Source organism: Taudactylus pleione, unplaced genomic scaffold (genome assembly GCF_031769625.1).
Source record: "Taudactylus pleione unplaced genomic scaffold, aTauple2 ptg000218l, whole genome shotgun sequence".
In the NCBI taxonomy this organism is placed as follows: Eukaryota; Metazoa; Chordata; class Amphibia; order Anura; family Myobatrachidae; genus Taudactylus; species Taudactylus pleione.
Window position 1 is genome coordinate 8,351,739 of NW_028284620.1, and position 72,089 is coordinate 8,423,827.

The 72,089-nt window shown below is 43.1% G+C and overlaps 1 pseudogene; it reads right to left on the bottom strand.

Moving 5' to 3' along the window:
- Positions 1–36,833: 36,833 nt before the first annotated feature.
- Positions 36,834–53,315, bottom strand: LOC148517382 (uncharacterized; annotated as a pseudogene).
- Between the last annotated feature and the right edge of the window lie 18,774 nt (positions 53,316–72,089).

Consider the following 72,089-nt stretch of genomic DNA (forward strand, 5'->3'; position numbering starts at 1 on the left):
CCTTTTTGGAGGACTTTCATCTCACTATCAGTCAATTCATGTTTACTTATGTAGGACTTAAGTTCGCACCTACAGCTAAAGTTGATAATTTTGAGCTATTTATTGATTTAGAAAAGTACATTCGGAAACTTAGTATAAAAAAGTTTTTCCTTATGCAACAGACTGGGAAAAATGAAGATATAAATATGCCTGGTTCCAAAACTCCTTACAAACCAGTTTCTAAGTTTTATCCAAAACATGTAAAAAGTGGTAGTATTGATTGCTTTGCATCACTAGTGGGTAAAGAATTGAAAAATGTAAAAACTTGCAAAAAACAGAACTTGACAAAGAAAGAGTTTTTGGCGATAAAATCTTTAAAAAATGATGATAATTTGATCATTAAACCAGCCGATAAAGGCGGAAGTGTCGTGTTGATGAATAAGGATGACTATATGAATGAGATCAATAGACAATTAGATGATCATTTTACTTATAAAAAACTTAAAAGTGATCCGACTCAAAAGATTTTAGTATCACTAATGGCGCTTACAAAAAAAGCCTTTGAGAATGGTGTTCTAAATAAGAATGAAATGGATTTTATTAATATAGAGAAACCCATTATTGCGACTATGTATGTGTTACCTAAGATACACAAGGATTTGACTAAACCCCCGGGTCGCCCAATAATATCGGGTATTAACAGTCTAACCTCCAATTTATCAGCGATTGTTGATTTTTACTTACAACCATTGGTGTCACAAACACAGGCCTTTTTAAAAGATACCGGTGACATTTTAAGAAAATTAAATCAAATTGAATGGTCGGAAGCTTGTTTTTTAATAACTGCTGACGTAAGCACTTTATATACGATAATTGAGGAGAAACATGGTATACAGGCTGTCAAATATTTTTTGGATATTAGCCCATATAGTGATAATGTGAAAGATTTTATTTTAGAAGCCATTTCTTTTATATTGAAGAATAATTATTTTTATTTTAATGGAGGCTTTTATCTACAAATTTTAGGCACCGCAATGGGCACCAGGTTTGCCCCTAGCTACGCTAACCTATTTATGGCTTACTGGGAAATCTTAACGATTCACCCGGTGAAGGAAGCAGGGGCAAACCTGGTGTCCTGGTGGCATTTTATTGATGATATCTTTTTTATTTGGAAAGGGGAATCCACCCATCTCAAAAAATTTTGTGACTCTTTAAACATTAATACTTTTAACATTAAATTAGTTTTTTAATATTAGTCAGATTGAAGTAGTCTTTTTAGACTTGGCAATTTACATTGATGATGGTCATATTTGTACAAAAACACATAAAAAAATTACCGATTCCAACTCCTACATTGCAGCTAACAGTGAACATCATAACAGATGGTTGGAAAATATACCACTCGGCCAATTCAAAAGGTTGAAAAGAAACTGCACTAACGAATGCACTTTAAATGTACAAATTAACGAAATGACCGAAAGACTCAAAACAAAAGGTTATTCTGACTCCCTATTAACTGCTGCAAAACAACAGGTGAGAGAAGTTAAGAGAGAAGATCTTCTAAAAGAAAAAATAAATACCCCAAAAAAGAAAAATAATTATGAATGGGCATTCATAACAAAATATGGTGCCCATCATAAACAAATTGAAAATATTATAAGAAAAAATTGGAACATTTTAAAAACTTACCCCATTTTGGGGGAAGTATTACCAACAAAACCAGTATACATATATAAGAAGGCTCCTTCTCTTAGAGATAAATTAGTTAGAAGTACTCTTCCTGAGAAGAACCAAGGGAGTGAGCGAACAAAAGGCTTCCACCGATGTGGAAGCTGTTTGATGTGTAGGACTACAGTATCATCATATGGAAATTCAAAAAAGATCATAGAGTTCACCATAAAAGGAAAATCGTATAAAATAAAAGATTTTATCACGTGTCATTCGAGAAACGTTGTATACGTTTTGGAGTGTACCTGTGGTCTATTCTAGGTGGGGAGAACCACTAGAAATTAAAAAATCCATATGGCAGAACACATCTATAACATCAGAAAAGGACTTAATACTCACTCCTTTTCGGATCATTTTTTAAAAGTTCATAATAAAAATGAAAACCAAATAAAAAATTTCTTTGGTATCCAACTTATTAAAAACAACTGGAGAACCAATGATATAGAGAAACATTTAGCCACTAGTGAGATGAAGTGGATTTTTGATTTAGAAACTTTATCCCCAAAAGGCTTGAACCTCGATTTTGAATTGAAGTGGTTTTGAGATTGAAACTATTTTATTGTGATTTTTAATTGTGATTATGCCTAATCCTGCTCTCCTTTTATCTCTCTTTTATCCTTTTTTTATTATTTTGTTTATTTTCTCATCTCTTGTTGGAGGATCGAATAAGGAAAATGTTCAGCTGGCTTCTTAGGGATGGACAATGCCGGAATACACAGTACGGTATAGTTTACCCAGCTGAACATAGAAAGATATTTTGGAATTTGGATCCTCACCCTTTTAATAATATTGGACAAATACTTTCCCATACCGCTATCTATTTTGTGAATTTAGCCTACACCAAGATGGCTGCAATCGGAGTCCAAACATTCTCTAGCAAACACCGGATAATCCGGAAGAAAGTCTCCCCGCTAGTAAGTGGAATGCATGTGACTTCCGGGCGTTCTAAAGGAAGTCGGAGTAAGGTGGAACGCATGACACCTCCGGCGAATACCGGAAGTGACGCGGCCGTCACATCCATCGGAACCACGCGGGAACTCCGGGACCAATTAGAGTTTCTTCCAGGGTATAAAAAGGGTCATCTATGGAGTGTAAGTCACCTTTGCTTGAAGAAGGATCCCTGAAGTGATCCGAAATGCGTTGCAACGAGGTGATTATTTGAAGAACAGGAGGGACGTTTATTTGGGAACCCTACCACGCTTTTTGGACCAAACACACTATCTGCGGTGGTGCCGAGCTATTGAGGCCCGGGACCCATTGCTAAATTAGCATTTGCCCACTGCAGCACCATGTTTGGGTGAGAAGCTTATTGTGGAACCCTTTTCTCTTCTATGGAAAATTGTGTGTTTATTTTATGTTTATTGTGTATAATATGAATAAATTGGTATCATTTTACACTGTGGGGTAAGTTATTAATATATCCCGACTATCAAAGGTGTATTCACAATCAGCGCTATCAAGGTACTTATATTTCTATATCAGTCTATATGTGGAGCTGGTATTACTCCATTTTTTAGTATCCTTGAAGCAGCAAGATTGTTTTTGCGCACCAAAGCTTAACTTATTCTTTAATTGTTAACAGATGATGATTAACAACATTGTTGGGGGCCCAAACAAACCATGCACTTCAGCCACAAAAGTGGCAGTCCTTGTCTCTGAAGTGCTTGCTTTGTTAAACTGTGCATATCTTTTTAAATTTACAGTATAAGGGGGGCCCAAGGACAATTCCATCATGCACCACTTTTCATTATGTGTTTTGCCTAAATTGTGTGTGTTTGAGAAGCAGCATATATTACTGTACTTTACTGGGGTGTTCATGTTCTTTTGTATCTTGCAAGGCCATCCATCACTACTCTAGCTTCTCATCCAGGCATATAGGCCCTGTTTCCTGCAGCTTCTCTACAGATACAGAGTAGTATCATCAAATCACATAATCATATTAATATTTATCGACTTCAGCTAGACTGCTACTCTGCCTTGAATCTCTTGTATTCATTGGGATTTTGGAAGCTTTTTTTTTAATAGGACACATGATATGAATAAAATCCAATAGGCAATACACCAACCATCTGTTGTGTGTTGAAGCGGTTACTGGACGGACGGTTGTTGTATTGCCTATTGGATTTTATTCATATCACGTGGCAATCAGTTCACAGCTGACTTTTTATTGGTACGAGTCCAATTGTCTATGCCCAGGATATTTGTGCTTTTATGTGAATAAATACTTTTATGCACTATGGAGCGCCCCCTTCTTGTATATATATATATATATATATATATATATACATACATATTTTGCAAATGGTGCGGCACGCACGGACAGGAACAATGTCAATGATCAGTGGACACGTCAATAACGTTTCAGTTGCTTTATCCAACTGTCTTCAGAAAGTACTTTCTGAAGACAGTTGGATAAAGCAACTGAAACATTATTGACGTGTCCACTGATCATTGACATTGTTCCTGTCCATGCGTGCCACACCATTTGCAAAATATCTCGTTGTTCTGTGGGGGCACCGGGCGAAGTTAACAATTTTTTGAGCGGAGTGCCGGTCCATTGTGATATTATATACATACATATATATATTATTGCAACTGTGCAGTACATATCTTTTACCTCCGTTCACCAAACTGCTAGTCACTGCATTTCAATTTTCCAGTGGTATTTAATCTCTGTCAGAGTCAGATAAGAGATGCATCAGAGAGATGCCCTTATATAATAAATCATCTCCTGGTAACCTGAGTAGACAACACAGACAGAGGGCCTGTTTCAGCAAGGATCACTATTGGGATTATGCACGCAATTAGCCGATTATTGCATATGCATATGCATCACAGTGTACTCGCAGACCCATCACAGAGTGATTGACAGGAAGTACCATTTGGGGGTGATGATGGGGGGTGGTCGGTGAAACGCAGGCATGCCAGTGCATTTGAACGCCTTTTCAGGAATGTGCATAAATTATCCACTGTAATGCCATATGCAGCTTGGGCTTCCACTGTGTGCGATGAGGTTAGCAATTCCTGAGTAATTCCTGAGTAAGGTCAGACCTTGTGTGAAGGGGCCTATACATTAGCAGATAAAATGAACGATTGAACGATACATTTTTCAATCGTTCATTATATCTGCTAATGGATAGGCCCTGAACGATAACGCACTCACGCTGCCGATAAATCGCATCTATCATCTCTCCAACATGTTGGTCAATTATCGCATATAGCTGTACGGCATTAGCAATATCGTGCAGTTTATATGCGGTAAATGACGAACGACGAAAGATATTAGCGGCAGCTACAGAGGGCTGCAGAGAAAAAAATCCACTCCCTGAATGATGTCATGCGATATTGTTCATCGTTCGTCGTTTGCCAAAATCTGTCATGTACATCATGACAGATATCATTCAGCACAGCTACCAGAATTTTTAAGGGATATCTTTTGTCTTTCATTTGTCTGAAATTCATCTGCTAATGGATAGGCCCCTTAAGTGTGCTTGAGGCTGCGACTGTACTCTGATGTTACTGATGGTTTCGCAGTTTGCTAAGTATTATGGATGTGTGTAAGGTAATGGGGGCGTCCTTATGTTAGGCTGCGTATGGCAATCCGATTGCAATCATTAGCATACCTTCCCCGTCAGACTGCATGCGTAATCGCTATTGCGATCGCCGTAGCAATCCTTGCTGAATCAGGCCCACAGACACCAACTACAACAAAATGTGACGTGTAGAGCTTTTAAATAACAAAATGAAACTTTGGGTCAAAGTATATTAGATACTGTATATTACATACACAAACTACTGTTTAGAAAAAAAGCTATTTCACACAGGACATGCTGTAGCAATCTGTTGAAATGGAGCTAATGAACCAATTAGTATTGTCCTAGTCGAGCAAACTAGGTGGCAATTAATTAGAGATCAGTGTGGGTTTATTAAATTAGTAGACACCATTATCTTCAGTTCAGAGGTAACCTTTGTCCCCCTTGTTCTAACTACTGTACATAGTTCTAACCAACTGCTGGTGTGCCCACCATTTTAAGAATGTGAGTGCAACACCTATTGGGGCATATGTATGAAGGTCTGTGAAGTGATAAAGTGGAGAGTGATAAATGACCAGCCAATCAGCTCCCAACTGACATTTTTCAAACACAGCCTTTAACATGACAGTAGGGAGCTGAGTGGCTGGACGGTTATCACTCTGCACTTTATCACTTTCCAGAGCTTCATACATCTGCACCATTGATTGGAAAGTATGGTACTTTGGTCTTGTGTCAAAGCAATTGATATCCTTGGAATTTCCCTTTATAGATATTATCATATCTGGCACAACAGTTATTAAAGACTTAGGGGTCTATTTACTAAGCAGTCATTTTTCAAACACAGCCTGTGAGATGGCAGTTGGGAGCTGATTGGCTGGCACCTTATCACTGTCTTATCACTTTTCACTCTGTCTCCTAACACTGCTTAGTAAATAGACCCCTTAGCCATGATGTTGCATCATATTACCCAGGTTTGTCCGATGAGTGGAAAGAGCTGTTACTGGAGTCTAGACATTTAGGCCTATGCATGATAGTAATTAGAATAATAATTATTAATATATATATATATATATATATTTTTTTTTTTTTGCATTACCCATATAAACATCCTTCAGGGTACCCCTTGCAATCTGCGCACTGAGCATCTTTCTCACTAAAAATGAGCATCTTATTAACGTAAATAAAACAAGTGAAAGCAAAAAACTATATTGCTAACTTACACTGAGCAATTTGATGTGCAACATTTGTATATCTATGTGCGACTCCGATGCAGCGACTGCTGCTTTTTTTGCACGCCAAGTTCCGTTGTGCTTCATCCATGACTTTGTGCATGTTTAAAACTATTTGCTGTGTGGTTAAAGTCGCAGCTCAGTAGTACACTGTGAGAGGGGTTTTGCTGCATCTGCAATGCAAAATTTAATGAAAAATATGTCTCAGTCACACAGGGCATCTCGCGGATACATGTGGGGGAGTGGGCAAAATCTGGGAGGCATGGGCACACCACCACCCCAAAAAATATATTAAAAAAATATTGGTGCTGCGTGCTCTGTGAGCACTGTAGGGGGCGCCATGAGCACCACAGGGGATCTGCAATGGCGGATCTACATTTTTGGGGCCCTGAAGCTTGAACTGTAATGGGGGTCCTTTTGCAACCAGCAACAATAGGGCAACATCCAACAAGGTCGAAAGGCCCTTGCTGCCCTTGCAAGGGCATTGAGGCCCAAATAGTGGCGATATAGAAACGTCCCAGGGAATGAGAGACTGTAGATAAATAGATAGATGTAGAAACCCCCCAGAAAGTGAGACACTGTAGATAGATAGATAGATAGATAGATGTAGAAACCCCCCAGAAAGTGAGACACTGTAGATAAATAGATAGATAGATAGATATAGAAACCCACCAGAGAGCGAGAGACTGTAGATAGACAGATACTGTAGATAGATGTAGAAACCCCCCCAGAAAGTGAGACACTGTAGATAGATAGATGTACAAACCCCCCAGAGAGTGAGAGACTGTAGATAGTTAGATAGATAGATAGATAGATAGATAGATAGATGTAGAACCCCCCAGAAAGTGAGACACTGTAGATAGATGTAGAAACACCCCAGAGAGAAAGAGAAACTGTAGATAGATCATATACAAAACCAAAACTTACTCACTTCCTCTGTAGGATCCCAGCTATTGATCCTCCTGTGTAGGATCTCTGGAATCCCCTGAGTCAGGTCTCTCCCCCACACTGTGGGCCATCACTCAGTCAGCTCAGTTTTCAGTTTGTGGTCAGCATTGCAGGGCCAACTTCTGGCAGATGAGACAGCACAAATGGAGATGGGAGCATCTAGTGGCACCTGGCAGTACTGCACTCAGCAGTGATACTGACTTCAGCTCTCTATTCTGCGCCCAGCAGTCTCATATCAGCCATCCTCTTATCAGAGCTGTAGAAAAAGGGTCTGCTGGCCAGTACTAATCAGGGGGGCAGGTTCTGGGTACTCAGTAATCCCCCTTACATGCACTACTTTAGAGCATATTCTAAGGTCAATATTAAATACTTCAACCCATTGGCTTATGATGCTATCATTAAAATAACCTTATTTTAATAACACACACTTAAAAACTCCATTGATTTTATTGAAAAATTCACTCATTAAAAAAAAATAGCTTCAGGGCCCCACCAGGGTTAGGGGCTCTGAAGCTTAAGCTTCATTAGTTTCACAGTAAGTCTGCCTCTGGGGATCTGGGTACCTGTGGAGTGGCGGCCCATGGTGTGTCCTCTCTTTCAGGGGTCCCCATTGGATGATGTGCTGCACTGCCAGTGCCTCTCACTCTGTCACATGATCCTTGGCTCCTGGCACTTGGTAAATCATGTCCCTGGAGGAGGGGCCGAGCTGTGCTGCAAAGGGGCTCCTGGGTACTCAAGGTTCTATCTAGGGAAAGTGTACAATAGGCCTGCAGGTTTACTGCTGGTACATATTTACAGCATTTGGTCATAAATTATAATTTCAATTATGATTTAAAATACACATAAAAATTGCACAAATTAGGTCACTAGCCAGTTTGATACTAAACTTCTTTAAATTATACAAATGTTTGTTATCCCTCCCCCCCCCAAAAAAAAATATAATCATCTGATATTATGGAGGCTAAAATGACTGGCACTTTAAAAAAAAAAAACACGGCAACACTTGCATGAATTCCCACAGCGGCACAAGCTCACATTCTATTACATAAGCCCCTATATATATATATTGTCAGTGGAATAAGTCCACAGTACCTTTGGGTGCCAATGGGTGATACATTATTATTATGCGGCACCTGATACAATATGTATGGTACCTTTAGCTACTTCTAATGAATGGAAATTAAAATAATAGTTTTGGGCAGAACATTTATTTAAATAAAAAGGTAAAAAGAAATCCTGCTTATAAACCATAATAACACAAATTAATAGTAAATTAGTAAATAGACCCCCCCAGACTCAGTTATATGAATATGACATGGTTATATGACCCAAATTAGCTTACTGATAAACTGAAGTGTTCTGTTTTGCTGTTTGGTTAGATTGTAACACTGTATGCAAGAATAATAAAATCAGTAAATTGCATGAGTTCAGACTGACTACTCCCACTCACAAATTCACTCCCAACGAGAACATTGCCACTGTTAATTGTATAGGATAAGGTTTGAGAGTGAAAAATGCATGATGATAAACTGAGTTTGCCCAAGAATTCTACCTCTATTCCACACTTCTGTAAAGTGCCATGAATCTCCAGGGCACAATATTAAACAAAGCCACCGCTAGTAATCATTTATATTTAAAGGGTAACATGAAATCTATTTTGGAAAAGTGCCTTGTTCTTAAACTCTACAAGTTAGATTTGCTATTTTTTCAACTTGTCCTTTTCAGGTTATTTCAGGTTATTTCCATGTGCTTTGATAATGGCAACTGCTACACTGAGAAAACTGAATTTGCTTGGGTCAACTAAATCATGCATAGTTCTGCTTTGATACTTACAATCAAACAGCTACTTGTGAAAAATAGTATTAGAGCTCATCAATCTGCTGCTGTCCTAGAAATTATTTACTGGAGTTTTCTTAATAATATAGTATTAGCATTTTAAGGCTCATGGCTGGTTTGAGAAATATGAATCATTTGACGCATTAAATCAGACTTGCTGACTTTACGGCATTACTATTTACTGCTGTCTCTTTTCTTTACCAGGCTTTCTACTGCTTACAGCCAGTCGCTTGTTCTTGCATTGTTGAGGGAGGTTAGTACTGAGAAAATAAGATTCTGTGTATCGTTATTTCATGAAGAACTTGAGGGGAGATTACGAAAGTACGGGTGTTTTTGTGCACTTTGATGTCCGGCTCGTAAACTGTGCGATTTACTGCACATCATAGAGATTTTTACTCATGGAATGTATATAAACCATATTAGGTTTTAAGTTGCTGTTTGCCAATCTGCATGGCAACCTGCTGCTTAATAATACTAATACTAATAATAATAATAATAATAATAATAATAATAATGATGATGATAATAATAATTCTGATAATAATGATAATAATAATAATAATAATAATAATAATAATAATAATAATACTGATAATAATGATGATGATAATTATATTACTAATAATAATAATAATAATAATAATAATAATAATAATAATAATAATGATAATAATGATGATAATGATAATAATAATAATAATACTGATAATAATGATGATGATAATAATAATAATAATAATAATAATACTGATAATAATGATGATAATAATAATAATAATAATGATAATAATAATAATAATAATAATAATAATAATTCTGATAATGATAATAATAATAATAATAATAATAATAATAATAATACTGATAATAATGATGATGATGATAATAATTAACACAAAGTTTTGGTTCTGAAAGATGAGATACTGTACTTAAAACCTCAAACTGGGCCTGATTCAGAGATGGAAGATAATGCGATCGCAGCTGCGTTTTTATACACAATGCAGCTGGAAAAATCACGAGCATAAAAACGCCCATTGCTGTATTCTTACCTGCTTGCGATGATGCAAACCTGCGTAAATATCGGTAACATTGAGCGGCCATCTCGCCCTTGCAGGTCTGACCAGCTGCAGACTTAGGAGCTCTCCTCTCACGCAGAGGGCTCTCATGCTCCATATGAACTGACATTGTCTAATTTATGCACACACATGTAACAGCTTTTAAACGGACGGGCACATCTGCATTTTTCCGACCAAACCCCATCACCACCCACAAACGCTGACTACCTGTCAATCACTGTGCGATGTATTCCGACATGCGTCCATAATCACAATGTGAATGCAACACATACGCAATGGGTCTTATACTTATGCGTAATGTTAAAAAAATGCACGATCTGCATATGTAATCGCCATTGCGTTCATCTCTGACTCAGACCCACTGTTTCAGCTATTTGGCCTTTCAGAACAAAAAAAAATAAGAATGAGGAAAGAAAAACAAATCCTCCTTTCATTGTGTATGAACACAGCCTGCTCAGCTATGGGGACACAGGGCCTGATTCAGACCTGCTCGCAAGCGCTGAGCACTCGCAAGCGGGTCGATGATTAGGCCCTGCGCACATGCAGCGGCCGCACGGCGCGTGCGCAAGCCCCGAAGCGAGAGAGAAATTATCTTGTCTGGAGCTCACTACGAAAGGGGCGGCTGTCGATGGTGATCGACAGCTCACCCCGTTTTGTAGGCATGGCGGGGGGGTGGTTTCACAAATGGAGGCGTTCCTTAAGGAACGCATGCCGTTTTGTGGGTGGCCGCACTGACTTCAGCTGTGAGGTCAGTGGGGAGCTTCCTGCTCGATTAGAGCAGGATGCTCCCTGGGGCTTGCGGTTGCAGAGTCCCAACCTCAAGGTCTCGTCACAAGCCCCATCAACCTGGTCGGTCGCTAAGGCTGTGGGTGGTAACCCACAGCTTAGCTAACGACCAGGAGGCCGCACTTCAAAAGAGAAGTGGCCGCCCACATTCAGAATGAGCGCTCGCATTTTGCGAGCGCCTCTGAATTAGGGCCACAGTCCTCTAGAGGGGTAAAATACAAAATGGTCGGGTCCCCAAAACTAGAGAGTACAGGACAAATGTACCCCTGGATATTGGGTAATTCTGTAAAAATATTAGGAACCTCTTGGCACAACAAGTCCCAGCATGCCATAAAGCCATGACTATTCTTAAATGCTGATATAAACACCAGCAATGCAATATCTGTCGTATTGCCCAATTGAATAAAATAGAGTGGTGTCCCCATAAAAAAATATAAAAAATAATATTGCCATGTAATATATCAAATAAAGCGAAGTGTCACTGTAATAAAATAAACACTGATCAGTCAGTCACATATAAGGGATCATTCCTTATTTGCTGCCAAACTATTAGGGAGCCAGTCTCCCCAGAACAATACATTTTGCTCCTTGGGATACTATCAAGTGCCAGTATACACACAGTGCATACTATCGCTTGTTAGTGTCACAAGTGTGTACTACAAGTCTTACCTCCTCACACTTACAGTAAGCCATTGTTGTTATACACTATGTTCTTATATTAATTTTAAATGTGCCTAATGAATTGTTTTTGCATAGTGTTTTTGAAGAAAATGATTACATGAACAAAGCAAGAAGTTAGCATATTGCAATTTATGTGTTAAAATAGCCTATTTCTGAGCAAAGGACTAATCACTAATAACAGCTATTTAGATACATCTTTGAATTACAGTTGATACACATATAAATTATATTTTCATTATATTGTCACTTTGCTTTATTGTGTTTGACTTACTGTAGAAATACTGTAAATGCTGCTATAAGACTACGACTTGAAATGCTCCTAGTACACCTGGGAAGCAATCGGGAAGCCGACTGCCTAAATACCGGCAGCCGGCTTCCCGACTGTCATTTCCCGCCAAGGGTGAAATGCCGGGCGTCTACATCTAGACGCCCGCATTTCCCCGACGCCGGGAGACCGGCGCCCGGCATCCCGATCGTAGAGATGCCGGGCGCCGCGAGCGGACAGTCGCGGGGGGGGAAGGTTAGGTTTAGGGCTCTCGGGGGGGACTTAGGGTTAAGCACCCCCCCGGGTGGGTTAGGGTTAGGCTAGGGGGAGGGAGGGTTAGGGTTAGGCACCCCCGGGGGGGACTTAGGGTTAGGCACCCCCCCGGGGGACTTAGGTTTAGGCAGCGGGGAAGGGGGTGGTTAGGGTTAGGCACTTAGAGGGGGGATTTGGGTTAGGCACTTGGGGGGGAAGTTAGGGTTAGGCACCCCTAAGGAGGGTTAGGGTTAGGGGGGTTAGGTTAGTATATACTTACCTATCCACGATCGGGTTTCCAGTGCTGTCGGGCTTCTGCTGCTTCTAACTCTGCTTTTGTCGGGCTGCCGCTGTTGGGAGGCAGTCCCAGGTATGAAGGGCAGCAGTGGAGGCATAACTTTGCACTCAGTGTAGCCTTACCAAGCAAACACCTAAAACATATCCATAGTGCCTATGCTGTTAATCAAGGTGCAATGCCCCGGCACCTGATGATTTGCCACTTTGCAGCACATTAAAGCTCCAGACGCCCTCCATGATGGCACACCTGGCTGTCCTGTGTTCCAGCTTCCCTGTGCTGATTCCCTTACTCTTCGTCTGCTAGGCTGTCACTGTATACGCCTAAAGAGCAGGTGTCGGAATGGGTATGAAGTCCCGTCGGTTCATATCCTGACGCCAGCAGCCTGAAGGGAGAAGATCCCGACAGGGCAGGTGAGTATTCGATCCCGCCCCCTCTTGCCCCCTAACCCTAACTCTCCCTTAGTGGTGCCTAACCCTAAACTCCCCCTTAGTGCCTAACTCTAACCTCCCCCCTGGGGTGCCTAATCGTAACCCCCCATACCGCATCATAAACCTGACCCTCCTGCGGGGGTGCCTAACACTATCCTCCCCCCCGGGTGTGCCTAACCCATACCCTCCCCCTAGGGGTGCCTAACCCTATCCTCCCCAGGGGGTGCCTAACCCTAAGTCTCCCCCCTAGGGGTGCCTAACGCTAACCCCCCCAAAACCGAACCCTAAACCTGCTACACTGCCTAAACCTAATCCTCCCCCCCCTGCGGCTAATTCTTTGGGCGCCCCGAACTTACCTTGTTTGGTCTGGCGTCCTTCGGCATTCCGGCGTCAGAATTAAGATAAATGGCAGTATTTCAACACCTATCTTAAGTCCCTTGCCGGGATACGGATGTCGGTATTGATACCGGTGGCCTTGCGGCTGCCAGTCTCATAACTACATCCTGGCCTGGGTGGTGAGACGGGAATAATATGTCAGAGCAACAAGAAGAGTGCAGCGAATGCTGCCATGGCCAGCCCCAGATAGGAGGGCAGGGAAAACAAATCATAAAATACTGTATTTGTAAGTAAAGGAGTTCACAAAAACAAATAATGAAATATTGTAAATGAAGAGGTTTGGTCCATAAAATCACAAAACATACAGTATATTTAAGTGAGGAGGTGGGGGACAAGATAATGAAATACAGTATATACAAGTGAAGGGGTTGGGGGGGCAAAACCATCAAATGCAGTATATACAAGTGAAGGGGTGGGGGGACAAAACCAATACATTTATATAAATAAAGGGGTGGGATATTTATCCTTCTAAACTCCCCACATTGAAGTTCACCTTGAAAGAAGAAACAAAGTCACCAATCAATCTGTCTCAGCACAGTGTTCTAGGCTAGGAGATAGGGGCAGATGGGGGAGGGGGGGAGCATTAAACTTACTTAATCAAAACTAATTTAAACTGTCAACCTTAAGAGCCACCACCTCAAGCTGGTCTTATATACACTGTACAGCGGCTAAATATATGTACTGCATGTGAAACAATGTGTCTCATTCAGACCCGCTCGCAAGCGCTGAGCGCTCGCAAGCGAGTCGATGTCAGTGAGAATTTGTATGTATGTTTGAGATGACTGACTAATAAAATGGAGGTTGTAATAATCCGCACCTCTGCTGAGAGCTCCTTGTATCCATTTTGTTTCTCAGATGTTGAATTAGTCAGAATAAGATACACTTTTTGTCTTTTCAAATAATTTCTCTCAGTGATAGGCTGAAGACATACATAGTCCATGAAGAGATTAGTAAATATTCAGTTGTAGCCTGGAACCGGAATTTTGTGGCCTTCTTTGGCTTCAAAAAAAGTATATGATAATGTAATACTGCGCAAGCCCCAGAGCGAGAGAGAAATTCTCTTGCTCCGGGGCTCACTACAAAAGGGGCGGCTGTCGATGGTGATCGACAGCTCGCACCGTTGTGTAGGTGGGTTGGGGGGGTGGCTGGCCAAACGGAGGCGTTCCCTAAGGAACGCCTGCCATTTGGGGGCGGCCCCACTGACATCACTTGTGATGTCAGTGGTGAGCTTCCGTCTCTATTAGAGCTGAAAGCTCACTGGGGCTTGCTGCAGACAAGACCCTACCACAAGGGTCTCGTCGCAAGCCCCGATGGTCACCCACAGCTTAGCGAGCAACCAGTAGGCCAGCTCATTAAAGAGAAGCGGCTGCCCTCATTCAGAGCGAGCGCTCGCATTTTGCGAGCGGTTCTGAATGAGGTCCAATTTCCGCAATAATCTTCAACATGACAATTTCGGCATAATGAAGTAAAGTAATCTTGGTAAATGCTATGTATAATACTAGAATGAATGGATTCCTTGCGACATAGCCTTGCATCCAGGACTGAAATGTGAGCATGCTCACGCTCCTCGGCGGGTGGCGCATTATTCCTGCGACTATGATGGCCAGATATAGGCATTATTCTAAGCCTGAGCTGTTCATCCTGGTGCACTGCAGGGGAAGGACCTTGGCTGATAACCATCAGAAGCAAATAGCCTACCTCAATGCCCAGAATGAGAAAGCTAGGTCAGTGGGTAGGGACAGAACCATTAGGTCACTCCAATGCAGGTGGAGCGACCTTATACAGAGGGAGCCTATCCTCCTCCGGTGGCTCAGATGTTGTCTACAAATATGTATGTAAAGTACTGTACACAGTATGCATAGTGTATTGTATGTATGTACTGTATGTGTATATATTTTATTCCTCTGTAGTACTGTTTTTTGTAGTGTACTGTATTGGTATTTACTGTAGGTTGCAATTTAATACAGTGCATGTTATGTTTCTGTTACACTGCTATACAGTATTTCTTTGTATTGCTATTGAGGTTTAGGGTAAGGGCTACAATTGTGTTGAGGACCACTTACAGTACATTGTGTATTTTTTACACAGGACAACAATGGTGTCGTGAGAGGTCGGGGGAGGCTCAAGGTCCAGAGGACCCTCCAGCAAGGGGTATGTATTGTACTTTATTATTATTAATATTACTATTATTATTATTATTATTATTAGTTGTTGTAGTAGTAGTTTTAATGTTTAAATATATGGCACCACAAACTCCTGAGTGTACTACTGGTACTAGTACTAAACAGTTTAATAAGGCAACACAAGTAACATGATTACAGTACATAAAGTTAAAAAATACCAAAAAATACAAGTGTAGGAATACTGTATCTATAACATATACTGTAGGTGCGTTACCGGGTCTAGGGGAAGGGATGAAAAAGGAGGACAGAGGACCCTACTCGTAACAGCTTAAATTCTAATTGGGAGAAGGGGAGTAGTTCTGGTAAATAGAAGAAACAGCAGGTTAGGTACAGTATAGTGAAGGAATGATCGGAGGAGCCCATTGAGGAGACTTCATCTAGGGAACTGTGCAGTATCTCAGTACTGTACACTACAAACAGTAGCAGTGTGATTCACTATACTTGTTTTACAGTATTTTACCATACAGTACTTTATCTTTTCATGTTACTCTATTTCTCAGTTACAGTGCTGTATTTATTTATATTGTTACAGAGATTTAGGGTTAGGAATAGGGTGGGGTTTTTTTTTGTTAAAATTGTTATTGAGGCCCACTTACAGTACAGTGTCTATTTGTTACACAGAAAAACACAGGATCTACAGGCCTTTGGTGTAGGCACCAGCTCTGGAGGAGTCGTCTGCAAGAGGTATGTACTGTACTTTATAGAGATGAGCGGGTCTGGACTCACACGAATTTTGGGGATCCGGGCCGATCCGAGCGCAGGGGGTTTCTATGATTAGCGGGGAGGGGGGGGGCAGCTGGGAAGCTTGCCTGCTTTTCTGGGGGGTCGGGAGCAGCACCCGATATTCAGAAGGCTCCTGACCAAATCGGGAGGGTAGGCAAGCCTGCATTACAGAGCAACTCACAGTTTAAATTAAACATATCCTTCACTGGCAGTGATGTATACACACTTGCCGGGGGTTTTAGCAGGAATGCAGGTTCATGAGGTTTGTTCAGCACTCGATTCAGCCAGACTGTGGCAGACTTTACAATCAATCTAAAATCCTCACAGCAAAGCACTAGTGATGGGAAATCTAGTTCATTTTGGTGATTAGTTCATTATGATCTAGTTCACTCAAAAGATTACTTCAAAATATTAGTTCATGTAGTTCATTTATGTCACTACATCACTGGCTCTGAAACACTGCTGAGAGAATTGAACGGAAACAGAACTAGTCTATTACACATACAGTAGGCATTTCTACTACTAGCTCATTCGATGTAATGAGTCTTGTTCAAATGATCAGATATTTAATATGTCTAATCTTTTAATATTTTAAAACAGAAATCACTTATACAACAAACTAGTAGTGACATGTTTAGCTCTGCAATGTTAATTTTTTTTGAGATGTGTCACTTTTTTTGCTTTTAAAACATAGTAATTGGAAAAAAAAACAAACCTTACTGTTATCCCAATCTAATTTTTTTTAATTGCACCCATTAATGTTACTGCTTGCACACCAGGGCTAGATTGAAATGGGGCGGATGGGACTACAGCTCCAGGCCTCCACATAAAAATAGGCCATCATCATTACAGCATTATGGTACCCAGCTGCCTAGCTGGCACACAGTCTGCTATAAATCCTAAGTATTATAATTGCATTTTTGTTTTCCTCTCAATAATATACAATTTTTATATTTTTATGTATTTAGGGAGATAATTGGGGTTGTATATGCCAGCTTCTGTCATTTATCTAGCACAATCTATAAAATGACAGAAGCTGATTGGTTGCTATGGGAAACTTTTCTACTTTATCTCTTTTGAAGGTTTGATACATCTCCCCTATGTCTTGTGGAATAAGCAGAGTTATTTGTAGTGATTATTGCAAATTTTATATTTCTACAGGTATGTTACATATTCAATAAATTGTTCCACTTATAATATGTCTTGACATTCTATTTCTACCATATCAATCAAGGTGGCAGATTTTATGAGCACAGTTTCCTATGCATTCTTAAGCACTTGTCCTTGAAGTAGTAAAACAGATCTTGAGCAATGATGGTGGCTCCACTTATTGGTGTGGGTGGGGAGAGAGAAGATTTAAATGTATTAAAATGGTGCTTGGGGTTAGAAGCCTGAGTATAGATGAGAGATTGGAAGTATGTTTGTTTGGCAGTGTTGCAATGGGACTGGTAGAAAGCAGAATATGTATGGTTTTATTTGAAGCACAAGATTTATGCCAATAACGTTCAACTTTGAAGTTGGCATAATACTTTTGTATAACATGGCTGATATTGAATTTAATATGGAGTGTAAAGAGTAGCTGGAGCCATTTTATCAAGGACTATTTCTAGGGGTTGCATAGGAAGTGTTACATAAATAACATAGTATGTCGAAATTGGTGAGAGGAGTTTTTAACTTTGTACAGACGGTGTAATGGTTACTGCATCACAGCACTGAGGTCGTGGGTTCAATACCCACCACGGCCCTAACTATGTTGGGTTTGTATATTCTCCCTGTGATTGCGTGGGTTTCCTCTGGGTACTCTGGTTTCCTCCCACATTACAAAAATATACAGGTAGGTTATTTGGCTCCCAGCAAAAAAATGAACCCTAGTGTGTATGTGTGAGTGCATGTGGTAAGGAATATAGGCCCTCATTCAGAGCCGTACGCTCTGAGCAGAGCACACGCTCTGAATGAGGGCCGCCCTCAATAATTATGGAGCATCCTCCTGGACACTCGTATAGCTGTGGGTCGCCACCCACAGCCTATACGAGCGTGCAGTTTGATGGCCGCGATGGTCTTGACCATCGCGACCATCGCCACTGCGAGCCGGAGCCTGCGGTTGAGTTTTTCAACCGCAAGGCCCGGAGTGATTTTGGCTCTATCAGAGCCAAAATCACTCCCACTGACATCAGTAGTGATGTCAGTGGGCCGGCTTCTGACGGTAGGCGTTCCCCTGGAAACGCCCCCGTCAGGGAGGCACGCCCCCGGCACGCCCACCATTGATCAGACACAACGAGGAAAGGAAAGTCCTTCGCTCGTCGCGTCTGGCGCATGCGCACGACGGAGCTCCCGCCGTCGTGCGCATGCGCAGTGCACAACATCGACCCACTTGCGAGCGGACAGCCGCTTGCGAGTGGGTCTGAATCAGGCCCATAGATTGTAAGCTCCACTGGGGCAGGGACTAATGTGAATGGCTAATTTATTCTCTGTAAAGCGCTGCAGAATATGTGTGCGCTATATAAATAACTGGTAATAATAAATGATAAAAATAATATGTTTTTTCAGAGAGATAGAAAATTAGCAGAGCTCATATTTCTGCTGGTATGAGGAAGCTTAGTACAATGCATTGAGATTAGAGTGATGCAGCGACACTTGCAGGTGGTAAGGTGAGCTAAAGTAGTGTTAGAAATCAGATACTTAGCATGACCTACCAATACAAGATCAAGGCAGTGGCCATACCGATGAGTATAAAAGAGTCATCCCACTTACAGAAGTCAAGAAAGGAGGTTAGAGAGAGTAGTTCGGAGACACAAGAAGAATGAGCACTAGGAATGTTGAAATCACAGCTGATGATAGTGGTGATAGGACATGAGGGTGCCAAGCACAGAAATGTTCAAGAAATGGTTGCTGTGGCCCAGTGGGATAACACAACATGCAGAGAATACATTGTAATGTGGCAAAGTTTCATATGTTATGGAGAAATTAACACAGTTTGTTACTCTGACCCAAGGTAGAGATGTGGGATCACCTGATCTGGAGCAGTAGTGGTGCCCATTCATTGTACCATAGTGTATCCTTAGCTCCACAATTTCAAATAATGCGGTGCGATATAGCAGCCAATCCGATGGATTGGTACGATATTGCTGCTATATCGTACCGTGCGTGGGCATGATATTGTCCAGTGGGCACCCCCGTGGGATTGTACATCGCACCTCCAGATCTTACTGCATGTTCACTTGATCTGGGGAAGCTATGTATGATACCATGCAGCGCTATGCATGTGGGGGAGGGGTTGCCGGCATATCAGGTGGTCGGCCACTTTGATCGCTCTGTGTGTGAGAACCACCCGATATGTCGGCTGTCAGATCACAAGTCGCATCGCAAGGTGCATATCGCAACATGTATGGGGCCTTAAACTATTCTTTAATTTCTTACACTTACAATAAAGCATAGTAGGTACAGAATTTACTCTTGATACAGTATATACTGTATCTCAAAGACAGATGTAAAGCAAAATTATACACATCTCAATGGGTCTTGCTTTATTTGTCTGCCCACACCCTTAAGGCCCCCACACATCAGAACGATAACGTTCCAACCAGCCAACTAGCTGGCTGGTTGGAACGATAATCTTCCTGTGTGTGGGAGCAAACGATAGTCAGCTGTTTGCTCCCACACGCTGAAAAACGGCCAAAAACGGTTGTTCCAACTAGTTGGTGAAAATCAAACTCTAGTGTAGGGGGAAAGTTCCGCCCAACTGAACGATAAATAGCTGGACACCTGGCCGCTAGTGTCCGCCTACTTCATTACCGGCTGTGCTGCCCGTCAGCTTTCGATCCCCCGTCTGTCACTGATAGCGGGCCTGGCCGAGTGTGAGAGAGGATCAGTGCAGCTGCTGCACACAGGTCCTCCAGGTATGTATCATACTGTAGGACCTCCACTCCCTTCCCCTGTGAGAACCAGGGTGCCCCTCTGTGATCACAGATTTAGCCCCCCCCAGGTCTTTCCTCCACCCCCACTATGATCACAGATGTACACCCCCTCTCGCAGGTGCTACCCCGCCCCATGCGATCAAAGATGTTGTCCCACCCGGGTGCTACCCCCCCTGCGATCACAGATGTGAGCCCCCCACGATCAAAGATGTACCCCCCGCGGGTGCTGCCCCCCCCGCAATCAGAGATGTCCAACCCGCGGGTGCTACACCCCCCCCCACGATCGAAGATGTCCTCCCCCCAGTACTGGTGGGGCTTACCTTCAACTCTGCAGACTACTCCCGCCCCCCTTCTCACAAGCGGCAAACAACTCCCGGCCTCTCTATGTGCCCCATCCTCCTCACTCACCTCCTCTCCTGATGGCACCAGTTACAGGCAATGACTGAGCCTTATTAATTTTTTAGTATTGAAATAACAGCTGGTGTGGTAGGCTAGTGGTTACAGTGCAGGTAACTTGATGCAAAGGTCCAGGGTTCAATCCCAGGGATAGCCTGTTTATATTTAAATATTTTATATTTATAGCATTAATATTTTTTTGTTTTATAGCTTAAACAATTTTCCAGGGAGTGAGTGAGGGGGAAGCTGGGGACAGAGATGGGGAATGTGCTGATTACCCAATGTATCCCCACTGTACTGCCTGTCACTCTGTGGGCCCGTGTAATGCCTGGCCCTGACACCCTTCTCCTGACAAGGTGCGTACCCATATAGTATTTGACCCCTATGATGCTGTGTGCCCATATACACAGTAGTACCTGACTCATCTCCCCTATCACCCTGTGTGCCCATATAGTACCTGACACCTCCTAACATCACCTGGGCACACATGACACCCCCTCTCCTGTTACCCTGTGGCCCTGTTTCTGAGGTGGACATAATGGCGATTTTTACGCAGATTCGACAATTGTTTGCTATTGTGCATGTGCGAATGCAGCCCTGTGCATGCGCAGCTATTGCATCGCTATCACATATGCACAGAGGGCCCACGTACAAAGTGACATGTAGTCAGCATTTGGGGATGGACACGGGTGGGGGGGTGTTTAGAAAAACTGAGGCGTGTGTGACTATTTAGTGTTCACTCTAGCTCCAGCGGCAGGCAGGGCACCGGAGCTAGAGAAGGCACTTGCGCGCGCGCCCCCAAAAAGGGGGCGTGGCCATTGAAATTGGAGTATGTCTATAAGACGCATCACCCTTTTTGTCACTCTTGGGGGCGTGCCCAGCACTTATGGACACACCGGGCAGCCCCCAAGCGCTGCTGACAGGGAGAATAGATGCCGGACGCATGCACCCGGCGTCTATTCACTGGCGGTGACTGGGTCACCTCACATTTCCCCACCCGCGGGTGAAGACGGCACCCGCAGTCTGTGAGGGCAAGGCGCTTTTTGCCCTCCAGAAGGAGGGCAGGGCGCCGTGCCCCGCCAAAACAGCCTAGCGGGAACACTAACTATTTAAACGCTGTTTTGTGCATGTGCATAATTAATAATTGCGCTCTCATGTGCAGCATAAGAGCTCTCTGTGTGTCAGGAGACACAACTGCATAACTGCCTGATGTGCATCAATGGTATCGATGTTTACACTGTTGCACGTCGTACGGATATGAGAAGGCATCAGTGGGCTTCCCTATGCTGGGGTATGCTTTGGAAGGCATTAGCAAATTTTAGTAACTGCAATCTGCGAGAGTATCCAGTTGCATTTGCATTACCGTTCATCTCTAAATCAAGCTCATGTAGGGGCCCATTTATCAAAATGTATTTGAGGTAAAATTCCTGAAAACACCAGTTTTTTGGGGTTCACCTCAAATACTAAGTATCCTCCGGATGTATTAAGGAGGGGATACCTGCTGTGATCCCTCCATTACCGCTGACAGCTGCCTCCCCCATAGGTTTCTAGGGGGAATGCGATACTGCCAAATTTACCAATATCCGGAAAGCGATGCATTCCAGATATTGGCCCCTGCAGCTAACCGCCGTCTGAAGACTGCATTAGCCACTGTAGCCTATGAGCTGCACCGCACACTATTACCCGGCGGAGGGATCCGCCGGAACCCTCCTCGGCTATGGCGGATGTGCATGTGCAGTCCACGAGACTGTAGTGGCCGGCCGCTCTGCGGAGGCATCGCAGGGATGTTACTGGCATGCCCTGATTGCTTTGCAAAAGGGATCAATGATAATTGGGCCCCATACGTCCTGAGAGCCCATATAGTGTATGATACCCTGTATGGCCATATATTGCCCCCACCCCTCTCCCTTGCAACCTTTGTTTTATACAGTTACAAAAATGTTTATAATGTGTGTGTATATATATATATATATATGTGTAAAAATACAAATATATATTGTGACACAGTTAGGTTAGGGGGTCCCTCTCCTGGGTAGAGGACTCCTTCCTTTCACACACAGCAGCTGGGAAACAGTACGCCAGACTGGATGCAAGTACAAGCTGGTCGGCACCAGTCTTTATTGTGCAATGTCAGAAATAACACAAAGAAAACATAAACGTAAATCCTAGCCCTGTCGGGGCACTAACTTCACAGGTAGTTCCCTCACTACCAGAACCTGGCAGGGCCTAATGCCCTCACCAGCAACAAAAGCACAGCACAACACTTACAGTTAGGTTTTCAAGTGTCTCTGAGAAAACTCCCTGTCTGCTCTCCCAGGTGAGACAATCAGCCCTCAACACACTAGGCTTATATTGGCCACTCTCAGGTGGAAAACTAACAAGCCTGATACCAGGCTGCGAGAACCAAAACCTGGAGTGGCCGTGGGTGGAGCCCTCCCTCTCCTCTCACCCACAACCCCCAGGTCCCAAACCTGCTTTTCAAAAAGCCGAAACTCAAGCCTGCTACACTGCAGACTTTCTCCTGGGGATTTTAAACACATAGGACAGGAATCTGGGATAAATGTCCCTGCCACAGACCACTTTACCAGTGATCCTATCACAATATATATATATATATGTATATATATATATATATAGTGTGTGTGTGCATATTACCGTAATTGTTTTAACTGTATAAATGTATGTATTTGTAATATTTTCCTGAATTAAGCAATTATTTAACTACATTTAATAAACAAATATGACAATTTAGCTGGCCACACACTAGAACAATAATGTTCCAACCAGCCAACTAGTTCGCTGGTTGGAATGATAGTCATCTAGTATGTGGGATCAAACGATAGTCAGCTATTTGCTTCCACACGCTGAAAAATGGTCATTCCAACTAGTTGGTGAAAATCACACGTTTGATTTTCACCAACTATCGTTCTAGTGTAGGGGGAACTTCCCCCCAACTGAACGATAAGTAGGCGGACACTGGCCGGCAGTGTCCGCCTACTTCTGTCACCATACTCGCCTACATGACAGGAGCAGACTATGCTCCTGTCACCCCAGAATCCTTTACAGCAGCGGTGCTGACAGAGGGTCCATACTGCCGTGCTGCCCCTGTAATTGGCGGTGGAGCGGGTACAGGATGAGGGGCATTCCATCACTGCCGGGCTGCCCATCACCCTGGGACACCTGGCAGCAGCAGCGGAGCGCTAAGAAGATCAGGGGCAGTCCATACTCCTGGGCTGCCCATCATCGATGGGAGAGCATGCAGAGGATGAGAGGCATTCCATCACTGCCAGGCTGTCCCTGTCACCCTGGGACCCTTGGCAGCAGCAGCAGCAGCAGCAGAGCGGGAGGAGGCTCAGGGGCAGGCTACATCATGTCCCCTGTCTCTCTATCACCTGGCTCCAGTACAGCTGGCCCTGTACACCGCGGCTGCCCCTACCAGCTCTATCTCAGATGTAGTGGTCTTATCCAGAGCACTCTGGTGATCCAAGTTTTGGTGCCTACCAGGACTGGCACTATGGGGGCACCTTGGTCACCCACGTCTATGTGCCTGCCAATGCAGTGATATCTCATCACCCCCCCTCTCCTCACCTGTTCCCCTGACAAGCTGCTACCTAAATATATGTATAATATATGTGTGCAAATGCATACATTTATATATATGTATATACATGCACACATACGTGTGTGTTCATAATATATATGTTTTCGTGGTTCAGTTGCCTTTCTTTTGGCCTTGGAGCTGATAGATAGGGCGGACTGGTTGGATCCCACGTTGTTGATGTCGTCCCCGGGCACCGGCATGTTGCCTTTCACCTGGCCAGGTCCCCTGGGTGCTCCGAGACAGAGCCCCCCACTCTGCGGCAACACTTTGCTGCCTCGTGGTGTCCAAACAGCTCTGCCGCATCCTGAAATTGGAGAATGCGCAATACTAGATAGAAAGGACAGTCTTTTTGGACAAACGCCATATAAAAATTATTGGAGAATGGTTTGGAGAAGAGAAGATTTTTCTTCTCTCCTTAACGGGACCATTTATCATTTGCAATGCGATCTGGACACAATCATCGCATTGCAGGATGCGATCATACCACTCGGGTGTGTCACTAAACATCCGCAGGAACAGGGGCTCCGAAAGGAGATCGTACCTGCAATGTGCCCGGAAGTGAAGTGTCCACATCTGCAGTCTCTTAACCCATGTGCTGGGAATCTTGCACATGTATGATCTACAGACTACGCATGTGCAGCGACCATTGCTGGTAAGTTTTGCGATGTATAGCCCATAGGCTACAGCGGCTTACTGGGACCAAATTCTATGCATTCCGGAACCTGGTAAAGCTGACAGCATCGCATCCCCCATAGAATCCTATGGGGTTGCGTTGCTGGTGGAAATAGAGGGACAGCAGAAGATATCAGAGAATACATAATATTTGTGGCTTTCCCCTGAAAACGGGTGTTTTAGGGGAATACCCTGCAAATATTGTATGATAAATGGGCCCCTATATATTTTCTATATATATATAAATATAAAAACCACCTTGAAGTATATGCCAAGATATACTGCAGGAAACCAGCATACCACTATTTAAAATTAAAGAAGTCTGAAAAAATGTATCAAATTTGGAAAATTTGCTCCCCAGTCACAGGATGGACTGCACGGTTCCACAGCTTGTGTTCCGTTTGTGTTTGCTCGGTGGTGCTGGTGGGCGTGCTGGTCCGGCATGCTGGAGCAGTGGTGTAAGTAGGGGGGGTCGAGCAGGGCTCGTGCCCTGGATGCCATCGGATACTGGGTGGTCCAGGACACTGGTCAGTTTAATGCGGGCTGCACTACACAGTAACAAGCACCTTGGCTGGCTAGTACACTCGTACTACCCAGCGGCAGTGTGTTTGCTTTGGCAGTCAATGAGAGTCAGACAGACTCTCATTGACTGCTGCGCTTGCTGCCAGAGCCGTGCTGGAGCTCACTCATGAGCTCCATTATCTGGCTCCTGCAGTGGGTGATGGGAGACATGTCATGACGTCTCTCCCGTAATGTAGAGCGGTAAGTGTTTTTTTTTTTACATGTGTGTCTTTGTCTGGCACTGCTGGGGGGGAAACCTACTGGGGGCACTATATAAGGGCACTGCATTGGGGGGACCACTACTGGGGGCACTGCATAGGGGAGGACTACTACTGGGGGCACTACTTGGGGCACTGCATAAGAGCGACCACTACTGGGGGCACTACTGGGAGCACTGCATAGAGGGGACCACTACTGGGGACACCACTACTGGGGCACTGTATAAGGGGGGGCACTGTATAAGGGGCACTGCATAGGGAGACCACTACTGGGGGCACTGCATAGGGGTGGACTACTACTGTGGCACTGCATAGGGGGGACTACTAATAGCGGCACTGTATAACGGGCACTGAATAGGGGGAACCACTACTGGGGGCACTGTATAAGGGGCACTACTGGGAACACTGCATAGGGGGGACCACTATGCAGGGGCACTACATAGGGGTACCACTACTAGCAGCACTGTATAAGGGCCACTACTGGGGGCACTGTATAAGTGGTACTACTGGGGGCACTGTATAAGGGTGCATTACAGGGGCCATTTTATAAGTGGGCACTATATAAAGAGCACTTCTGGGGGCACTGTATAGGGGCACTACTACAGGGGGGCACTGCTACTGGAGACATTGCATAAGGGGCACTACTACAGTGGGCATTGCAAGAGGGGCACTACTACTTGGGACATTAAGGTGCATATGAAATAGAGAGGAATGTTCCCAGAGTGACAGTGGTGTGTCATGTTGCCACACCTCCATTTGTCCCTTGTGCGGCCACTTTTTCGGCTCACACACCTACTTGGGGGGGGGGAGGTGGTCTGTTGTTTAACTTGCCCTGTGCTCCCTGTGCCGCGCGGCGGATTCTCGAGGTTACACTGTGTGTGTGGTAGAGCTCTGGGATTTGAATGCAGCTCAGATGGAGGTCAGGTATGCACAGGTAGGTGTTATTAACTATATTTGCGCTTGCTATATTAAGCCGGTTTTCTGTGCTCATTTGTACGGCTAACCCATGACAAAGGTGGAAAATATACCGAAACTGCCGTCGGGCAGGCTGTGAGCCATGTGGGGACTTGCACTTACTTATGTGCTGATAAGTATAGCATCTGTTACATCGAATGGCATACTGTATATGGCATATAAGGGTGGTTTATGACAAATTTAATAAATATTTTCTGACTCTTTTCTTATTAAATGGTGGTGTGCTGGTTTCCTGCTGTATATCTTCACATATTTCAAGGTGGTTTTTGGTGAATGCATTTTTTGACCGGGCACCCATATGTACCTATAGGTGTGTGTGACTTACTTCTTATGAATATATATACATATTCACATACATACATACATACATACACACATATATCTATGTGCATGTGTGTTCAATATATTTATTTATTCAAAACACGCAGAAGTAGGCAGGCACTCTCCGCCTACTTCTGTGACATCACAAGTTGGACAGAAGTTGGCTGGTCTGTTGACAAAGTTGGCAGGTTGCCTGGTTGGATGAAAAGTTGGTTAGATGTGTGGGGAAACATTTTAGTTGGACAGACAAGTTGGACGGTTGGTCAGTTGGTTGGTTGGAGGAAAGTTGGTCTGATGTGTGGCCAGCTTTACAGTACGGCACGTGCCTGTGGAGATCCCTGATCCGCCTCTCAAAGTGCAAGTGTTACATATGTGCAGGTCACAAAATCACTATATGCAAATGCTCCAACTCCACTCTCCCACATTGTGCTTAAGTGGTTTCTGTCTATGCCATTATTTGCATACTTTACCATTATCAAACTACTTTCTTTTATTCAAATAAAGTGATAGTTTGTGGCACAAACAATAGTAGTGCAATGCCATGAAGCCCGTCACTAAACCTACAATGTTTTGCACCCTATCTGCAACAGATTTTTGAAGTCACTGAAGAATGTTATGGAATGCTTACATTTCACAATCATTCCTCTGTTATTTAGAAACCTATCGACTTGAATCTGTTCATTTCTTGTGCTTAGAACATGTTTTTTTGTTTGACATTTACAGATCAAATTCCCGAGCTGTAGATGTTTTCAGACCTCCTGTTTTTCTACTGCTGCTGCTGCAAAAAAAATAATACTGAAAATGCCTCTAATGCTTTTCAATGATAGATACTAGGTAACCATCAAAGATTAGAAGAGTTGATTATAATGTGTTTTTTTTTTTTAAATGTTATCCTAAATTTAATCAGTTAGGATTTCAGCTGTTCCCATCCCTTTGGTGACTCATTGCGATAACCAGGGGCTGTAAGTTAAAAATCTTTATCTTTTTTTCCCCCCATCTCCTGCAAGGGACTGTACATTGACAGTACAAAGTATTATCAGTTGCTTTAGAATATGTGCCTGCCTCCTCCTCATATATTATATCTCACGGCACATCTCAATGCTTAAGAAAAAGTTAAAAGTATGGTGGCTCTCGCAGTATTATATAACCGTATTTGTATATTTTTTTAAATCTTTTCTAACAGGATTTGAATTCTGAAGATGCTACACGCCCAGCTGGAGACTGAGAAATAAAGTCAAGAAAGTAGGACATTCCTTGGTAGTTTGTGTCAACTGACAATCTTTTCTCCCCAGCCGTACGAGTATTTCCACCTCCAGCTGCTCCACAGTATTTTCGGCAGAAGATACAAAGCTTCATCAAACTTCTCTTAAAAAGTCTAAAAACTAGAAGTTTCTCAATATTCACAACTGGGTCCCACTTGCACAGCGGACTGAGTGACTGAATTCAAACTCAATCAGCGCAGAAAATTGATTTTCTTATTACCTTCTATTTACTCTGTAAATCGATATCGCAGATTACACAGAACATAATGTAGCATAGAATTTCACAGCATCTGAATAGCAAATGGCTTTCTGTATTTAATTAGCAGTACAAGGCGCATGGCCTTTGTGTACAGAAGAGTCTACTGTAGTTGAGACAGATAGAAGTGCTGCTAACAGTAATGTTATTTGCAAATCAATATTACCAGCTGGTGTTTGGTATGTTGTATGATCGATTGATTCAAAGCAGCATACAGTAGATTGTTATTTTTTTTAAATTGAGTCTACTAGTATTGGCATCTTTGTTTCTTTATTGAACATGTTCATTTTACTAAGTAAATTATCATTTTTGTACAGTATTTGTAACCATGCAAGCAAGCAAGCAAGCAAACAAACAAACAAGAGGAATACTAGTAGAGACAGACTACTAGTTTATATCAGAATAGTTCTGGTTATCTGGAGCTATCTTAATCAATTTAATACAATAGAATACAATATCAATGGGTTGGGTGCGAGATCCCAGCGGTCAGGATGTCGATGGTCAGAATACCAACAGTGGCATCCCAACAGTCAGAATACCTACAGAATTTCCTAAGCGACCCTAAAGGTTCCCACAAACTAGGCAATATTTTACATGACCAGCCTGATTCCGACGCATCGGGATGACAGATGTAAAATGTATCCTAATCGTGAGTCTCTACTCATGATTACGATGCCGATGCGCGTCCCCGCTGGTCATACATCACATCCTTAGATCTTGCCTGCTGCAGGCAATATCTGAAAATCTCAGTCACGATGCACTGGAATAGTATAGTATGCACGACAGATCGTGGGTCAATTTGGATAGTTTTTAACACCAAATCGTGCCCACGACTGCAGGGGGAGAAATCGGACACGATATCGGATCGTGACCTGAATGCCTAGTGTGTGGGCACCTTAACCCTTACCCCAGCCCTCCCCTTAACCCTAACACAACTTTCCAGAAGCCTAACCCTCCCATCCCTTCCATAACCCTTCCCTGAGTGCCTAATCCCTAAACCTAACCTTACCCTAATACTCACTGTCGGGATGTCAGAGGTCGGGATTATGGAGTCGGAGTCGGGATTCTGACCACCAGCAACCTGGCCATCGGGATGCCAACTACATACTGTATCCATATCAATAAACATGAAGCCAAGGCTTATTATTATTATTATTATTATTATTATTATTATAATCCTTTATTTAAATGGAGCCACAAGAGTCCCGCAGCACCTTACAAAGCACATAAGCAAATGATCACACAAGAACACATTTATTAACAGTAAAAAACAATGCAGGACAAGGACATGGTTTATAAACATTGCTGCTATAGCAATCATGACTCTTAAATAAGCAGTAGTGAATCAGCAACCAAGTGTTAGATGCCATTGTGGGAAGTTAGAAGTAAATGATAGTAAAGCTGGGTACACACTAGGTCGACTCGACGGCCGACTGGTGTCGCGACAATATATCTGCAGATAAATCGAACATCGCCTGTGCTGCACAGCCAATGCAATGTCTGTGAATGATTTTGTTCATAGGCATATTGAGGGTACACATCTGCCGACTCGCTCGCTATACATCGGCCATTCGATTAAACAGCTATTATATTGCCCAGTGTGTACCCAGCATAAGGGTAGGAGAAGCACATGAGGGAAGATGACCATGCTCGTGAGAGCTTACATTCTATAAAGGAGGGGCAGACAGACAGTGGTGACACAGATGGGGTAGATAGTGAGGAAGGAGCATGAGGAAGTTGGTTATGACGAGAGCTGGAAGGCTTTGATGAAGAAGTGGGTCTTCTGAGCGCAGAGAGGTGGAGAGTCAGATAGAGAGAGGAAGAGACTTCCAGAGGTACTCTAGGGAGCAGCTTTGGTAAAATCTTGGAGACGGGATGGGAAGGAAGTACAGTAATCAGTCGGCAGGAGAGGCGGCATGCATTTGTGGAGTGAAGTGGGCTGGCAGATGTGTGAAGGGAGATGAGGTCAAAGATGTAAATGGGAGAGGAAAAAAAGAGATGGCTTTGTAAGTGAGTGTGAGAAGCTTGAATTCTGTTCTGAAGGGGCTACGCTGCACGCTTGGAGACAGGGGGCACCAAACAATATTCGAACAGGGCACCACTCCACCTGGAACTGGCCGTGGTCACTCTCAAAATGTTATACAGTACTTAAATGTTAATGATTTTATGAGAGAGAGGACAGGACTCTAGGCTTGTTGACTTAAATCCTGAAGGATGCGGATCAAGTGGGCTTCATTCCTGTCATCGGGCGGCAGATAATACTAGAAAGGCAATTAATCTCATTGTTTTAGATAAAACCGCTGTTCCCATCCTGGTGCCAATTCTAGATGTGAAAAAATGCATTCAATAGAGTAGCCTTGCCCTTCATAAGCTCTTTGTGTCATATATGTTTCAGAAGTTGCTCTCTTCAAGTTATCCCAGTTCTATATTACATGGTATTTGGCAGAACTGCCAGATGGACATTCCGGTCCTGGACACGCCTTTTTAAAAAATATATTTTAAAAATGTGCTCCACAGGGGGTGCCGTTGTGGTGGAGGACATGGGGTTGTGCTCATTCAGTGTAATTGCTGCCCCCTTCCCCCCTGAGCACAGCCAGAGAAGAGGCTGCTGTTGCTGATCAGAGACAGCAGCCTCCCTGAACCCACTGCAGCCCAGCACACAGCAGCTTGTGCTGGGGAGACACTGCCGCTGACAGGTTAAGGGGAGGGTGGTAGCGGACCTGGGCCTGAGTCCGACCCTGAGTAATAAGTACCTGCTCCCCCCCTCTCAACTCCACTGGAGAGGAGAGCTGGGTGCAGTTCAACTTTGGAAACAGGAAAGCTGATAGAGTGGGACAACTAAGAGGGGAACTTGTCTTAACAGATGGGACACAGCTGTATATTATATTTAGACAATCACAGTATACCAACATCAATACAGAGAAATATACAAGTGCATGTCTTATTGTACATCACAGCTTTTGTGGGAAAAGAGACTTCTCATTTTTTTGTTCTCTTCAGCCTATTTGTGTGGATTAGCAACAATGTATAAGAGACTATTTACACTAGCTCTTTTACACATGTAACCTAAACAAGTTACGTTTTTAGTGATATTTGCACTTGTTTCCATATTGTATTATGTTTATTCATATATGATTATCATGTGAAAATAAATTATATATAAAATATTGCTCAAATACCAAATACATATATCCTCTTTGTATAATTCAGATCGCGCAGCCATAATTGGTAGCATTATTGCTGGATGGAGCACAGTGCACATACCTACATATTAATCTGGTCCTGCAGGTTTTGAACATTCCAGCTGATTCACAGAATCAGAAGCAGGTTGTGATCATTGAAGCCACTAGGCCCCCATACCACTGTTTGCCTGGGCTCCATACAGATGTACCAACTGTATTCCCCTGATGGCAGCCCAGGTAAGCAACTATGAGCTGATATTGTACCGCAAATTTAATATATACAGAGATCGGTATCTGCTGGACATTGTAGTGCACTTGGCATTATTACAATAAATACACTGGCCGATGGTAGCACTGGTACCCTACACACTAGCTGTGGTGATACAGTACAGTGTATTTGCTGTTTGGTATTGTGGGCCAAATGTACTAAGCTCTGAAAAGTGATAAACTGGAGAGTGATAAACCACCAGCCACTCAGCTCCCAAATGTCATTTTTCAAACACATCCTGTAACATGACAGTTAGGAGCTGAGTGGCTGGTTGTTTATCACTCTCCACTTTATCACTTTCCAGAGCATAGTACATCTCCCCTTGTGAGTCATCTGGGTTCAACCATCCCCATGGAACACCAGAGTAAAGACTCAAGGAACCGCTGCTCATGCGCAGTAGAACATATCAGAGGACGGGCCTGTCTGACTGACTCTGGCAGATCCTAGTGACCGCCTACTCAGCCTACCTTATCAGGGTACTGGGAGGAGGCAGCACAGGAGTGCACTCCTTCCAGCAGCATGAACTGCCCATGGTACAACTTTCAGTAAAGCATTCCTGCAGGATACGGGAGCTTCCACTGCCTTATACAGTCTACTCATATTTCTAAAACAAGTATTTCATTGAATTTCCAGAGTATAAGCCAGTGGTCTCCAAACTTAATTGAGGTGTGAGCTACTTTAGAAAAATGAAACCTCCTGAAGAGCTACTAAAATTGTAGAAAAAAAAATCTGGCTAATAATGAACAATTGAAGGTAATTTAATGAAAAATGAAAAAAAAAATGTTCATAGAAAATAAAAATACATTTATTTATTACAGTGATATTGTTGTAGTTTACAAATAAAATGTAAGCACAGGCACATTTCACATTTCACTGTTCCACTGTTCACTGCTCCAAAGAGGTACGTGCAGTAGAGCAATATACAGGGCTGCAGTGTGATTTCCGGCAGGGCTGTGCTGGAGCCCGCCGTAGAGTAGACGCCGTGGGTGGAACCACGAGGAAGCACGTCAGGTGATTGCTGTAGAGGCTGCTGCAATCGCCTGATGTGCCTCCCTGTGGCTCCACCCATGGCGTCAATGCCACGGGGAGCACACGTCAGAGATCTCCTAGTTGGCTCAGCAGTACTGCAGCTAGCTGAGCTACCAAAATTAATACAGCGATCTACAGGTTGGAGACCACTGGTATAAGCTCTGCTCAGACAATATAAGCAATATTTAATATGTGCTGTTATAAAGTCTGAGGTACAGTATGATTGGGTTTGGGTCAGTGCAGGTTTTGATTTCCTTTTCATACAGTATGTTACATTGCTTTCTTGTTCAGCTCTTAAAACATGAGGTTTTTTTAATATAATAAATGATTAGATTAAGGTTATTTTCTGTAAAATATTTTCTTCAGTCCCTTTCTTTTATAGAATAAAATTATGAACTTATTTTGAAATCTCTATTAATGTAGAGTGTATTTATGGTGCCCTGCAGTCACTCTATAATAAAAACATTGATAAAACCTTTAGTCCTTATAGCAGGTTCACAGTTTTATTATGATACTTACGTTGTACATTTTATGCTCAGAATATAGCATGTATATTATACTATATAAATTATTGTAAGTAATTGCTGGGTATTTTATTGCCCAGTCAAAACATTTTTAAAAAGTTATTAAACATAGATTTTTTTTTTTTAAGTTGAACGGCACAAATACTATAAATTACATGGCAGCCCACGTTTGTAAAGAGGGGTTTAAAGCTTTACGTGCTTATGAGGGAGATTTAATAAACAGTCTAGCCCAGACACACGCTCCCTCTCAATTACATTTCCACATGGGCATGAGTTCACACTGTTTATTAAAAAATCCTTCTCCAGTTGTTTTAATGGAGTGTTTCAGATTAATGGCCCCTGTGGAGTTTAACTGCATTTCACTTCATTAAAGTGAGATTGGACAAAAGGTTACTTCAATTAAATTTAAAACTTAACCTTAAATCTGTATAGATTTTTTAAGAAAATGTGATAAAATTGCCAGCCGTATCTTCTGAGATTAATGGACAACATCCCCTTTGCTTATGCCAGTGCCAAATATTTGTCTGTTCTAAATTTGTTCACAGATGAATAGTGGCATTTTATGGAGTTGAAAGCCAATTTCCACTTGTTGTATAAATGGGATGAGCAGACGCTAGGGATTATATAAGCATTAATACTCCTTGATGAGAGTTTATATATCAGCAGTCTTACAGCGGATATATTTATTCATACCAAATCATTTCATTATTAAAAGTGAGTCCAGGGCAGGAATTTGCAAATTGCATTTTTTGGACTATGACAGCCTGTAAGATATTTAAGATTTGTGAGGGTGTTAAAGCAGGGTCCAGGTGTATGAAAGAATGGCATTTCACAGTTGCAGTATGGAACTAGGTATGGTCACCATGACAAAATAAAATAAATTCAAAGTCTGAAAAAAAACCCAATAAATTTTATTTGGTATTTTGCATATATCTGTCTTATGCACCTGTAATTGCCTTTCAAAATAATGAAGATGTGCTTCCTTAATGGCATACAATAACTACTGTGCTTTATACATGCAGAAAAAGAAAATTATCATTGCTCAATTAGGTGTGGGCTGAGTATTATAGAGATACAGTAGCTTACATTTCTGTCATAGATGCTTTTGTTTCATTACTCTCTTTGGCTAAGTAATAATTTATTAGACCTTTATTTAAAGAAATAGTAAGTGACATATCTGTTGATGACACCTGCTATCAGGAGCAAAGTGGCCAAGCAACTGCTGAGTCTAACTTATATAAACAACTAAAACCTCTCCCCTTTACCATAATCATTAACAAGCATTGGTACAATTAACTAGTGTCAAATACCAACCTCAACAGCGCCTAAACCTTAAAGCAACATAATAATGACACATACAGTATAATGGGGAATCACTCACTAGAACTTCAGAGCTTAACCACTCTGAGGCTTAAATACAGCCTTATGTTACATGCCTGTTGCATAAGGGGAGATTTACCAAACCTACTAAAAATGACAAGTGAAGGTGATGATCATAGCAATGAACCAATCAGATTCTAGCTATCATTTTATAGAATTTACAATAATTGTCCTGTAAGAGAGGACAGGTGTAAGTTGCACATTTCCTTCTGTATTCTTCACCTCTATGTTGTGGAACATGGGAGGAATTGGTTACGGTAGACATTGATGATCAATGTTGAGGAAATAGATGTATAATGTGACAGTCAGTGAAGGACACAAGGTCTGGGGCAGAAGAAAACAAGGTGGTAAGTGAGGAGAACAAATGTCAGGGTGTGCATGGCTGTATAAACTAGAGTGTGTAATTTTAGCATGGTGGTTGTGTCTGCATATATGGACCCAAGTTATATGTAACATACAATAGCAGGGAAATCTTTGCGTTTTACATCAATATAGCTTACAGTATATTTAGTATGCTGTGCATAACACACAATGCTGTACAATTAAATTGTAATTGGGTAGCATGTGTTGCACAACAAATAAGAATATACTAATTATGTATGGTAAAAAGTGAATATTCAGCACATATGGTGTTACAAAAACTGTATATACAGGTTAAGTCTCTCAAATCCGAAATGCTCGGGACCAGGAGCATTTCGGATTTTGGATCATTCTGGTTTTCAGAATACCTTGCGGGGGGGGAGGGGGGTCAGATGGGTGTAATGGGGAATTCGGTGGGTGCTTTGGGTGTCGCGGGGGGTCCAGCCGGTGTCATGGGAGGCCTGACATCTGTTGCAGGGGAGTCCGACGGGTGCTGCGCATGTGGCGGGGGTCCGGTGGGTGTTGCGCATGTGGCGGGGGCTTTGGCTCGTGTCGCAGGAGGCCCAACATGTGCAGCAGGGGGGTCCGGCGGGTGGCACAGGGGTCCAGCGGGTTGCCGCCATTGTCACGATGGGGTATGGCAGGTGTCACAGAGCATCTGGTATGACCTGCGGGGCGGATCCAGTGTGTAGACTATGCCCGCGCCGCTCATGATTGGCCATTGATACTAGTGACGTCATGACGTCACGGCTTCCCCAAAATATTCCGGTTTTTGGAATATTTCTGTTTTTAGAATTACGGATATGGGAGACTCAACCTTTGCATATATTCTAACTGCAGCAATATGAAAATCATTAAATAGAATAACAGCTTCATGTTCACTATATACAGTTTTATGTTTTAATATATAACCCAATATTAATATATGAAACATAATGCAATATGAATGGTAATATTGCAAACAATGTGTAATATGGCAAGCAATATGTACAATTAGTGAGATGTAACATGCATAACATACAATATGCCTAGCAAGATAAAATATAGTGTTCAAGCTATTATTATATACCCTACGGTAGGCTACATAGTATTACCAGACATTCTTCTAACATAATGCCCAGAAACATGCTCAGCAAGGACTACAGGGTTTTACCCAGCTAGATTTCCCGGGATGTACCTAGCTAGTTTGCAAAGGATATTTCTAGCTGCATGCTCAATTATGTGTCCTGGAAAATGCTCAGTAATTATCATGTACAGTATTCACATTCTGTTTTTGCTTCATGGAGCTACACAGTTATTTCTACACGGGTCTCAGGGCGCTGATTCTGAGTCATGTTGATATGTGTGTGCTATTTGACTGTGGCATGCAGAGGTTGTGAATGGTTTGTATCTCTACTCATTTCTTATAGTCTGTAATCTTGTTCCTTAGGGCATTCTTGTCATTGTTGTGAAATCATTGATGAATATAATGAATTATCTGTATCCACTTATTGACTTAACCCCCATCGGACTACACACATTCTTATGCATCAGTTCCAGCTCTGCTTGCTGATTTTGGAAATGGACAATGGCTTTACTTGTTTGTAATACAGCTATCACACATGGCCTTTTCTGTATCAGTCACTGATATTCCTTTAACCATTCCATTCAGGAGTTTCTGGACACTGTCATATTCAAGGTCACCCAATCTTCTGTGCCAGAGTTCCATAAACTGTAGGTCATATGTCATCATTGCATAACGCTGTTGTATGCTGTTGTATGCTGTTGTATAAGTAACAGCACTGGGTACCTGTTGCTATTATAGTCCCTCTTTTGTTCTATACAATGCACCTTCCTTATGCAAACTGTACTCTGTAGTCTCTTTGATCCAGAATACTTATGACTATGAGTTTGTTCTCATATCTGGTACATAAAGCACATCTTATATCTCTGTGACTTCTAGTCACTATTTTCAAGTGGGTAGTGATTATGCCAATTTATGTAGCTGTAAGCACTTAATTTCCAATTCATTTGATTGTTATAGGATCACACATGTTCAATGTACTGTATTCAACCACTGTTTATTTCAACTAAATTGTCTTTTAGCATCTGAGTCAATATACCAGAAATCCTATTTTATGACATACATAACACTTGTATTTGAATTTTCTGGGATTCTCACTTTTGGTGTGTAATGTGTCTCAGCATTTATCTCACCTAGCACATGTTCTTAGAACTGTAGCAGTTTTATCCTGACAGTTTCTGTAGTTAAGCATGGCTGTGTTAGCTTCTAATGCTACTACCAGGAAATCAAATTCAGACATTAAGTTCTGTAGCATTGCCATTACAATCTCCTAGTCCAGAGGTTCCCAAACCCAGTCATTAAGGCTTTCCAACAGTCCAGGTTTTGAGGATATCCATGCTTGACCTGAGGTGACTTAATTAGTACCTCAGTCAATTTGATTTAACCACTTGTGCTCAACCATGGATATCTCTAAAACCTGAACTGTCGTGGACTTGGATTCCTACCATCATTAATTGCTGGGATTTGGACATTTTTTCAAAGTAGTCACTCATACTTCTGAATTCACTTGGCTTGATTTTATGTAATATACACCTCAGACCATTTCTTGTGGTCAGACCCCAGAGTCGGATTAAGGGCCATTCGGGCCTGGGGCTGAAATGTTCAAGGGTCTATATTGAGGGAGGACCTGTGACCATTGCTGTGTGGGTATGGCCAGAGCCATGTGGATTCATACACTCCCTACTCCACCAGCCCCATAACACATAAAAATAGAGAAATTGCATAATTTGAAAAAACTAAAAATTCTATTTTAATTCTTATGATTTATGGCTTACAGTGTTCCAGCTAGACTACCGGTCATCATCATTCTGCCAAGTTAATGGTCCTATTTTTAAGTAGAGGCCTGGAGCTGTAGCTCCATCAGCCCCATTGTTAATCTGACCCTGTTAGACCCCCATCCTCATATGTCTTTAGCTGACATTTTCCCATGTATAATAGAATAAATGTGCTGTTCAACATTTAAGCCTATTGTTCTCATGGCACTTTCTGTATCCTCTGGGCTTCGATCAACTGTAACTTTTCACAACCTTTCACTCTTCAGTTGCATTTCCATTGCAAATTTCCATGTGGTTTAATTTTCTGAACCTTTCAGCTTAATGAACCCCATCATGCATGCAGCTCCTGTGTACATGATGTGCACTGAAAACAGTTTTACAGTCTCACTGATTTGTTTTAATAATACACTGCACTGACATGCTATGCTGACACTCTGTTACATGTGTCTTCTGGCATTTAGGTCTGCGTTCGACAATTTTTTGTAAAATCTAGGAGCCATCTTGAAAGTTTAGGAGCCAGACCGTGACCAAAATAAAAACTTGTATAGGCCACCACACATGCCGCTTCAGTGCCCCTCAACCTCCCCATATGCCATTACACTGCCACATATGCCTATTCAATGGTCTGCAGGTTCTGCCACATGCCCATACCTGCCCCAGTTTCAAAATATGCCATGCAGTAGGGCCCACATTCATATTAGGAAACACACTAGAGCCCAAATGCACATAATACCACACAGTAGTGTCCATATGCACATTATGCCACACATTAAAACCCAAGTTCACATTATGCCACAGTAGGTCCTATATGTACATTAATATAATATATTTTTTTTTAAAATAGCATTTGGACAATAGTATATGATGGCCCAGAAGAAAGGTGCAGGAGTCTTATTAATTATATTACAGAGCAATGAGGAGCTCAGCTGATAGTGTATGTAGCAGCAGCCGCCGTGTGGCACACAATCAGTGATCGCGGAGAGAGAGAAAAAATTGTGGGTCACAGGGGCCCCTCACTTTGGGGTCCTAATCCACTGTTTCTAGGTCCCATCAGATATTATGCAGGGTGAGGGCAAACAGCAGCTGGCACAGTACTCGGGGGGGGGGAAGGAGGGGGTTAGGGGCAGGCAGAGCTAGGGGTAGGAAGGGGTGGCTAGGTTATACAGCAGCTGGCACAGTAATGGAGGGGAAAGATGAGGTTAGGGGGTCATGATAGCAGCTAGGGCCGCCATGGGGGTAGGGAAGGTGCAAATGTATATAACAGCTGGGGCAGTACAAGGGGCAGTGAGGGGGCACGGGTAGATAACAGGTGGCGCAGTACTGGGGCAAGAAAGAGGTTAGGGGCAGGCATTACTGGGGTTAGGGAGGGGGAGGGTAGATAGCAGCTAGGGCAGTATTTGGGGGCAAGGAGGGGGTTAGGGGCAGGCAATACTGGGGACAGTGCTGGGAGTAGGGAGGGGGTCAGGATAGCAGCTGGGGCAGTACTGGGGGAGGAGGTAAAGGTAGATATCACTTGGGGCAGTGGTTACCTCCTTTGCTCACTGTTGTCCACCTGCAGTTCCTTTCTGCCTCGTGCAGTGTCCACCTCAGGAGCGCTTGCTGCTAGAGGGTGATGCCGTTCTCCTTCAGAAACCTGCTGTCTCTACCTCAGCCTGCAAGAACCGGGCTCCTCTCTGCTGCTGCTGCCCAGCCTATGCTGCCTTCCCCATATCCATTTATGTCCCCCCCCCGTGTAGCTCTAGCCTCCACCGGGAATGGATATAGAGGGGGGCGCACTGGAGGGAGAGAGGAGGTGTCAGGACATGGTGCCGTAATTGGCTGGAGACACGGTGCCGCGCGGTGACTGGCTTAAGGCTCACTATTTCGATGGGGACATGCGGTGATTGGCTTTTAATCACCACTACATGGCCATGTCAGCTTTGTCACCCCTTGTTATTTCCCAGGAATGCCCACAAAAATGCCTCAAATGTAAGAAATGGGAAAGGGAAATGAGAATGACTTCTGCACAAATAATTGAAAAATATTGAAAGAGAATGGCTTGTATTGAATATAATCATGAACTGCAATGAACACAAGGGTGCTGCCCAGGACAACTACAACAGTATTTTACAACCAAGGAGGAAAAGAGTTGTCTCTTAGTGGCGCACAAAAACAATAAAGTAAAGAAGTGTGAATAAAGAAAGAATTGGTGATTAAGTTTTATTTACCAATTATTACTTTATTCACACTTCTTTATGGCCTGTATTGTTTTTATAGGGCAGGGCTCTAGACTGCAGACCCTAATAGTAATGAAAGGTGCCATCATGCTGAGATTTTAAAGTAACATACACAAAAAACAGAGTTTTTGCGATCATTACTCTTCACATTTAAATTTATTAAATATAATTTCAGAGGTAGTTAGCATATCAATGGCCAATGATACGGGCCTGCCCACCAGCGTCAAGGTCACCACATTGAGCAGGTGCCTAACACTCTAGGGTTCACATCTGGGACGCAGGGCACCCCAAAAGACAGCTCAGCCAAAGCCCTCCCCAGGGAATCACACAAAAAAAAGAGTGACAGTCAAGTGTTAAAGTATCAGGTGTGTAAAAGTAGCTAATAAGTGTAAAAATAATAATAAAGGTAAAATATGTGTGAAAAAATACATGAATAATAAACAAACATAAAGGTGATTTACAAAGTGTCTATGTGTATTAAATGGTGATGTCCTGAAGAGATCCAGCCAGAACAGCTCAGGGGGCCCCACGCCCAACGCTCACCCCAAATAAACTGACACTAACAATATAAATAGGACTTACTTTAGATTATGCCTGTTGCCTGGTGCAGTCAAATGCTAGGTCCCTGCTTAAAAACATATATGAGGAGAGGGGTGCAAATCTAGACTGGAGCGATCTCAAGCTTCACATGTGTCTATAAATACACATAATATAGAGTATAGGGAGGGGCTCTAGACTGCAGACCCTAATAGTAATGAAAGGTAAATACACAAAAAACAGAGTTGCAGATGTACTATGCTATCATTACTGTTCACATTTAAATGTCTTATTGTTTTAACAATATTTCGCTAGCACTATGGTTATAGGTTCCATATTTTAAAAGTGATTAATAAAAAGTTATATTTTATTATTCACATGCCCACAAAATCTCACAGACCGATTCTGTACTACGCCTCTCATCAATGACAAAAATCGGCTAACTGTGTTTGAGTTGGGTATATTTACTAAAGTGCAGGTTTTTAGAAGTGGAGATGTTGCCCATAGCAACCAATCACATTCTAGCTATTATCTTCTAGAAGGTGCTAGATAAATGTTAAGTAGAATCTGATTGGTTGCTATGGGCAACATCCAGTGGCTTCACAAGGGGGTTCAAGGGGTGCCACTTGTCGAGGGGTGACCAAAGTGCCGACTCCTCAGTGACAGGAGCCGGGTGCTGCAATGTACAGATGTAGCCGCCATCATCGATGGCGCGACTAGTGTGTACACGTCTATGGCGTGCAAGTGCATATGCATGCACACGCCATAGACTTCAATGGGGAGAACGCCGGCCGCGCCTAGTTGCAGCCCAGTGAGAGCTGCGCTATGCCGTGATGCGTGACGCTGTGTGCAGGCATTGTGGCAACGATGATGGTGGCTACATCTGTAGCATCACGTGCAGCACTCGGCTCCTGACACAGTGAGGGAGCCGGCACTGCGCACAGACTGGTCCCTGGTGCAGTCTGCATACTCGGGACTAAAACGGGGGCTCTGGCCATGAGGCCATGCCCCTAACTGCGAGACCATGCCTCTACCCACGAGGACACGCCTCCTTTTTACCAGCACGCAGCAAAGCAACCCTTCCTGCACTGGGGGTCACCACGAGGAGGGACGCCACTGGCAACATCTCCACAAAACCGACACTTTAATAAATATAGGCCTTAGATGCTGGTTTACTACTCTGTTTGTTAAAGGCTGCAACATCCAGTTTGTCTATTATGAAAATACTTACCGTATATACTCGAGTATAAGCCGAGTTTTTCAGCACATTTTTTGTGCTGAAAAAGCCCCCCCTCGGCTTATACTCGAGTCATGCCCGCATGGTACGCAGCTGAGTAGCGTACCATGCGGGCTGCGGTGCAGACTGTGTCTCTGTGACACAGCTGCACCGCATGTGTTGCGCTGACCGGACAGAGTTCGGTCAGCACTACGCAGTGCCAAACACACAGCCGCCGGTGCTGGCAGCTGTGTATTTGTTGTAATAGCAGCCGATGAGAGTCTGTCAGACTCTCATCGGCTGCTGCTGCTCCCACTGCGGGAGCCATCTTCCAGCTCCCGCAGTGGGTAATGGGAGAGACGTCGTCATGACGACATCTCTCCCATAATGCAAAGCGGCCATAGGAGCCAGTAGCAGCGTCGGGACCAGGAGCGGGGTTTCAGGTATTTTTTTTTTTTATTACATCTCTCTCTACTGGGGGGGCTACAGGGGGGCAGGGTCGGATTAAGGGCAGGGCGACAGGGGCGGTCGTCCACACATAGGGGGCCCCCACACACTATCCGGCGAAAAAGTTGATCGCAATCTACTGGAAGCTCGCAGAGCTCCCGCCCATAGATTGCGATCAACTAAGGTAAGTGGGAACGTTGGCCTCTGAATGCTGATCGCTTCAGAGGCCATCGTTCCCAGTGATGCATTGCGCGGGTGACGTCATGATGTCACCCACGCACTGCAGAGGAGAGGAGCCTGCGCAGAGGAGTTAGATCCAGCAGACAGTGGCAGCAGCAGTAGCATTGATGGCGGGACTCGGGAGCCATGACATCATAGAGCGAAGACAGGTACGTTTTTTTAACAGGGGTGTGGGAGGGGAGGGAGAGCTACTGGGGGCACTACTTTATGGGGCACATCTACAGGGGGCATTTATGAAGAGGCACAACTACTGGGGGCATTGCAAGGGGCACAACTACTGGGGGCATTTAAGAAGAGCCACAACTACTGGGGGCATTGCAAGGGGCACAACTACTGGGGCATTTAAGAAGAGGCACAACTACTAGGGGCATTGCAAGGGGCACAACTACTGGGGGTATTTAAGAAGAGGCACAACTACTGGGGGCATTGCAAGGGGCACAACTACTGGGAGTATTTAAGAAGAGGCACAACTACTGGGGGCATTGGAACTGGCACAACTACAGGGGGTATTTAAGAAGAGGCACAACTACTGGTGGGGGCATTGCAGGGGGCACAACTACTGGAAGCATTGGAGTAGGTGCTCAACTACAAAGGGCATAAAAGAAGGGGCACAAATACTGGGGGCATTGGAGGAAAGGCAGAAATACTTGGGGCATTGCAGAAGGGGCACAATTACTGGGGGCATTAAAGAAGGGGCACAATACAGGGGGTATTGAAGGGACACAACTACAGGGGGCTTTGCAGAAGGTGCACAATTGCTGGGGGCATTACAGAAGCGGCACAACTACAGGGGGCAGGGGCAAAACTTCAGGGGGCATTGGACATCAGGCAGATAGACCGATGTGTGTATGTGTGTGTATATATATATATATATATATATATATATATAATATATTTATATATATATATATATATATATATATATATAACTTATAGATGGGGGCCCCCACACGTTTCTTGCCCAGGGGCCCCCACAGACCTTAATACGGCTCTGAGGGGGGGATTACTACTGGGGACACTACCAGGGGGGGATTAATACTGGGGGCACTACCAGGGGGGAATATTGCTACTGGGGGCACTACCAGGGGGGTATTACTACTGGGGGCACTACCAGAGGGGTATTACTACTGGGGGCACTACCAGAGGGGGAATATTACTACTGGGGCAGTACCAGGGGGGGATTAATACTGGGGGCACTACCAGGGGGGATATTGCTACTGGGGGCACTACCAGGGGGGGCATTACTACTGAGGGCACTACTAGGGGGGTATTACTACTGGGGGCACTCCCAGAGGGGGAATATTACTACTGGGGCAGTACCAGGGAGGGGATTACTACTGGGGCAATACCAGGGGGGGATTAATACTGGGGGCACTACCAGGGGGGAATATTGCTACTGGGGGCACTACCAGGGGGGGTATTACTACTGGGGGCACTACCAGGGGGGTATTACTACTCGGGGCACTAACAGAGGGGGAATATTACTACTGGGGGCAGTACCAGGGGAGGGATTACTACCAGTAGCTGCTGCATTTCCCACACTAGGCTTATACTCGAGTCAATAAGTTTTCCCAGTTTTTTGTGGTAAAATTAGGTACCTCGGCTTATATTCGGGTCGACTTATACTCGAGTATATACGGTACATCCATTTTTGTTATTTGACTTGTCAGATACAATTCAATTATCCCTGATGTGCTGCTGTAAAGTCCGGCTGTGCACATTATTATTTCTTATGGGACCTCTATATGGTACGAGGAAAAATGAGCGACCACATATTGTGGAAGAGTGCTTTTGTGACTGGTTCAGCGGAACATTGTGATGAATTGAATTATCCCCTTAATAGCAGCAGCAGTTATTTTACCTATATAAAAATGTCTGTGAAAATTTATCTTTCTATTTCGTTTGCCTGGCTATAGTACCTTAGCACAGGGTATGTGTTGTTTAAGAGATGTAATTATTAATTCCTTGTTGTTTACCATCTGTCTGAACTCTGTGCAATATTACAGTGCCCCCAGTTCATGTTATGCCACATTACAGTTACCCCATTCATATTATGCCACATTAAAGTGCTTCCCAGTTCACACTATATGGCCCAGTTCATATAATGTAACATTACTATGCCATCCAGGTCATACTATATGACATTACAGTACCCCCAGGTCAGATTATGCCACATTACAGTGCCCTCAGTACATTATTACATGTACTGTACACACCCTGCATACATCCACTCCACAACACTCTTACCATTATAACATCCACTACACTCATCACTAACTAAAAAGAAATGTCACCACATTAGACAGCCATATCTTACTAACAAGTCTGGTAACACAGCAGCCCCACATTTGTAGGGCTGAGAAAATTGCAACTTCCAGTGAGTTTAAGACAGTGGAGGAGAGGGTGGGGACCAACCAGCTTCTACCTGGGGAGGATAAGGGTCTTGAATATACTGATCAAACGTAACATAAATGCTGTTTTTATCTCCATTTGTTTAATGTACCTTCTTTATACCATGTGACCAGTGGTAAAACTCCCAGAGGCAATGGAATCATTGCTCTCTAGATGCCAGCTGTTGGATTGTGACACAGAGGAGCAGACCTGATGACATGGGGTACAAGGGGCACACAGATAAATCCATCTATAACCACTGCCTGTGCCTTGCTGATCACTGCAGCAGCCTAGCCAGTGATTATAGATGTATATATCTGTGGGGCTCCAGGAGCCACTTTTCTACTCTCTTTATGTTCAGGCACCGCCGGCGGCCCGTGTAATAATTTATCGCACCAATTGTCATCTGTGTCTGAAAATTTGCGATGCAGTGAGTGTGATGTTGTGATATGACACTGCGCCGCACTGCTGAAATTCAGACAAGCCACGGCGAAAAGATGAGCAGCCAGAAGACCAAGAAGAAGTTAGGTGTCTCTGGGCTGCAGCTGAAGGGAAGTGGGGTTTTGAGCTGGAGGACACTGTAGAGCTGACAGGAGCTGAGAGACATGGGGGGCTAGATGGAGCTGGAGAGACACGGGGGGAGCTGGAGAGACAGAGGGGGCAGCCTGGAGCTGGAGAGACACTAAGAGGTTGGAGCGACACTGCGGGGCTGGAGAGGCAGAAACATAGTAGAATGTCTGGAGAGACACAATGAGAAAAGAGGCTGAAGAGATCTGGGAGGAAGTGGCTGGAAATTTTCCACAACTGGCAGGATTACTGGCACATTGCTTTCTCCTTTGATCACTGAGCTGTGATAATGGGCATGTGCTGATAGATGTCGGTGCATGTGTAAGCCGGAGCTACTGGGGGTAAGGGGGGACCAACATCTATTTTGCCTCTGGTCATCTGGCAGGAACATATACACCCTTGCATAAGACAACTTATTGGGGGTAATCTTTCATAAATCTATATATTGTGAGAGGAAACAGTGATCATCTCTTGAACTGAAGGTGCCCACACACTGGACGATTTTAGGCATGATTTGTATGAAAACGATGCATCGGAATGATTACATCATTTAAAAAATTGCAAATCGTGCAGCTTCAAGGAATGATAACAATCTGATACACGGTCCCATGGGTTGTTTGTCATATCTTCAGATCTTACCTACTGCAGGTAAGATCTGACAATCCCCTTAACGATGCACTGATCACTAAGGACGCATGATAGGTTGTTAGTCACATTGCACAGTTTAGCAAGATATTGTCTGTCCAGGAGTGCCAGTGAGTTGCCCGGGGAGTTCAAGAGAAATCGTTGATGACATTGCATCTTTTGCGAGTAGTCCAGTGTGTGGGGGCCTTAAATTTTAGCTGCTCCATTTACCCTGATCTAGTGCACTAGAGTATTTTCATTTATTATTTTCATTGTGTACATCTGTAAGAAAATCTAATTACTGCTAACAATTTCAATCAGAACTCAAAGGAAAATTTGTACTGTCCTAGCACCTTGGATGTGGAAGGTGGGCCTCAAAAAAGAATAAAAGTCTTTAGTCAATATACCTTTTGGATTGCATCTATAAAGGTTGTGGACTAGGACTTTTATTGATCATGGATAGAATGTGAGTGAGTAAGTGCTTTGGTGTTAAACAATGTAATGCTGTGTCTGCCAAAAACAAGATTCCCGCAGGCAGGCTAGAAAAAGAAAATATTACAATGGGAAAAATCAACCAACATCGAAACATTACAAATATATCATGTACAGTAATGTCATTATAACTGTTGTGCTTGCAAGAATTAATATGTATAATGTGGTTTATATTGAATTCAATATTGAGTAATTCCACACTTACTATAAGGTTAACGTACAACAAATTGATTAATAGAATGCAATGAGATTAAGGAATAATACTTACATTTGTTGTTTTCATGTTTATTCTTTTGGGATGAAGGATAGGAGAATGGTTATATTGTATATATCATGTTGTGCAAGTATATTGTATCTCTTACTATATATAATGGATAAAATAATATGTTTGATTGAAGGGTAGAATGTGAGGAATATAGCGATATGGCACATAGGGCCTGATTCAGAGGCGCTCGCATAGCAGTGGGTGACCACCCACAGCTTTTGCAAGCGGCCTGGCGATGGTCGCGATTATAGCGGCCATCGGGCTTGCGACGAGACCCTTGTGGTAGGGTCTCGGTTCCTGCAAACCTGAGTGAACTTCCTGCTCTAATAGAGCAGGAAGTTCACTACTGACATCACGAATGATGTCAATAGGGCCGCCCACAAATGGCAGGTGTTCCTTTTGGGAACGCCTCCGTTTGTCCAGCCACCCCCATCCCAGCCTACAAAACGGGACTAGCTGTCGATCAACATCGACAGCCACCCAATTTTGTAGCGAGCCCAGAGCGAGTGAAGTTCTCACTCGCTCAGGGGTTCGCGCACGCTGCGCATGCACACTGGCCGACCATCGACCCGCTTGCGAGCACTATGCGCTCGCGAGCGTGTCTAAATAAGGCCCATAGTGTGAATTATATGTCATAACAGAGTGGTAATTTAAAAGCCATAGAATAACTGGTTTTCTAAATGTGAGGGCAGGAGAGCTGACTGTCTTTATTAGGTCATGTATCCTTTGAGTCATGTTACAGGTTAATGAAATGCAGGAAAGATGGAAAGCTAACCATTTGACATGCAAATGGAACCTAGCTCTGGATGTTCCTGAAATGGCCTAATTTCACATTTCGGAGCCACAGCCTAATTTTAAGAATTGCTAAATGTAACTGTCACATGATAATTATTCTTTGAAGTGTACAAGGCAAGGGAGCCTTTTGGTTAGAGTTTTGACCAGGTAATGAAATTAACAGATACAGGCCAAGTTCCCACTAGCTGGTTGCTGAAGTAAGGAAATACTACACAGATTTGTCTAGCTTAATGCCCATCTGTGTGTCCATTCAATTATGGTAACATTGTCACCAGGACATGTGGATTGCTCAGCCTTTGTGTCTGCATCTATAGACAGTCAGCACCATAGGGGGTAAAACAAATAGTAACCAGGCTAACATTCAGGTGTGATGAGATATAGCAGATCAAAGAGCAGTCATATTTGGATGGTTTATGTGACAAAATTGATGTATCAGTGATAGCTGGAAGCTTGGAAAATTATATACATATAAGGGGACCCCATATTCAGGTTGGGTGCGATTCCCAGATCACAGAACATACAGTTTTAAAGATATGAGATATCTCAAAAAGGCACCATCACAGACCCATCCTATTTACACTTTTATCACAGATAAAAAAAGGACCAGTAAGATGAACACCCCATATTGTAGGTAGTCCATCCACAGGGGAAATTATTCGGCTTATCCTGTTTTTAGATTAAAGGGATTTAGAAGCAGGCTCCAATCATCTCATCTCATCCACCAATCAGAGCGGATGAGTATGACATCACCTTGGGTGTGATGCTCTTCTGATAAAAGGGAGTGAAGTCCTGGGTTCAGTGTTCAAACTGGGGGATCAATGCCACATTGAAGTTTAACCTGCATTCATTGCATTTCTTACCATTCCTCCTGGCAGAATGCTGCATGTTTTCTGTAAGTCTACCTCTACCATTTTAATTTAATATTGCTATACATGTACTGTATGTAACTTTGTAACCAATCCTTTCTTTGTAACATTCTGTTTAAGCATTGTACGTCTTTTGTAAATAAAGTATTCTTTATTAGATTATTTCATATATGCTGCGAAACCTAGTCTTTGAAGAGATTATTAGTCCGCTAGGGTGACGCTACACCTATTGTTAAGTACGGGAAGCAGAGTGTTGGTCTCAGCGAGCTGTGTGATCGTCTGGGACACCGAGTCTGTGCAATTGTGGAGAGGTTAAGCAAAAGATTAACTGTGTGGGAATCTTGTTGCCGAGCCTGTGCAATTATTGGGGCAATAGAGGACCGGTGGCCTCTTTAAACCATTTCTATCGATGGTGGCAGTTTGGTAAGTAAGGTGTGAAAGCCCAAAAAGAAAGAACTATGGGAGTGCGCCAAAGGGTGTGGGTACAAATATTATGACTAAGTGGTGTGTAATGGTATTCCTACTGCTGCTACCAAAGAGGTGCTGAACCTCACATAAGTAACTGGTAGAAAAAGAAAAAGAAAGGAAGCGCAGTACAACTGACAGGATGGATAGCAAAAGGATATTTATTAATATAAATTAAATAGGTGAGCATTCGGAGTCAGGTTCAGAAACCCATCAACAATATTAAAAAATAATTAAAAATAAATAATAAGAATATAAGAAAAATCAGGAAAAAAAAATTATATAGATAGGAAGATGAATAAACACAGCTCAAATAACCAAGGGTCAAAACCGTACACAAACAGTAATATTGGAAATAACAGTATAACTGTGGAGACTGTGGAAATGCAATATGAGCAATATATATAAATATATATATATATATATATATATATATATATATATTTATAGGTTTGTAAAAAGAGTAAGACAATATCCTCCAGCTTGTGCAGTTAAATAGTCCAGCACTAAACGGTGTTGCAATAGTTCATTTCGAAATGCTCTTTGCTCATGTCCAAACATAACTGAAAGTCTCATCATAAAGTTCAGTCACATTGTCCATAAACTCAGCCAGATCCGTAATCTCTTGTTTATTTTCCAAATATCCCCAATTACCAGAGGTAAGAAAGTTAGCAAAGGCTTTACCAATACGATGTTTCACTGATGAATGTATCAAAGGGATATACTTTTTAGTCACTGGAGCAATGTCTCTTTTAGAACGTCCCATGTTGGTGTCCTGTAAAAGAACTTTTTGCAAATCATCATGAGTTATGGCATAAAATTGTTCTATCAATCGTCCCAAATAACAAACACCTTGAGAATTTATGGTAACCATTTGTAAGCATAGTTTCCACATATGTAATAGAGATCATTTGGCAAGAGGAAAGGAACATAAAATCCTAAAACCGTAGCTGACACCATCATTCCTAGATGACATGTATGAAATTCTTCTGGATTTGGTGCACTTCCTGTTCTAATTTCTTCCTCACTTTTAATCTGACCCTCCAGACCTTCTAAAACTTCTATATTTTCCCGATCTTCTTTTTCACTGATTTTCTCTACCTCACTATCCTCTGCATTTCTGGGTTTCTTACTTTGAAGTGTATAATTAAATAATTCATTATAGAAATCAATGGTACATGCTAAACAGTCAGGTTTCAGAAGGTTTTCCCTACAGAACTGTTTACATTGAGGAACATAAGGCTTAGGCATAGTAATGATCTTATTGCAGTAACCTGTTTCAACCTTTCCTAGCTTTATTGGATTTTCAGGCCTATGAATAGTATACAATCCTGCAGTTGTCCAAATCTGTGGTGTAACCTGTTGCATTTCATAAACTGTTTTATTAAAACAAAAAGGAATGCACTCACTTATATGTGGTGCCTATGTGGTGCCAATGTAATCACTGGAGGTGTTGTCAAATTCTAAGTGTCAGTAACCTTTTGACCACACCTTTTAGCAAAACAGTCTTCACAATCTACAGCATGTATCTTAGTAATTTCAGTGTAAAAAGCTGGTACTGGTGTCAGTGGCATATTTCGGCTTAACAATGGAATTCTGGTACACATCCAACAGTTGGTAACATCCAATACCTTAGCCAACAATGCATGATATTGTCAAATGGGATATTCCTCTAAATTATAACCAATATTGTCCATACACCACAATATGCGTCTTTCCTCAGGTGGTTTAGTACAGTAGTCACAAATGTACTTTTCAATGGATGGTAAATCAGTCTCCTGACACTGATCATTTAGCTCTCTTGTTCTCCTGCTTAGAAAAGAGGAAGGAAGGGACTTATTAGAATGAACTCCATCATCCACGCCAGTGGCGTAACTAGGGCAGGGTGAGCGGGGCACGTGCCCTGGGCGCCGTGGGACCGGCGGTGCGGGGAGCGCCGCCGGCCACGGTACTGGGCTGCCCTAGTTAGCTAGTGTGGCGCTGACCGCAGTGTGTGTGGTCAGTGCTACACATTTACACAGGACCAGCGCTAGGCTTCCCAGCGCCGGTCCTGTGCTGCACAGCTGAGTCCCTTCCCTCCCCCTGAGCACTTGCCCAATAGCGCCAGGAGGAGGGTGGCAGGCGGGCGGGCTCAGGCTGTGCTAACACAGACATCACCGCCAGAGCTGGCAGCGATGTGTGTGTTAACCAGCAGCCAATGAGAGTCAGACGACTCTCATTGGCTGCTTCTGCTACTGCACACATCACCGCCGAGCTGCAGTGATGTGTGTGTGAATCAGCAGCCAATGAGAGTCAGACAGACTCTCATTGGCTGCTGCTGCTGCACACTCATCACCACCAGTGCTGGCGGCGATGTGTGTGTTAAACAGAAGCCAATGAGAGTCAGACAGACTCCAATTGACGGCTGCAGTGGCAGCGCCCACTGCAAGAGCCGGCTCCCTTCCGGCTCCTGCAGTGGGTAATGTGAGAGATGTCATGACGTCTCTCCCATAATGCAGAGTGCGCCAGCCCGGGAGGACTGACGTGCGGACAGCAGCAGGCGGCTGGAGCGTGGATTCAGGTAAGAATTTTTCTTTTATTTATTGTTTAGTTTCTGTGCATATTTATCGGGAGGGCAGGGGAGGGGGAGAGGACTATTACTAAGGAGGAGACTACTACTGGGGGCACTGCTTTGGGGGGGACCACTACTGGAGACTACTACTGGGGGGGATACTACTGGGGCACTGCATTGGGTGGGACCACTACTGGGGACTACTACTGGGGGGGATACTACTGGGGGCACTGCATTGGGGGGGACCACTACTGGGGACTACTGCTGGGGGGATACTACTGGGTGCACTGCATTGGGGGGGTGACCACTACTGGGGACCACTATTGGAGGGGTTACTACTGGGGGCACTGCATTGGGGGGGACCACTACTGGGGACTACTACAGGGGGCACTGCATCAAGGGGGACTCCTACTGGGACCACTATATAAAGGGCACTGTATAGGGGGGACTACTACTGTCAGCACTGCATCAAGGGGGACTCCTACTGGGGCACTATATAAGGGGCTTACTACTTGGGGCACTGCACAGGGGGGACTCCTACTGGGGCACTATATAAGGGGGCTTACTACTGGGGGCACTGCACAGGGGGGACCCCTACAGGGGGCACTGAAAAGGAAGAACCACTACAGGGGGCACTGAAAAGGGAGAACCACTATAGGGGGCACTGAAAAGGGAGAACCACTACAGGGGGCACTGCATAGGGGGATAACTACTGGGGGCCTGCATAAGGGGCACTACTGGGGGCCTGCATAAGGGGGATCACTCCTGGGGACACTGTATAAAAGGCACTGCATATGGGGGATCACTACTTTGAGGCTGCATATGGGGGATCACCACTGGGGGCACTGTATAAGGGGAACTAATGACGGGCTGCATAAGGGGGACTACTACAGGGGGAATTGTGTAAGGGGCACTGCATATGGGGGATCACTACTGGGGGCCTGTATAAGGGGAACTAATTGGGGGCTGCATAAGGGGGACCACAACTGGGGGTACTGTATAAGGGGCACTACTGGGGGCCTGCATAAGAGGCACTACTGGGGGCCTGGATAAGAGGGACCACTACTGGGGGCATTGTATACTAGGGGTACTACTGGAGGCCTGCATAAGGGGGACCACTTCTAGGGGCACTGCATATGGGGGACTGTATAAGTGGCACTGCATTAAGGTGCAAATGGAAAGAAATGTTCGCAGTGACAAGAAAGGGGTGTGTCATGTCGACACGCCCAATTTCCAGTGGCCACGCCCCTTGTGACCACGTCCATTTTTCGCCGTGTGCGCCTACGGCGTGTGCACATAGTGGGAGGTGGGGGGGCTCCATTTTCAAATTTGCCCTGGGCTCCAAATACCCTTGTTACGCCACTGATCCATGCTAATGGATTTGTAGTAACCAGACCATGAACCCTCGCTCGCTCTCTCCCCAGCAAAAATCAGTCCCGCCACTGAAACAATTAGGAGGAAACCCAACACGCAGACCACCATGTTAAAAGTTCTTCTCTGCATCAGTCTATAGGCCTGCAGTCGGTGATAAGCAATCACTTCCATCTTGCTTGAAGAGTTCTCTCAGATATAGTTCAGTGTCTGCATCAGCATTTGAGTCTGAGTCTTTTAGTCCCTTTAAGCTCGGATCTCTGTCCTTTTTGCAGTGAGAGCCGTGAATCCAGGTGTCCTTCTCAGCAACCTTTACAGCTGTGTCTGTTGTCAGCAACACTTGCCAAGGACCATCCCATCGATCTGTAAGGGAACCAGAATGTAAAAAACTTCTTATCATAACATAGTCTCCAGGCTGTATGTCATGCGCTGGACCAATTGCAGATGCTGGTTGAACATCTTGTTGAGCTTTTCGCAGATCTTGCAACTGTTTAGACAATTGTATGACATATTGACAAGTCAAATCATGCTGCATTTTTAAGTCAGTCTTTGGGTTAGTAATGTATCGTGGTTGTAATCCAAAAAGTAACTCATATGGCGAGAGATTGAGAGGGGCCTTAGGTGTGGTTTGTATACTATGAAGCACCAAAGGTAGGGCTTCGGGGCACACCATTCCTGTCTCTTTTGTAAGTTTGGCTAGCCTATTTTTTATCACACCATTCTGTCTCTCAACTTTGGCTGATGCTTTTGGATAATATGGCATATGCAATTTTGATTCTATTCCCATAATTTCACACATTTTCTGAAACACTTTCCCTGTAAAATGAGTTCCCCTGTCACTTTCAATAACACGAGGCAAACCATATCTACATACAAATTCCTGCAAAATTTTCTTAGCTGCAAATTGCGCTGTATCGGTGGCCGTACACCATCCTTCGACCAACCCACTGAACATACAAACACAAACCAACACGTACTTGTACCCTCTGGAACTGTCATGGCTGCCGACACTTGAGACTCATGGAAGGAGTCAGGCCTACTTGGCACTATAAACTGAGGTGGTTTTAGGAATGACCTGTTCATGGAATCTCAGTTACATGGAATAAAAGTAAATAGAATTTATTCACAAGCAAAATATAAAGCAACATTTCACATAAAGTCTCAACAACACAGTAGTTCAGATATGCAGAAGTCAATTTTGGAGTAAACCCCCATATGTAAATAAAGTCTCTGATACTAATGTGGTAGGGAACCCCGAGTCCAATATGAGGCTAAGACCTCAGGATGGTATGAAGGACGTTACTAGGGTTGAGCCTTGTAGTGTGATGAAAATCCAGAAAGGGTTAAGCCCTGCAATGTAGTAAAGATCCGGAACAGGGTTGAGCCCTGAGACGTGGTGAAAATCCAAGAGAGGGTTGAGCCCTGTGATGTGAAACAGGGTTGAGCCCTGTAATGTGAAGCAGGGTTGAGCCCTGTGATGCAGTGAAGATCCGTGACAGGGTTGAGCCCTGAAATGCAGTGAAGTACCAGAGCAGGGTTGAGCCCTGTGATGTAGTAAAGATCCGGAGCAGGGTTGAGCCCTGTGATGTGGTGAAGGTCCGGAGCAGGGTTGAGCCCTGCAGCATGATGAGGATCCAGATCGGGGTTGAGCCCCGAGATGTAGTGAGGGTCTGGAGCAGGGTTGAGCCCTGCGGCATGACGGGGATCTGGAGCGGGGTTGAGCCCCGCGATGCACGAAGGGTCTGGCGGCGATAACTGTAACAGTGCAGTTGACAACTGTAGTAAAGGTGAGTTCAATGTCCATGGAAGTAGTAGACAACAGGCAGAGTAAATAATCCAGCAGGGGATGCAACCACAGCAATGGAGCAGAATAATAATACTTAAGCAATGGCAATGTTGAGCTCTGTAGTACGGCTGGTAACCAGTATCAGAAGTTTAACCGGAACACTGGTAGAGATATAGCAAAGTCCACAGCAAACCACAGGCATAGCAGGGATCTGGCAGGAGACCAAGAAAGATCTGAAAGTAACATTGCACAGACACTGAGACACAGTAACAGGCTTTAGACTAGAGGTCTGTAATTCATAGGAAGTTCAGAATATGTGACCCAAATGGAATCAGGTTTGAAATAATAAGCAAACAGAAGTCCCACAACCTGACAACACCTTTGAGACAGATGATTTTAACTCTCTATCCCCTGTATGTGGAGAATGCCAGCAACCAGGATAGCTCCTCCAATGACCACAATGGAACTTTGGCAAATGTAGTTTATCTTTACGTACGGAAATAGTCACAGTCCTGACAGGAACAGACCTGTGGAATTGGGTAAATGTTTTACCTATGTAGGCACAGTTTTCCCCACATTGTTCTTCAAACAAATTATACATCCTTGACATTTGGCTCTTGCCACTGTTATGAAACCTGGAGCACACCAATAAGATTGCACAATGTGATTCATATTATCTGCTCCTAAATGTACCAGCCCATGTGCACCTTCTGCAAGAGCTGGTAGCAACACCTTTGGTGCGACTGGTCTTCCTTCTGCATGCACCCAAACACCATCTTCCCTTTTATTGCAATTTCTTAGCTTCCAAGTATTAACTTCATTGTGAGAAGAATTTTCCTGATATTGTTTCAATTGATCAAATGTTATTTCCTTAAACAACATCAATTTTGTGTTTACCTCTGTCTTTTCCCTTGTAATCAACCTAGCTGCCTCTCTTGCTGCTGAGTCAGCTAATCTATTGCACATGGAAATGGTGTCATTCTCTTTAGTATGTGCCTGACACTTGATCACTGCGACCTCTTTTGGTAATTGTTTTGCTTCAATTAGTTCTTTGACTATATGTGCATGAGCAATTGGTGTTCCTGAAGCTGTGAGATAACCCCTATGCTTCCAAATAGCACCAAAATCCTGAACAACCCCAAACCCGTATCTGGAGTCAGTATAGATGTTAACTCTTTTCCCTTCAGCTAACTGACATGCTCTTATTAATGCTGTAAGTTCTGGCACCTGTGCTGAATATGGTGGACCCAATGGGTTAGCTTCCACTATCTCATCCTGTGTAGTCATGGCATACCCTGTCACCAAAGAACCATCATGAGTTTGTCTGTGACAGCTACCATCAGTGAAAAAAACCTATTCTGGATTTTCTAATGGATCTTCAGAAATGTCTGGTCTTACAGAAAAATTTAGTTTCATGTATTTCATGCAATCATGCTCATCTACCCCTTTTTCCTCAAATCTCTCCTCTCCACCCTTGAGGAAAAACCAGGTAGTAATGTAGCAGGATTGAGGGTGGTACACTTGTGTATATGTACATTAGTAGGTGTTAAAAGATCAATTTCCCAATGGGAAAATCTGGCTACCAACACATGTCTGGTCTGTGAATTGTTGAACAACTGAGCTACAGCATGCGGAACATACAAATGTAATTCATGCTGAAGCACAATGTCTTGAGTCTTGGCTATGAGTAAAGCCACAGCCGTGACTGCTCTAAGACAAGTAGGCAGAGCTCTGGCAACTGCGTCGAGCAGTGCACTGATATACCCAATTGGTCTATGCATGTCCTCATGAATTTTGATCATGAGCAATTAATTTCTGCAAAGGTAATGGTACTGAAGAAAACCCTACAATCCATTGTCTGCAGAATTGTGCCATACCTAGAAAAGAACGCACCTCATTTTGTGTCTTAGGCAAAGGTTGCTTATCAATTAAAGCAATCCTCTGTGGATCTAGGTGTCTTTGGCCTGGTGCCAAGCAATGACCTAGGTATATAACCCTTTCAGAATATAGTTGGATCTTCTCTTCAGAGACTTTGTGACCTGCTTCTGAAAGAAAACACAATAGTTGTTTAGTATCTTCCAGTGATTCCTCAAAAGATTTCGAACACAATAGCAGATCATCCACGTATTGTATTAAAACTGAACCACCTGTTGGAACAAAACATTGTAAGTTATTTTGCAAGTACTGAGAAAAAATACTTGGTGAATCCACAAAACCTTGACTAAGCCTAGTCCAGGTATATTGAATACCTTTAAAAGTAAAGGCAAACAAATACTGTGAATCAGGATGTATCGGTACTGAAAAGAAAGCACTGCATAAATCTATGACTGAAAAATGAGTTGTATCCTCAGGTATTTGCATCAGAATGGTAGCAGGGTTTGGAACTACAGGAAAATTTGATTTTACTACTTTATTTAAAGCTCTTAAATCTTGAACAAGATGCCAACCTAAATTCTTACCTGTTCCTGTACCTGTATTTCGCTTTGGAATCGGATATATAGGAGTATTGGCTGGACTCATACACTTTACTAGTATTCCTTTTGTCAAAAGCGATTGAATAACTGGTTCTATACCTATCTCTGCTTCTGGTTTCAATGGATATTGAGGTACAATTTATTTTTAACTTTATCACTTTAATTTAATTATAAGATTACTCATATGCAGCAAAACACTCTGGCAAATTTATACAACAATGAGTTCTTGACCTAGCAGAAAACACACAATCACTCACAAGATTCTCTCTCACACTATCTTGCGGTACAGAAATTTATATCTTAAAATGTAAAGACAGTAATTTCTATACTCACCAAGATATCGAGAGATGACTTGTGAAGATCCTCAAGCTGGTGGCCAATTAGCAAGTAGTCCTCCACTTGTCATTTTTTTCAAACCCGACACATGATTGCATGCATTCAGTAGGCTCGAAGCCAGTGCCTCCAAAATGTCTAATACCTTTATGTCTAATTCTCCCCAGGTGTGCTGCTTCAATGAGTAATCGATCTGAAACAGATATTCTTATGAATAAGTATTTTATTAATTAACAAAGTAATCTTACTGAGAGCATAAGTGCATTTCTCAGGGTTAGTGCACAAGTAACAAGGAGGGGTACAAATCTTAAATCTTTTATACACTTGTCGTTTCAATTAAAAAACCATTGCACATTATCACGCCCCATTGCAAGGTTGTTTCCTTTTAAGGCATACAGGCATTGAATAACATTTGGCATACTTTGATAAGACATTTATAAAATAGATGGAGACAAAAGTTTATTCTTGTTCTTATTAATAGAATACCCCCCCCCCATCCTTGGAATACAATAGCCATGGCCTACGTGCAATTTGTAACATCCTACTCTGTGGGCCGAATCTCTATATTTGGTAAATAAGTCAGACAGTGTGCGTAAAAGGAAAGTCTTAATGTGTTCCGTTTACTCCCTAATTTGTGGAAAAACAAGTTGGGTAATATATTGCTTAAAGTGACCATGGTAGTTAAGTCCTGCTTCAACATCATGGCTGACGAATGGTTCTAGTACTGAGTGATATATATTGTGTTCTTATATGAATATGATATAAGAGTATATGAATATATGAATATACAAGTATATGGTCATATATGACGTGTAAATATAGGTAAATATATGTAACGAATCAGTATATTTTCTGAATTATGTGATCTTATGTTGTACTTACTGATTCTGATTGAACCATACTTTAACACAACAAAAGTGCAGCAGAAATCACTAAGAAATTATACAATATGGAGCCACCTGCTGCTGAGGACTCCTAGGCTTCTATGACGCATACAGCATATTCTGGAAATGTATATACCAATTTTATATTTTTTTCAAAGGCAAAGGTAGGTTCACACTTACATTATATATGATCATGGTTCAACTTAGCATATAGTATGTGTGACCATTGTGGGCCAGGAGATGAAACATCATAGCAAACGCTCTACGCTACAGAATATATTACCATAAAGCATAGCCCATTAGCACTGGCTACCATTATTAATATAAACTTTTCTCAAAATAATCTTGTTGTTTAAACAAAATTCATAAGGTAGTTTTCATGGATTTCTATGTTATGTGAAAATTCCACCAGAGGTGTATTCAGTAAATAAGAATTGTAAATCTGAAAACACTTCTCAATCATCTTCGCCTCGCTATATTCCTCTAGAGTTTTACAGTTTCAAACTTTGGGGAAGAGTCAACTAGCAACGGGGTTTAGCCCTGAGCTATTCAATCAAGGGTCGCTACACCGCGCGTTATGTCCCAGAGGGTGCACTTAACGCAGATTATTCCTCACAGATTCAAGAGTGTTGAATGCACCCTCTGGGGCTTAATCTGTGGGGTAAACCATAGTTTCCAGACACTTAATGCAGAATCTATGAGTTAACATGCGTTGAGTTTACAGCGTGGGGAAAATGCATAATAATTGAATAGCTCCTGGCATTAAATCTGAGCTTTACCCAAGCTGTGAACACCGCAGCTAATTGAATCTGCTCCTCTGATTGGCAAAAAACTACTGTCTAAGACAGATGTTCCCAAAACAGTCCTCAAGACTCACCAACAGTTCAGGTTTAAGAGATATCCATGGTTGAGCATAGGTGGTTATGCCTAAAACCTGGACTGTTAGGGTGCATAGAGGGCCGAGTTTGGGAACCACTGATCTAAGATGTACTTATGTGAATCCGATACTGGGGAAAGAGGTGGTTATTCACATGTTCCCGTCGTTGTTCAAGTTGATGGGGTATGCCATTTTCTATGGCGTCGATACACCCACCAAATGAACAATGTTTTTGCATCGAAGTGTTAAAAAGTTTCACAGCACATGCACCCCATTGTGTACATGGATAGGGAATAAATTAAGACACATGGTATCTGAAGTGTATTGTAAATGTACAGTAGTGGGTATTCCACAAACGTGGCTATACAGACACACAAAAATGTTCCATCTTATGGGCATGTTATGGGAGTGTCGCCGGTGTGTTGCTGAACTGGTGGCGAACTCCATCACACACATTGATGGTCATACCCTGGTATGGGGGCAGGTGCAAATTTTGATGGTTCGTCCAATGGTAACATTAAAAGACAAACCAATATTTCAGTGTCGAAAGATGCTGAAAGTGGGAGTCTCAGTCCTTGCACTTGCAGAAACACTACTCTACACCAGGGAAGGGCTTGTAGTGGTATAAAGTAAGTATAAACTTGCAAATGCAAGACTGACAAATGACACAGACATGGATGCTGAAGCATCTCATTCCGAATCGTCCTATTTGTACATGAGAATATAGGTATGCAATCGGGAAGCCGACTGCCTAAATACCGGCAGCCGGCTTCCCGACTGTCATATCCTGGCAAGGGTGAAATGCCGGGCGTCTAGATGTAGACGCCCACATTTCCCCGATTGCGGGAGACCGGCGCCCGGCATCCTGATCGTAGTGATGCCGGGCGCCGCGAGCGGACAGCCGCGGGGGGGGAGGGTTAGGCTTAGGGCTCCCGGGGGGGACTTAGGGTAAGGCACCCCCCCGGGAGGGTTAGGGTTAGGCTAGGGGGAGGGAGGGCTAGGGTTAGGCACCTCCGGGGGGGACTTAGGGTTAGGCACCCCCCCGGGGGACTTAGGTTTAGGTAGCGGGGAAGGGGGTGGCTAGGGTTAGGCACTTAGAGGGGGAATCAGGGTTAGGCACTTGGGGGGAAGTTAGGGTTAGGCACCCCTAAGGAGGGTTAGGGTTAGGAGGGTTAAGTTAGTAGATACTCACCTATCCATGATCGGGATTTCCAGCACTGTCGGGGTTCCGCTGCTCCAAACTCTGCTCATGTCGGGCTGCCGCTGATGGGAATCGAACCTAAATACCCATTCCGAGAATATATACAGTATATGTATTTCCATGCAAGCAATGCAGAGAAGCAATTACAGCTGATTGTGTTCAACCCTGCATCAGTCCCTTTATCCTGGCAATGATTTTTAAATAATACACAATGTCCGATGTGCAGTTAAGGGGGGTTTCCAGTGATGCAGGACACCCACCATGCCTGAATCACCCTTCCATCTCCAGTATAATAATTGACCTATCCATAGTTTTTCTTGTGTTCTGGTGGCCCAGTGATGTCATAGAGCTGCCAAAAGAAGGCAGGAACCTGGCAGTCTATTACTGCTGCTCACAGTATGTGGCTCTGCCTTCTAAAAGGGACCTACCGCCTTTCACTACACCACATGCTACCTATTCTCATAAAGATTACAGCGCGCAGAAGCTAAGATTGACAGTGTGTATAGTGCCCCCACCTCTACTTAGGTGAGTAGTACACACCTTTGACTTACATTTACTTACTCACTTCCTCCCTACCCAAGTGTGTGTGTCTCATGGAAGAATAAACCACTTATTAATTATACTAATCTAACAGAACATGTATTGCGGCAAACATTGGAAATCTACCTCTAAAAATCCAGCATTTGTTCCCGAACTAATGTGTAAGTTTTTTTTGACACAGTACTTATAACAAAAATGGAGGAAATAGATAAATAACAGTTATGCAATTGAATAGCCTGAAGAATCATTGTATGGCTTTATAGTCACGTTGGAGCCACGAATGCAGCGTATGTAACAAGCTTGAAATAGATCTATGGTAAAAAGAACAACAAAAAAACCTCTTAAATCTTACAGTTTATAATTTGGCGCATGTACAGTATTCTCACATAGAGCACACTCCTCACAATGCAAATGCCAGACAAAACTAATGAGGGTGCCCCCTGAAGAGGAATCTTGGCTAACCTTTGGAACATAGGCCCTCATTCAGAGCCGCTCGCTAGCGGCAGTACGCTCGTTCCGAGCGATGTTCGCACATCTGCGCATGCGTACGGTTTTTAGTACGCATGCGCGAACCAGTCAGTGCGGCCGAAAATCGTTTGTACGCTATATAGCGAGTGCCTGCTTTTTTGAGTGACACAATGAGGCGTATGTGGGTGGTAACAGGGGAAGGTGTTTGAAAACAGGGGAGTGGAATTCGAACGCAGGCGTGCTTAAAGGTCAAAACGGGCGTTTTATGGGTGTGCATAATTAATATAGCAGCGTCAATGACCACGTCATTTGGTTTTTTTTAACACAAGAATAGCGAGCAGTTCATATCCTGTTCGATGTACTCGATTAATCTAATAAATAGCGGACATGACGTATGGTGCGAGCGGCCAGGGGGCGTTTTTAAGAAATAAAAGAGCGTATGTTTTGCTCGCTCGTTCAGACTTAGAGGTGTGAACAGACTGCAATGTGCGAATGGATCATTTGAATAGCCACCCCTTGTTTTTGAACGAACGACCGCAAATAGCGAACGGCTCTGAATGAGGCCCATAGTTATACAAATAATAAATCTAACATCGGTGATTGCCACTTTTCAGCGCTTTAAAATCAGGTACAGTATGTACTTTTATTATAGCATTTATATAGCATCATTATGATTTTTCATCATTTAATTATGTATACAGTATGATAAATACACATATTTATAATATTTATTTTTATAGAAAAGAGGCATTCTTTGATTTTTTTTATAGCTCCTAACAAATAGAAAATCTATTTCTGTGTCTAGCTCATATGCCCTAATATTAAAATACTATACAGCCCTTTCTCAAGTTGTGATCTCTACATTTGTGTACCAGTATGTAATCCTAGGTGTTCATTAGATTTGCTATTTTTCAATATTTCATTTTATTTTGGCGTTGCAAACAGTATGACTGCCCCAACTTATGTTTGCCAAAGCAAATATTTAGAGAAATAAAGTCACCTGTGCTGAATAACATATGCGCAGATGTTACTGTTCCCTTATTGACTGATGCTAACAGACAACTTATTAAATATATTTGCAGACTTCCATCTGCTAAATAAACCACAAGGGTGTACCTGATATTCTACAGAATCTCCACGGCATCTTCAAATATATTATATATGTTACAGAAGAAAGAAACGTTAAATATGTATGGTATGATGTACTAAACAATTAGGTATACTTATTAATGAAGGCCATCTGTAAGCTCACATTGCTCATCTGTATTTAGTGGCAAATTAAAACATAAAGTATACAAATCTAATGTCAGATGCCTCCTCTGGCATTGAGTGCTGAGGTTACCCTCCCCTCTGTCTTCTGATACTTGTGGGCCCTGCAGCAGTCTGCATCGCTGGTGACGGTTTAAAGGGGTGGCCATGCAACCATCACAGAGCCTGTCTTATTCAGGCCTGTTATGTTGTTTAAAACTGCTCTGTGAACAGATCTGCACCAGTAAACAGGGCTCGCTACCTGTGCTCCAGCATACTGTATCCTGCATCCTGAGACAGGGGCAGATGTATCAAAGCATTTATAGAGAAAAAGTGGAGAAAATGTCTTTAGCAACCAATCAGCTTCTAGCTGTCATTTATCTAGCACAGCCTATAAAATGACAGAAGCTGATTGGTTGATATGGGCAACATCTCCACATTTCCTCTTTAGAAAGCTTGATACATTTCTACCCAAGAATGATCACTTCAGCTTTCTCCTGACGCGTATTCTGACTTCTGATTCAGGTACTAAATCTGTTCTATTTAGTTTGACATTCCTTCCAGGGAACTGATTTGGTTTCTTCGTAGTCCGCTAAATTACCAGGTCTTAACTGTTAACAATCCTTCTTTAGTGCATCACTGGTGCATCACATCTGGCAGCATGGCAAATGGTCGCAATCTGAAATCCTGCAAGCAGTGAAGACCAAACCTGCTTGTGGGGATCGCCAGTGAAGACGAGGGGGGAACTTCGTTATTATTATTATCATTTATTTATATGGCACCACAAATGTTCTGCAGCGCCTTACAAAGCACATAACCAAGTTGTAGACAAGCGACTTACAGAACAATGCAATACAGGACCAGGACATGGATAATATATATTGCTACATTAGTGACCATTACACCCAGATGAGCAACAGAGCATAAGCAACCAAGTGTTAGGTGTCCTAGTGGTGAGTAAGAAGTAGATGAAACTAAAGTAGGGAGAAGTACAAGATGGTAGAGGGCCCTGCTCATAAGAGCTTACATTCTAAAAGGGCAGGGGAAGACAAACAGGGGTGACACAGATGGGGTAGATGGGGAGGAAGGTGTATGTATTAGGGAGTTAGAATGATAGCTGGAAGGCTTTGATGAAGTAATGGGTCTTGAGAGCCCGTTTGAAGGATTGCAAAGAGGTGGAGAGTCTGATCGGGAGTGGGAGAGAGTTCCAGAGGTGGGGAGCAGAGTGGGCAAAATTTTGGAGGCAGGAGTGAGAGGAAGTAATCAGCTGGGATGAAAGGCGACGTGCATTTGTTGAACGAAGAGAGCAGAGAGGAGAGTGAAGGGAGATGAGATCAGAGATGTATATGGGGGAAGATTGGGTGAGGGCTTTGTAAGCGAGCGTGAGAATCTTAAATTGGGATCTAAAAGGGAAGGGGAGCCAGTGGAGGGCTTGTAGGAGAGGGGAAGCAGATGTAGAGCGTTTGGAGAGGAAGATAAGCCGTGCAGCAGCATTGATGATAGACTGGAGAGGAGAGATGGGATTTGGGGAGGCCAGATAGGAGGAGGTTACAGTAGTCCAATCTGGAGATGACCAGTGAGTGGATGTGGGTTTTTGTAGCATCCTGGGTGAGATAGGGTCTGATCTTGGAAATATTTTTGAGATGGAAACAACAAGACTGTGAGAGGTTCTGGATATGTGGTTTGAAGGAGAGGGATGAGTCCAGGATAACTCCAAGACAGCTCACCTTGGGACTAGATGAGATAGTTATACTATCAATTGATAAAGAAATAGTGGGAAGTGAGGTTATGTGGGAGGGTGGGAAGATGATCAGCTCTGTTTTAGACATATTAAGTTTAAGAAATCGCTGGGACATCCATGAAGAGATAGCAGAGAGACAGTTGGAGATATGAGTCAGAAGAGAGGCGGAGAGATCAGGGGAGGAAATGTAGATGTGAGTATCATCAGCATAGAGATGATAATGGAGGTCAAAAGAGCTGATGAGTTCACCTAGAGAGGAAGTATAGAGGGAGAATAGACGAGGTCCAAGAACAGAACCTTGGGGAACACCTACTGTAAGAGGCTGTGGGAGGGAAGAGGAGTCATGAGAGGAAACTGAGAAAGATCGGTCAGAGAGGTAGGATGACAGCCAGGAGAGGGCAGTGTCACGTAGACCAAGGGAGTGAAGCATATGCAGCAGGAGAGGGTGGTCCACAGTGTCAAAAGCAGCAGAGAGATCAAGGAGAATAAACAGAGAGTAGTGACCCTAGAATTTGGCAGCAAGGAGGTTGTTGCTGACTTTCGTGAGGGCAGTTTCAGTGGAGTGGAGAGAACAGAAGCCGGACTGAAAAGGGTCAAGGAGGGAGTGGGTGGAAAGAAAAGTGGTAAGGTGTTTGTAGACTATCTGCTCAAGGAGCTTGGAGGCAAAAGGCAGGAGAGAGATGGGTCGGTAGTTAGAAAGAAGGTTAGGATCAAGGGTAGGGTTTTTAAGAATGGGGGAGACAAGGGCATGCTTGAATGCAGAAGGAACAGTGCCTGATGAGAGGGAGAGGTTAATGAGGTGGGCAAGATGGGAGCAGGCAGAAAGAGAGAGGAAGCGGAGGAGGCGGGAGGGGATAGGATCAAGTGGGGAGGTGGAAGGAGGGAGGAGGACTGGATGAGGGCCATGACTTCCTCTCCAGATACAGGGGAGAAGGATGCAAGAGTTGGTAAAGTTGATTGGGAGGGGTGATCTGGGAAAGGAGGAGGTGGAGAGTTGGGGGACTGGTTGGATATGATGTCCTGACGTATGGAATCAATTTTAGATGTAAAGTAGGTAGCAAAGTCAAGGGCAGAGAGCAAGGAGGGGAGACGAGGAGGGGGTGGCCGAAGGAGGTAGTTGAAAGTGGTGAAGAGATGCTGGGGATTAGAGAACTGAGAGGAGATGAGGATCTTGAAATATGACTGTTTAGAGAGGGAAAGGGCAGCACTATGGGATGAGAGCATAAATTTGAAATGGAGAAAATCTGCCTTAGAGTGTGATCTTCTCCACTGTCGCTCGGCGGTTCGTGAACACTTTTGCAGGTATCTGGTGCATTTGGAATGCCAGGGTTGAGGAGTAGATCTGCAAGTGTGAGTAGCGATCGCCGGAGCAACAGAGTCCAGAGCAGAAAAGAGAGAGGATAGGGGAGAGAAGCGCGTAAAGGGGGAAAGAAAAGGAAACTGTGTCGATAGCATCAATGTTACGCTTAGTGATGGTGGCTTTTGGAGGTAGAGAAGGGGAAGGAGAGAGGGACAGGTAAAAGAGAGAAGGTGACTCTGTGCCAGTGCGAATCCAGGTTGGCGCAAGCAAATAAACATATTCCGCCTGAATTGTGACAGTTTGGGTCTGGTGATGTTAATTTATCAAAGAAGAAAACAAAATACGGCTGTAAAATAATTGTGGATAAGCCACTGACATCTGCCAATATAGAAAATAAAAGTACCATGACTGTTACACAGCCAAGTAAGGAAAAATGAACTTGTCCTGTACAGCTCAAGGCTAAACATTGTCTAGAAAAGATACATTTAATATGCAATACAATATTGTTACCATTGGCTCTTTAAGTTGTGTTTATTTGTGTCTGATACAAAAAGTATATTACTATTGCACTCTGCTTGATAACTCTGATTTTACAAGTTATTTTATTTGTTCATTTCTATAAAGTTTTAAAGTATTGCAAGATGTTTCAAAGGGATAATTTGCCCATAATGAAGTTGTTGACAAACTATAAAAAATCAGAATGATTCCTGTTTTATATCTTCTGCTTCCATTAAATCTTTCTGACTTTTATCATACCCTTAAAATGCATTCGTGGAGGGAAAGAAATATGCTCTAGTTTTGATCTGACAAAGTTAGTTTTTGCCCTTGAAGGGCTTTTCTGCTATGCATTACATTTGACCTGCACTTTGATTGATTATTTGTGTTTTTTTATTTCTTTAGATCTATGCAATACTGATGTGCTGTCATTGCTACTGAGTCCAGTTTCCTCCTTTACCAATAACCTTTGGTTCAGTTGTATTAACGTGTATGGCAATCTATTCTCCAAGGTTATTTGAATTATATTATACAGTATTTTATCTCCAATAGAAATACAGATGAAATCTCTACTAACATCCAGACAAATCTATTTTTGTATGTTTTCTACTTCAGGTACGTCTTTAGCATACACAAATGTGTTCTGTTATTATTAATTTGACTTTGATGCAATGCTACGTCTATGGCACAAAATGAGAGGTTTTGGCTGATTGTCCCAGTAACGTGTTAATAATCACTGCTGCCTTCTCTCAAGCCCTTTTGGCGTTCTAATGCCAGTGGTGATGAGACTTAATGTTATTACATTTCATTCACTGTGCATCCAATATCCTGTAGCAGTTGCTTATGCATGATAATGTCACACATTTGTTTCTGTGGCATAATATTTTCAGATATGAATAAAATATATCACTGCTAATCTGTTATTTTTGACATATTTTACTTCCCACAAGGAAGAGTAATTACAATTTCAACACCTAAAAATGATGATCAACTTTAATGTGTATCTACTGTAGATATGAACTTTTTTTATATAGCGATATTTATTTGTAACCTTTTAGTTAACATACTGTTGTGCTGATAGTGAAGAGAAGATCAGTTTGTATCCTTTTGCACCTATGTTTCAAATGATAGTAAAAATTGCATTATAACAATTATAATACACTAAGTAAATATAACACTTTATTGTAGGACTCAGTGCAATCATAGGTATTTGGTAAGAAGGTCGACAGTAACCATGTCAGCATTCATAATGTCATCACCAGAATGTTGATACGGCTCAAACTGTCAAAAAGCACAATGTTGATATCCTCAGAATGTTGACATGGTCGACATGTCGACACCTGAACTGTATCCGTGTGAAATGTCAACAGTCTGAAGATGCCAATGGTCGGGTTTAGGTGCCGCCAGAAGGGTTAGGCTGCCGAGGGAGGTAAGGGTTAAGCTACGGGGGGTGGGGGAATTAGAGTTAGGCACTAGGGGGAGGGTTATGGTTAGGAGTAGAGATGAGGATTAGGGATAGCGAGGAAAATACTCACAGGAATGCTGCTGCTGATACATCGCTGCCGAAACTGTTCCTTACATGACCACTGGGACCCGGGAGAAGATGCTGGAGTCACTGCAGCCGACGGTACAAGGTAGACTCCACTAGACCACCTGGGACGGATTGTTGACAGTTCATCATGTTCACATATCATCCATATAAACATGTTGACATGTTGAATGGTGACATGCTGAGCATGACACCATTCTGTATGTTGACAGTTTGACCATGTTGGCATTCTCATGTTGACATAATGAATATTGCCATGATAACTGTCAACCAATTGTACCCAACCCCAATCATTATGGTAACTTAGTATGTAATAGAATATTTGTTTTGAAAATAATTAGATCAAATTCAAAATGAGACATATATGACAACTGGTGACCAGGAAATATGTGGTGTTACATCAACTAGTTCTGGGCCTGATTCATCATTGATCGCATATGCAGATTGGCCGATGGTGCATACTGCGCATGCATATGCACCGCAGTGTGCATGTGCGCAGGATAGAATTACACACACACTAATGAAGATAGAAAGCCATCGCAGAATGAGTGATGGGACATCAGCATTTGGGGGTGGTGATGGGGGAGTGGTCGGAGAAACGAAGGCGTACCTGTCCGTTTGAACGCCATTTCCTGGGCGTGCATAAATTAGCCACTGCGATGGCATAAGCAGCTTGAGTACTCACTGCGTGTGATGAGACTTGCAATTTCTGAGACAGGTCAGACCTGCTGCAATTCTGTGTGACAGGTCGATGTTACCGATGTGTACCAGTGACGTGCGGTGAGGTAAATGGCTGGGGAGGACCTTCGGTCTTCTGGTGTCGGTATATGATCTGGCAGCTACTACTGGTCTCAGCAAGGCTGCCAGGACATGATGGCACTTGGAGAACCACAAGTACCAGCATGTCTGGGCATTAAGGCAGGGCCTACTATCACCTGTAGCACAGCTGTATCAAAAATGGAAAAAGAAACACAGAACACACACACACACTGAATATTGTATTTGTTTGAACAGACTTCCTCTTGAAGCCTTATTTAATTTCAACAGATATAATGATAAAAAAAGGAAAGTATATCAGTTGGCGCTGTCAAAAAGCAGCTAGTTCAAAGGGAGGTGTCAGCTCCTAATGATATAATATAGGGAAAAGGTGGGTATGAACAGCGCTAGAGAACCTATCAGTACATACAAATGATAACAAAGAATACATAGACAATAAATCAATATATATCATGATCTACTATGTGACTCTATACGGCTTGATTGAAAAGGGTAGTTTAATATAATATCCACAATCTAGGCAACATATATTACATTGATGTCAAAAGAGACAATCAATTGAATCAATATAAATAATAAGAAGGTACAATGACGATAATCATAAAAATAAAAAAATATAAATAAAAAATGAACAATAAAAATAAATAATAACAGTATATAAAAGATGAATTGAATAATGTCCAAATCAAAAAAAGAAAGAAAAAAATGTCCATAAGATAAACAGTATGAACCAATCTTGAATAATAGCTGGGTAAAAAAATGTGTATCTCATTCACATTATAGTTGAAAGTTTAAAAGGGTATAGCAACAGTCACTGGCCTACACAGGTGGATCCGGAATAATATCCAGCTGATATATTTACAGACTTGGTTAGATGTCCACAACCTAAAGATGGTGCAGAAATTCTTCCACTGGCATGCTGACGTGTTGTAAATGGCTGGAGCTGGAAAGTGATGAATATATTTACCAGACTTAGGCCCTCATTCAGAGTCGTTCGCTATTTGCGGTCATTCGTTCAAAAACAAGGGGTGGCTATTCAAATGATCCGTTCGCAAATTGCAGTCTGTTCACACCTCTAAGTCTGAACGAGCGAGCAAAACATACGCTCGTTTATTTGATAAAAAAACGCCCCCTGGCCGCTCGCACCATACGTCATGTCCGCTATTTATTTGATTAATCGAGTACATCGTACAGCGTATGAACTGCTCGCTATTCTTGTGGTTGGGTTTTTCAACCGCTATTTTGCGAGCAGTTCTGAGTTTAAAAAAACCAAGTGACGTGGTCAATGACGCTGCTGGATTAATTATGCACACCCTTAAAACGCCCGTTTTGACCTTTAAGCACGCCTGCGTTCGAATTCCAATCCCCCGTTTTCAAGCACCTTCCCCTGTTACCACCCACATACGCCTCATTCTGTCACTCAAAATAGCAGGCACTCGCTATATAGCGTACAAACGATTTTTGGCCGCACTGACTGGTTCGCGCATGCGTACTAAAAACCGTACGTATGCGCAGATGTGCAAACATCGCTCGGAACGAGCGTGCTGCCGCTAACGAGCGGCTCTGAATGAGGGCCTTAGTTAGATGTCCACAGCCTAAAGATGGTGCAGAAATTCTTGCACTGGCATGCTGACGTATGGTAAATAGCTGGAGCTGGAAAGTGACGAATAACGCTGGTCCGGAGAATGTAATCCACATAGGAATCCAAGTGCTGTACAATATATAGGGGTTCCAAACACGTTTCGCTGTGGTAGATCCCACAGCTTCCTCAGTAGCATGATCCCCATGATTCAAAGGTAGGGCTTTATATACCCATATCCAAATTGGAATGACAATCAGCTTGATTACTCATGCAAATTAATTTTAAATCCAGAGCCTCTGAGTTTGCATGCAAGGGCATAAATAAAAAATTCATGTTATGCCACGCAGACCCCATTCAGATTATGTCACATAGTGCCCATTCAGGTTATGCCACACAGTTGTACCCCTTATACACTTTATGCCATGTAGTAGTAGTGCCCCTTATACATTATGCCACACAGTAATGCCCCTTACACTACACAGTAATGCCCGTTACACATTATACCACACAGTAATGCCCTTTACAGATTATGCCACTTAGTAGTATTGCCCCATATAACACATTATTCCACTCAACAGCAGTGCCACTTACACTTTATGCAGCAACTCATCTTCCCATGTCCCTCCAGCAGCCTCTCGCCTCCCCCTGTGTACCATCAGCAGCCAGAAGATGTGGATTTGGGGTCGGGCCACCAGCTAATTACAGCTGGTGCACCGACAGGCATGGCAGACATGGACAGACAGAGCTGGCTCAATTTGCTTCTGGAGCCAGTTGCAAGCCAATCAGAGCTCGCGGACCGGCAGCCAATCAGGAGCTACCATTGCTGATTGACTGTCAGTCCGTGAGCTCTGATTGCCATGCAACTGGTACAGCTACTGTATCTGTCAATGTTTTTGATGCAAATATTCACCACCTTGGCGCAGTCCTATATATATGTACAGGTGTATATGTGTACATGTGTGTATATGTTTATCCATATACATATATGTTTTCTTTTGTATGCACTCCTTTTTGGGTCAGCTGGTAACTGACTATTTGGACTTCCAGCAGCCTAGGTAGGTGAACCTAGCGCAAGGATAGAGTCATTAGATACTAGCGACTACATCTATACATTTTTTTGTTTATCTCTCCATGACTGGCTGCCAATGTGCCAACTGTAATCAACTGGTGGGCCAGCGCTAAATCAACATTGATGACACCTGGGCCCTCCTCGACGGCCCTGACTGACCTGGCCCACCTTCTATACGTGACTGTGTCCAGGGGGAACGATGGGCCACATAGGCAGCTCGGGTACCATAGCAGAGGCACCCCTTGCACTTATAGTAGTTACGCCACTGTTCGCAAGCATCTTAGCAAACAGTGGGGTCCTTTTGAGGATCAATGGAATGGGGTTATAGGCAAGGACAATGTAAAAAAATAGAGGCTGCAGGTGTACTTCACGGTCCAGTCTTCAACCCGAGCAACGCTGGGTATCCCAGCTTGTAGAGAAAAAATTAGTAAGGTGCTCACAGAAAATAAATATTTCACACTCATTTAAACCATAAACAGCTAAAAGTCTAAAAAAGGCTGCCTGAAAGAATATGTGAAAACTCCTTACTCCCTTTAATCCCTGAGACAGTTTTTCTATGTTAAAAATCTATGAGCTGAGCTCTTCCTTTTAAAATATCCATTAATATTCAATCAATATGTTCAA